This window comes from Phodopus roborovskii, unplaced genomic scaffold, assembly GCF_943737965.1.
Source record: "Phodopus roborovskii unplaced genomic scaffold, PHOROB, whole genome shotgun sequence".
Classification (NCBI taxonomy): domain Eukaryota; kingdom Metazoa; phylum Chordata; class Mammalia; order Rodentia; family Cricetidae; genus Phodopus; species Phodopus roborovskii.
The window spans coordinates 95049-166583 of record NW_026126567.1 but is presented as its reverse complement, the minus strand read 5'-3'; the positions used below and the strand labels follow the sequence as shown (position 1 = coordinate 166583).

Below are 71535 nucleotides of genomic sequence, written 5' to 3'. Positions count from 1 at the left end.
GGCCTCTGGGCCCAGGGAATCTTCCTCCACACCCCTTTCTTCTAGTACAAGAGTAACCTTTACATATGGAGCCACAAATCTAGACATGGGCATTGCTCATCTGCTGTCTGGCACCTGACATAGCTTTGCCACACCTTAAATTATTCTCTGGGACCCTTCCCACCACCAGCAATTCTCTAAAAGAACCTACTCCCATCATTCATCTATCAATCATACACTTGTGACCCATTCATGTATCCATGTACTCATTCACTCACCCATTTTCCCATCACCTTTTTATCATATGTCCGTTCACCATACATCAATACATCATCTAGCTATCCCCATCCATCCACCCATGTGTGCATCCATTCTATATATAGCCACTTATCCTTTCATCCTATCACCTGTCCATCCATCCACTCATTCATTCAACTACCCATCCTTTACCCACCTATCAAACTACCCATTTATCCACCCTTTTATCCACTTATCCTCCTATGCATCTACATGTTTATCTGTTCACTTACACACTCACCCATCCATCCATTCGCTTATCTACCCATCTTCTACATACCCATCTGTCCATCCATCTATCCATCCATTCATCCATCCATCCCATAAGTACGATCAGCCATGCATTCAAGTGACAGAGCTCAGATTTTCAGGATGCCGTTCAGTAAAGACAGCAAACTGAATTGTGTGACATCAAGTATGAACAAGGCCTATGAAGACAAATAGGTTAGGGCAGCAGGTGGAATGATAGAGGCTATGCTAGACTGAGTAGTCCAGGAAGATCCAAGTGGGCCACATTTTGTTAACAACGGGGAGAGACTTGTGTTGAGTTCAGTTATAGGGTAAGGGAGTTACTCATAACTCCAGGATGGGTGATTGCATTAAGTGCTTGTCAGTTTCTCACCTGCACCCTAACCCCAGGGTGAGTTCTTGACGATCCCTGGGATACTCCCAGAGCCTTTGAGTGAGTCCCTACCTCACCCATGAACCCCTCCTCTATGACTCAGTGTAGACTTGCTCCCAGTGGAGTCCCTCAAGGACTGTGGAAATGAGGTCTCAGCTTGCCCAGAAAAGGGATACTTGATATACAGCATCTCTGCCCTCCAGACCTTGTCCATAGCCTGTGATCTCCATTGATGTGCTCTGCTGTCAGGAGAGTAGAAGCTACCCTGACAAAAGAAAGCTGAGATCGTCAAGCGTGGGAGTCCATGTCAGCAAGGCTGAGGGTGGCAGCTCAGGGGCCTGTGATACACAGGTCACTTGAAGGATGGAAGAGGACTTGGGGAGAGAGTCTCCAGTACTCCCCTAGAGGGAAAGAGATGCCTCACCACACTAGTGCTCTATTGACCTGTCTGTCATCAGTGCTACCCTTGGGGCAGGTGGCTGTCCTCATGTGGCATGACTGGTGTGGAAGGCTGGCCTCCACTCCTTCATCCTCAGGTGGTTGAGGTTGGATCAGAAGGCTCAGCCAAGTACCTTTAAGGAGTCCACTTCAAGGCTGGATCCAGGGCAAGAGTATGTTGCTTGTGAGGAGTTTGCACAGTGCTGTAGTATTCTCTGGGTGTGGGGACAGCCCCAGGGCAGGGAGGAGAGTCCTAAACTGCCCTGCCAGGGAGCTTCACTACTATAATCCTAAAAGCTTAAGAGACCAAGAGGCGTATTGTCTGTACCCAGAGTTACATAAGAGCGAGGAATGGGTAGGTCCTTGGGGTGCAGAGATGCCAGTGCTCAGAGTAGAGAATGCATTATGCAAGGTCAGATGACCAGCTAGGCAGATGCAAAGGACACAGAGAGCACTGTCTTCATTCCAGAACTCTCCACTGGCTGTCACAAAGGGTTTAATCCCAGAGCTGGCCTTCTGTTTCTGGCTCTACTATGAGTTGTTTCTTAGCCTGAGCCCTGCGTAGTCCTAGTTGCTTTTTCCCCACCCAGCCTCCGCTGTGCTGGAGAGTTAGCACCTCAATGGTGCCAACAGTGACACTCCTTGTGTGCATCAACCTCCTCCATCTATACCATCTCCAGACCTTGGGGCCTATGCTGGCAGTCTCTACCACTCAGCCAACCCCATGTCTGTCAAGTTGAAAGGCTGTGGCTACATTCCCAGCTCCACCATCTTTCCCTCACCTCTTTCGAGAACCAAAGCCCTGGCCCTAGACATTGCTGGCTGGAGTCCTTTCCCGCTGACCTAGTGCTGTTAGGGTCAAGCCCAGTATCCCTTACTCTGCCCATAAATATTGCCTGGGCTGGCCACTCCACTTCCCACTGACCCTTCCCAGGAGCTCCACTTCCTTTGCTCCTGCAAAGGGGCACTGTGGGTCAGCAGCTCTGGTACTTCTCCAGGGCAGTTTAGATTATCTTCTTCCTGCAGGCCTGTTCATCCCTCTGCTTTGGCCACCCCTGGCATGGATTTGCAGCTCTGATGAAGGTTGCCATCTCTTGCCACGAGAGGATGAAGTTGTTGTCATTAAGGGTTGCAAATGTAGCAGGAGTCCTGTTTTCCAGAGGACCCATGGGCACTCTGAGGAATGGAAAGATCTCAGGTTGCCTACACCATCTACCTCCCCAGGAGCCACAAGGGTTGGCTGGGGACACTCTAGAAAGTTCTATGCACAACCACTTCCTTCCCTGAGACAAAGAAGGGATTTTAGCTTGGTAGTGACCTGTTCCCCTGCTCTGCCCTGGGAGGTGGCACAGCCACACAGTGGGGGAATGGCTGCCATGAAGGGTAAGGCCCATCTGGCTAGACTACAGAAAAGCTGGTCAGACAGGAAAGGGCTCCTTGTTCCTGGATGGCTATCTTTCACAACCTAGACCTCCAAACTCCATAGAGTTTGGCCAGGCAAGGAAGGCATACAAAGAGGTTCAGGGGATGAGGTATGTCCAGGTTGGGGGGGGGAGTCTTGCTCAGCACCCTGAGCTCACTCAGTATGCTTATCCTCCCAACTTTGTCTTCCACACTGGCAGGGGTGTGATAAGATGGGATCTATCCCCAGCTTGTTGTTCCAAAGGCTTCAAAACATTGCCCAGTGCATACTTCTGATGTGGCCAGTCTTTGAGGGCATGTGAGGCAGGGCACTTGAGCCTAGGCACTAGGGGACTGTGGTTCTGTGAAGATAAAAGGTGTCTTCTGGGATATGTGAAGACACAGAAAGAGGTAGAGGGGCTCTGGGGCTAAGGGGGTAGCAAGCAGGGAATCAGTGGGTGTGTCCTGGCTGGTTGCCTAGGGATTCAGCAGGTGAGGGAAGGATGGCTGAGCTCTGTTTCTGCACTATGGGTGCAGATATTCTAAGCTCTAGATGCCTTGACCTCCTTACCATGATGAACTAGACCTTGAGCTATGAGCCAAAATAAACTCTTTCTTCAGCTGCTTTTGTCAGGGCATTTTATTACAGTGATAGCACAAAACAGCAGGGATGGGAAACAAACTCTCTAGAGTTGAAGGTCTCCGACTTTACCCTTCAAGAAGAGCCCCAGAGGAGGTGTGGCAATGGGTGGTCTCAGAGTCCTGGTGATTGTCCACAATGATGAGGGTTTCCCATGCCACCAACCAGGGAGCCCTGGGGGCATTGTGAAGGGTATGAGTATCTTGCCAGTACAGTAGCAGCATCAGGGACATCACAGCTCAGAAGGGTTATCAGGGGACCCCTGTGAGCACCCTCACTTGGGGTGTGGTAGAAGTCTGCTCTCTCTATCTTGGCCAAGGAGACCCAGTGTAAACACAGGAGGCAGAGCGCAGGACAGAGGCACCACTCTTGTTCTTGAGCTTCTGCATTAAGAACTTCACCTGGCCCTCTCTCAAATGCCATGCCTGCCTCTGAGGACGAGACTGACCAAGGACTAGAATTCCCCAAGACCAAACACCTTGGAGCAACTAGACTTACACATTTATTTTTCTCTTAGGACAGCATCAGGGAAGGGTTGGCAAAACAGTGTTTCCAGGGAGACAAAGTGATTTCCCCATGCCCTGAGAAGATGGGCACCTATTGCAATGCCTGACACCAAGTCATAGGTGACCAGCTTCCTCTGCCCACCCCACACAGAGGGCAGTCAGGGGACCTTTTAAAAGTTTAAAAGTTTGGACAGGAACTAATAGGGCCCCTGGACTGGAAAACTTGGCTAACAGATGAAGACCCCGAAAAGGCCCTTTTGGGCAGACTCTGATAGGTCTGTGTAAGTAGATGCATGGGTGTATGTATGTATGCATGCATGGATGTATGGATGGATGAAAAGATGAATGGGTAGATTCATGGGTATATGTATGTATGCATGCATGCATTCATGGATGGGTGAGTAAGTGGGTGGATGGACAGAGTGATTATTGGTAGCCATAGAGTACAAGGACCTGGAAGGATCCAGTGCCCAAACCTTGCAATCATGTCACCATGCCAGGGTCACTTCATGCATAGAAAAGGCTCAGGGGTTCAGATGGCCATGTACAGGGTCCTGCCAGAGGATAATACAAATGCAAGCCTAATGTCTGTTGGATGCTCCTGAAATGAGGGTGGAGGACTTTGAGGGAGACAGCGGCTCTTCTCACTGAGGGTTGCTAGGACTCCCAGGACTCAGCAAAGGGCTGAAGTCTCATAGAAGTGGGGGTTCTTGGTAAGGTGTGTTCTTGTGCCCTTTTGGAGGATTCCCTGAGACAGGAGGAGAGCTGGAACTTTTGGGGGCAGGTGCTGCTGCTTCCTTCCTGAGAGAGACAGGAAGACTGAGTGTGTCTTGGGGAGAATGGGAAAAGAGATTAACAGCCTGGTTGGGTGGGTGTAGTATGCTAATGAGGCTGCAAATAGACCCCTGGCAATAGAGAAAGGCCACCCAGGCCCTCACCAGGCAGCTCGAAGCAGCGCCCACAGTAGACTGATAGAGGCACTGGCCCATAGGGCCCCAAGGCTGCTGGTCAGTCCTGAGGCAGCGCTGCGGTTGCACTGGCTGCCCTCACAGCAGAAGACAGAGAGGGCACGACCATCGGAAGACACAGTGCTGTTGGGGCAGGCTGGCGAGCAGGACTTCATGACCAGGATGCCACCAGGGCTGGCTGTGGAAACAGGAAGAATGTCCATGGGTATTGAGGCCATAGTCCCCACAGCAGTTATTACCCATCTAGCTCTCAGGAGACCCGCAGCCTGAGGTCACATGTTTTGAGGTAATTCCTGGGACTCTGCATGTTTGAGGTGGCAGCTTGGGGTGTCCTTCCTTGGTGACTGTGGGGACATGTTTTCTTTATGGTGGACTGGACTTTGTGACATTTGACTTGAAGACTCTTCCCTCCTTCCCTTCCTCTCTGCCTCCTTCCATCCTTTCCTCCCTCCCTTTTCCCCTCCCTTCTTTTCTGCCTCAGTTTCTGGGTCCCTCGGCTCCCTCTATTTTCCCTTTCCCGAGAGTTATCTTGTTCTACAATCCTCTCCTCTCTTTCCCCATTCCTTCCCATTTCTTCCAGATTTCAGGTACCAGAATATCTTGTGCCCCATTGAGTTCTCAGACCTCTTGAGACTGGGATTGACCAGACAAAGTTGAGTGACCATAGCTCCCTGGCCAGCACAGCAGCCCTTAGTTTTCATAATCCATGAGAAAATCAGAGGCAGGACTCACAAGGGTCCCTGGGAGAGAAGTTGACCTGGGCTAAGGGCATCTCAGGAAGTACCACTGGGCAAAACTTGCTCTCTGTCTGCATGCTCAAAAGGGGATGAGTTGCTGTGTGTTTGCATAAACACAGTGGGGACAGCAGGACTCATGAAAACACACAGCCCTTGGAAAAGTAAGTAGCTTCCCTTAACCTGCACTGTTCAGAGATTCTGGTAGCTGTGACTCCAGATCCATGAGCAGGGTCCCCTGGCCTGCAGTTAGCACAGACACTGTGTGAGTGATGTGGGGTAAGTATCTCAGGATACTTGATCTTTCTATGCCTCAGTTTCTCCACCTAGAAAACATAAACCAAAGATGGGAATAGCCTTTGCCTCAGCCCTTCTTTAGGATAATGAGGAATTTATGAAGAGTTGAGAGCTGTGCTGATGTGAGGAGAGTATGGGCACATGGTAACCATTAGTTGGTAGTAGTTAGTGGCTGAGCTCAGTACCACACTGGATAGTGGTACTTGGCTACACAGGGAACAGAGAGGTTCAGAGTGGTTTGCAGCTGCTCCTGGACAAGAGAACCCAAGTACACTGGCAGGTAGTTCTAGTGGCTGCTATTTGCCCAGGCCCAGGAAGTACCATACGTACACAGCCTCCTCCTGGGGCAAAAGGGACACTAGACTTCTTCATATCTTGCAGTAAATGCCCAATTCTAAACTAGGGACCTTTGCAGCTCCAGATGAGACAAAAGTAAATTAGCTACAGTGGCTGTGTATGAAAATTTATAGGAGATAATGGACACCATGGCACCATTACCTGCCCAGGGTTTAGAGAGAGAAGGTTCTGGCACTGGTAATCAACCTGTTCTCTCTCCCTGGAAACCCAGCAAGATGCTTCCCCAACCCCATCTGACTGGCACACAGGGATTGCAGCAGACCACTAATGTCATTGCACCCCTTTCCCTTCTCACCTTGGGTCTAGGAAGGTCCTTGGCCTGCCCATGTCACTTTACTAGATGGGGGCAGGAACAGATGCCTCTTTCTACCCAGAATGGATTCTCCTACCCAAAGCTCTTGTCTCCATCCCCAACACATGTTGCTTCTCCAGGGAGCTTCCTGCTGCCTTCTGAAGGCTATGTTTCAACTCTGCTTGACTGTGACCTTTGAGGTCCTGGAGTACAGGAATGACTCCATATATCTCAGTGTTCCTACAGTCAGCAGGCAGCCAGGGAGATGGATGGACACACAACAGGCCAGATAGACACATGACCAGTAAGGAGCAAATGCCAGCAAGGGCAGGGACAGGGCAGGAGTCCAGGAGTGCCTGAGAAAAGCTCTTGTGCAGGGATGGAGCTTTGGGGCGCTCTGATTCCTGGGTACTTGTGGACCCTCACTGTTTTCCATCTTGGCCTCTGCTTATGTCTTTGCTGGATTTTGGTTCCTGATGTGTCATTCACCATTTTTGGGCAAATAACTCATCCGCACTGTTCTTGCCTTGTGCCCTGGGCACTTGTGGGCCTGCATCCCACTAGTTGTTTGCCTTTTGCAGCACTACTTGCCTCTGAGAAGGTTGCTCCTCTGCTGAGTGAGCAGGGTCCTGGAGGCAGTGGAGGAGTATATAATGTTACTTCCTAGAGCCCTGTGAGCCAAGCAGCACAAGAACCAGCCAGGGTGTGGACAGGAGTATGGCGTAGTCTGGGCTGGGTGTGTGAGTGACCTCTACCAGGGCACTGCCTCTTCATAAAATAGCTCCAAGTCTGAGCTATAAGTGCCTGTGTCACTACTGGGATTTGTGGGAAACTGTTCTGATGGACAGACCAGGGCCACTGTGAAGCCACCTGGTTTCCTTCCCCTGCTCCCAGAATAGGATCTTGGAAGAAGCTGTCCAGTGATCATAACAACTTCCATTCACCGGGGCCCGTGGCCTCATGACCCAGTTCCAATGGCAAAAGCAAAGAGAGTACCCCGAACCCTTCTAGACTTAGAGGTGACACTGTCCACTTGGATCCTAAGAGTCTGAAAGGTTTGTCAACTTCTCTGATACACCCATGTTTTCTTCTGGGACCACTTCAGATAAGTGACTCCCTGTTCCCAGCTACACTCCAGCATCAAGCCTGAACCCCATCACAGCCACCATCACAGCCCAATACACAAGCTCTAGGCCCCATCACAGCCCCACTGCTCGGGAGAGAACCAGGTGCACAGTGGGACGTAAAGGAGAGGTCCTGGCCTGGGAAATGAGAGTACTGGTCAGCATCAGAATTGAGTTCTAGAATAATTGCAGGGTACCCAGGAGCAGAGGCTATGGCCAGCTGATTGGAGGCAGGGATCTGGGTGAGCAGGAAGGGTCAGGAGGGGCCTGGAAGAGCAGGGTGTGATATTGGTGTTTTAAACATGCTAGCCTATACCCGACCCTCCTCCCTCCTAATCTTTAGCCTAGTTTAAAGTGTGGACTAGAAAGTGATAGTGTCCCTAGAGTCTGGAGTGGGGATAACAAGGGCTTCTGATGTAGAGGATGGAAAGAGGTCAAAGGGGGCCAGAAAGTGCTTGTGCAGTGCTGGTGGGGCGGGATGGGCCTGTGTGGCCCAGGGTACTCACTGGCCCGAGTGATCACACAGAACTTGTCCGTCAAGGCGCACTCCACGAGAGACTCGCAGTTCTCGTGCCCACAGCACACATGGCAGTGCAGGGCCCGGGCTGGGGGGAAGCACAGGCCATCAGTCTGGGCTGGGGCTGAGACTAAGTGCCCAGCTGCCTGCCTAGTGGCCCACATGAGATCATGCTCTCTGATCCTCCTTCCCCTGCAGGAGTTCCCTCTGGGAGGGTCTGAGAAACTAGGAACTTCTTGGTAGTGATTCTGAGAGTTCCTTCCTCTGTCCCCTCTGTCCCTTCTGGTCCTGTGTATGTTGGTATCAAAGTGTCAGCTTGAGTGATAGACAGGTGTGGAGTGTGATGGTATGCTACCCTAAGGCTAAACTCAAATGTCTTCTGTCTAAAGCTTCCTATCTGCTCTGTATTAATCTCTTTGTTAAGGAGACTGGGAACATTAGTGAACTGTCAGCTAAACCAGGAGATCAGATGCATAGGTAGATGCATGTACGTATATACGTATGAAGTTGAAGCACAGATGCCTAGATGGGCAAATGGATAGATGAATGGGTGTGTGGTTATATGGCTAGACAGATAGATGAGTGAATGGATACATGTGTGAGGAATGGGCAGATAGGTGGGCGGGCAGATGGATGAACAGTTGGGTAGTGAAAGACTGCATGGATGGATTGCTTCATGGGCAAATGGATGTTTAGAAGACTACATAGGTGGATTGATGGATAGATGCATGCATGGAGGAGTAAAAGTGGATGATGGAAAGGATGGAGCAGTAAGAAGCAATATAAAGAGGGCTGATTTAGAACTTCTAATCCTCACTATCCCTACTGAAATCCATGTTGTACTCACCTATAACATGGGAATAACAGTGTTCTCAGCTTTCTTGGATAGTAAAATGAGAGAATTCATAATGCACATGGCTCCTAGCCCTTCTTTCCTAAAAGACAACTGAAGGGAGCTTCAAGGGCTAGGGAAAGCTGGCTTCCTTGCTAGGGCAGGCTGGCTCTAATGACTTTGTGTCTCTAAGCATCAGTAGGTACTTAGATACTGTTCATCTGGAGGGAAGGAACAGCCTGGCCCTGCCCATTCTGCCTAAGGCCTGCTGCCTGCTGGTAGCTCCCACCTCCCAGGCTGAAGGCTGAAGTGATAGGGAGTGGGCAGGCTCCAGAGATGGGTGGTTCCAGATGCTGTGACATTGGCGACACAAACTGACAGGCCCTTGAGAGAACACAGAATACCTAGGCATGGCTGATTCAGTGAGCAGTGAAATTCCTGTAAGGGCAGCTGGAGCAGAACACAACGATTACTCCATATTGACTCCTGAGAGGCAACATGGTTTGTGAGTGGGTACAATAGGACCCTACATCTGAGTCCACACAGGTGGATTTCTATGTGTGGTTGGGAACAGTTGCATTAGGCAAAGGTGTGGGGCTGCAGAGACAAGGCCAGCTTAAAGTCTTGCAAGGACCTTTCAGCTGCAACAAGACAGGCTAGGGCTTCTGGTGCAGATGTCTTTGTGTCAAGCCTTGAGAGGGGTGTCCTGTAAGGAGTGTCTAGTAGGATTTTAATTTAAGAGTATTGAATAGCAGATATGTTTGGTAGAAGTGTCTTACAGGGGACAGGGGAATGTCCTGTAGGGATTTCTCTGTAAGGGTATCAGGTAACCAGTGTCATTGGCACTGTACATCTGTTGGATGGAATTAAATGACCACACCTCCCACATAAGAATCATCAGTATTGAAGTTGTGGTGGCCCTGTGTTCAGAGTTGGGAAGTGTCTGTGAAACTCCTTTCTGGGATAAGAGATATACATTTCTCAGGTTAGGGTTTCTGGAACCCTCAGGAAAAATGGCTTCCTCATTGGCAGTGTCTCCTGGCTATCCTCTCCCAACCCATGCAGTCTCTCTGCATACTTGTCCCCAGTCCTGTTTGTCTGGGGATATACTCCTAGGTTATTCTCAGTTTCCTCATTGTGGTCCCCAGAGACCCTCTGTTCTAGGAGCTGGTGAGAGTTCCTGGGCTGTTCTCCTTCAGAGCCCCAACAAGTTTCCAGCAGGAACCACCCTTTAAGAATGCTATAAGCTCAACCTCTCAGGAAAGCTAAGACTTGAGGACAAAAGTGTCCCAGCCAGTCAGTGTCCCCACCTTCTGACTCAGTCCTCCTGCCTTGTAGCTGCTTCCTGCCTCCAGGGTTGTCATTCCTGATTGGTGTCCTTGATCTGAGTCCTTTCTGGCATCTTCCTTGTGTTCTAAGCAATTCCCCCAAATCTGACCCTGACCTCCTCCCTGTTTAACAGCCCTTGCCCACCATCCCTCCATCTTCCTACTGAGCACCTGGTGGTTAGACTGCTGCCCAAGGTTGTTTTCCTTCTCCCTCCGCCCCCTCCCCAAGCTCAGGGGAAACTGATGACGGTTAATTATCTTGGAGATGATAATTATTCCACTGATAATCACAGACTGAAGCACATCCCTCCCACTCCCAGCCTCATTTCTGTCCCTAAACCAGGTCATCAGGGTCACGGCAGAGTGTGCTGGAGGTGTTGACCCATGCAGTCTGTCTTGCCCATGTCTTTCCTTCCTTTTTTAGCACTGAAAATCCTGGATTCCTGAGCACCTCATCCTGGGAAGAGGGAGAATAGTTGGCCATTCTCACTAAATCCCAGGTTCCAATACTTACAAGTGGTACCCAGGGGTACTTCCCCTTCAAGGACCTATAGTTTCTTACCCTAATTTTTATACCCCCCATGCACACAAAGAGCCAGAAAGGTACCACATAATATCTAAAGGAAAAAGGTTTCTGAATCTGGCTGGTCAGGGAGCCACCATAGGAGCCTCTTCCAGCCTCCCTGCAGCCTCCTCACCAGGCCAGCGTTCCAAATGTTACCTTCTCTCTCAGCTCAGAAGTCCCACCTGCCCCATGCTCCTGAACCCTCCCCAGAGGCTGCCTGACTCCCTTCAAACCAGGTGCATCCAGTGCCTTACCCAGAGAAGCACACACAACAGCCAGCAGCAACACCACCAGGAGGGTCCTCATCTTGGATGTCCACCAGCAACTGGCAGCCACTAGGGAAAGAGCACTTTTATAAGGCCAGCGAGTGCCTGAGAAAACCTGGTAATTTGGCTGGAGGATGAGCTTGGGGTGGCAAGACTGGCCTGACTCATGTCCCCCAGGCTCCCTCAGCACCACCTCCAAGATGCCCTTTAACCTGCCCTTTGGTCCTGAGCCAAAGCCTCTTCTTTCAGCAATTACCAGGAGACTCCAGTTGCATCAGGGAAAATAAAGGGGGTCTGCAGTGACAGTGAGAAACATGTGGCTCTCCCTGAGGGGTCTCGGAGTATCACAGTCCCTCCCCCTGCTTTGTTCCTCACATCAGGCAGTCAGAGAGACGCCAAACCCAGTTTCATGGCAGAAACGGGGGTGGGGGCATATTATAGGCTGAATCTGGCCCCTTCAATCTCAATGTGTGCACAGTTCTTGAGATCAGGTCACAAGGTTAATTCTAGCCTGGAGGTCCGCCTATGTAGAGGTTAATCTGGGTCAGGGAACTTCATCAGGGCAAAGACTGGGTGCACTGACAGCTTGGTGCATATCCCATCCCTGCATCTGGCTCCCACTTTGGGAGCCGTGCAATGAATGCCCAGGGTTTCTAGGAGAGACAGGAAATGACTTGTACTTATATTATGGGGTCTTACTGGAGTCTGAAGCTGAGAGATGGGATCTCACATTTTCTACCATCTCTCCTGTCCCATCCCATGGTTGGCCCTGCCCAGGCTTCCCCATGCCTAGACTTCCTGGTCCCCCCTGCTGTATGTGCCTGTGGAATCTGGCTCCCTCAACCCTTAGAGTATGCCATGCCTCTACCTTCAGACCTTCATCCAGGCTTAGCCTTGTGCCCAGAACACACCCTCTCAGAAAAATCACCTTTATCAAAACATTCTTCTTAGCCCTTGCCCCTGGCCTGTGCCTAGGAGGTGCCCACACAGCCCCAGATCACTTTCTAGATGTCTCTTAGAGACCTAGAAGCTCAAGGGCCTATTTTCTGTCTTCCTTGGGTCTGGATAAAGATCCTGGGGGCCTCACTGGGCTGTGAGTGATAAAAGATAGTGGTGGATCAAAGGAAGGTGAGCTTGCATACCCAGGAAAGGGAGGCTGGAGTCTGCTCCTGGGAGTAGGGAAGTGACTCTCTGACCTCAGCACCGGAGTTGTAGAACCAGACTTTGGCCTTACACCCTGTGCTCCAGGCAGCTCTGCAGTCTTATCTGAATGGTTTTTCATATTCTTTAGAAACTTCATGGTTTGGGGCATGTTTGTTTCCACTTTTCTCAGCCTCTAAATGGCAAAGTGGAACTGACCTTTGTCAGGAGCCTACAGAGTGCTCTGTAAGGGCTATGGGAATCTGGTCTCTGACCAGCTCCCTGTCACAAGGACCTTGATATGCTGCACACCAAAGGTGCTGTTGGCTGTGACCCCTGGTGTTCCCCAGGTACTGTTCTGTTTACCCACTCCACCAGCTCATGTTTGCTCTGAGCTTGGAACTTCCTACATGTGGAAAGGATTTGAGTGAGCTTTCAGGGCCCAATGGGACACAGCAGCCTCAGCCCTCTCTGTTCCGGGACTCAACTTCCTGGGATGCCATCAAGCTAGCTGCCAAGTCTGGGTGTCTCCTTGCTCTGCTGGCCAGGCAATTAGGAGTAGTGTGATGTAACAAACCTGATGCTAGCCAGCAGTGCATGGGCCCCAGTCATAGCCCTAGAGAAAAAAGAGGTAGGCCCAAGGCTGTACCCATGGGCTTTAACACTTCCAGTGGGTGGACCCCAGATGGGCACTTCTGTACAGGAGACATATCACCTCCAGGAATATATAAGCTTCCACTGACACACACCTCCAGTGATTTGATAAGACAACACTGTTCTCTCTCTTCCTAACCTGGATGGGCCTGCTTCTTAGCCTCTCTCCATCCCAGTACCCATGAAGTTATGGGACTCTGTGTGAAAGAGGAGAAAAAAAGAGCTTGAGCAGCAGAGGCATCAGAAGTGGGCAAAACTGATACCTCTGTTCTAGGCAATGAGCCAGCTTCTCGGTACCAGGGGCTTGGGATGGTGCCTGTGTGCACATGTGTGGTGGGACCCACATTAACAGAAGTAATCATGGTCACACAGCAGCTGGGCCAGGGGCCAGTGGTACTTTTTTGGAGAAGCTGCAAGTCATATGCACTCTAGAGTGTAAATGGAATCTTGAAAGTAGAAAACCTAGGCAGTGTGACTCAGAAACAGACCAGAATCTCATGGCTTCCAAAAGCTCTGTGCTGACAATGTCAGCTGGATTAAACAGGGAAGTCAGGGAAGCTAATTTGGAGATCTGCAAGAACAGTGTGTTCCCTAAGAGGGAACTGATGGATTCTGGCCCCAACCAAACTCAAAAAGGCTTTTAAGAGGGAAAGATTTTGTAGACTGTGTGGGACGAACTGCTACACTGCCCATCAATGGAGCTGGGCTCCTCGTGCAGAGGCTGTAGCTCTCTGCGATGAACTCTTGTTAAGCTAATGAGCCACCTGAATCGCACTCCCATGCAGTTGGATGGGTGCTAGTTATAGCCTAGACTCTCTTAGCTGGCCCATAATTAACATTTATCTTTCTAGTCTGGCATTAGCCTCCATTCCCAGAAGCCAACAAGGAACAGGACTGCCACTCATGGGAAGTGCAGGGCAGATGAAAGAACCTGGCATGGGCCAACCATCCCTGCCAGTCTGGAGGAGTTCAAGTCCATTTCAGAAGAATTCTGGCTCCCTATCAAGAGCCCAAGGCCTCCTTGGGAATCAAGACCCTGGCTTCCTCCCACCCTTCTACCTTGCCTTTTCCTACCTGTGCTGAGGACTTGGCAGAATGGGCTGCTCACAGATTCTGAAGTCACTCTATAAGAACCAGGCTGGAGACCCTGCACAGCAACACAGAGCTTCATTCCACATGCTAGCTTCCTAAGTTTAAAGCCCTTGTGTAAGCTACCACCATGTTTGAGTATGACCCATGCCTGTCCACTGATTCACAATGAATAATCCCTTAGTTGCTTATAGTGTCCCCACTATTTGCCAGTACTGGCAACTCACAAGATCCTAAGAAGCCAAGCAACATCTCTAGTCACCTCTTTCCAGGGGGAGCTTAAGGGGTCATGATGATGAAGTGTTAGGGGCCCTCAATAGGATTCTGCAGCAAAAATGAGACATTTAGGGAAAACCAAAGAAAACTGCACAAAAACACTGGGCCAGTACTGAGTCATTAACCTTAATGAACAGACAACAGGAATCTAAAACATGGGGGTAGGGAAAGCTGAGGGTTGGGAATTTTGGAAACATGTAGTAGTTAAACTGTGTTTGCAAATTCTTTGTGAATCTACACCCATTGCAAAAGGGAAAGTTGATATTAAAATATTGCAATGTCTATGGAAGGCCAGGGACTCAAGGTGTGTTGTGTCCTCAAATGAGCTATGGGGCAACCGTCACACTTCTCATATTCAAACAAGCTAGAGTGGGAGTGGCTGCTGCTCTGGCAGCCAGAAGATGCCTTGGAAGTGGTTTTGTTTTGCAGGCAAAGATAGTATCTCTCCAGCAACCTGAAGAAGGCAAAGAAATTGTTTGTTTTAGCAGATAAGATGCTGGGATAATGAAGCAAAGGCCACAATTCAGGCCATCATTCATTAATCCATAATGATTACTCTGGCTCCCAGGTATGCTTGAACCTGGGACCTGGTCACACTGGCCCTGACCTTGGTCACATCCTAAGCCCCTATCCTGGTCACAGCTAAGTTCTAATCTTGGTCACAGATCATACACTGCACCTTGATTCTGTTCACATACAACTGAGCTCTGATCTTTAAGTTCTTATCCCGGTCACATACTGGCCCTGATCCTTGTCACACAGAGCCCTGGCCTAGGTCACAGAGATTGATAGGTGTCATCTGAGATCTCAGAAAAGCTTGGGAGAAACAAAGTGTATAAAGTACCTCACAAAGGACTAAAATGGCAGCTGTGATTTAGATTGTGAGGTTGGTTGAAAATTAGGAAGTCAAGGTGATCCGGGAGCTTATTCCTGGCCAACTTTGTTTCATTCCCTTCTTTCAATCCCATGTATTACATCTTGCTGCTCATCTGTCTTCCTGTAAGGGTGGACACCAGCTTCCCTCAGCCCATCTTGGGGGATCCTGTCTTGGTTCCAGGTTCACTCAATGCTACAGTTGCTATACTGGCTCCTGCCTGCCCAGGCATATCCTGGCTGCCTACTCCCTGAGCATTGCTGGCTCCTAGTGGGGAGACAGGGGCAGGAGGCAAAAACACAGATAATTGTTTCAGGTGCCTGGGGCGGCTGGCTGTACCAGTCCTGCTCCTGACTGGGAAGTATCTGGTATTTCTGCAGGAGACAGCTGTGTAAACAAGGACATTCTGCTTGCCCTCCCAGTTCCCAGTACTTCAGGGGGTAACCTGACAGTTGCTTGATGCACAGGCTGTTCCTTTCAGGCAGAAAATTTTGTGAATGAGATTCTGTCTTAGGGGACATTTGCCTGAGTTCCTTTCTCAGGTCATGGTACCCATCATTCCCCCATTGCCAGATAAAAATGCTGGCACCTTTTGGGCAGGGCACTGGGTTTTCCTGCTTACCTGCTTACCACGGGGCTGAAGGGCAGGTGGTGCTACCAGAGTACAGGCTCCCTCTATCACCCTCTGCTGGTCAATCAGAAGCATGGCATGTAGAGCTGATGCCCGAGCCCTGCCCAAAGGTTGGGTGCAAAGCTTGGCCACAAGCATCCTAACTTGGCAACTACAGCTCCTTCAAACTTTGGGAGTAAGTGAACAAATGTCCTAGCTACTGTCCTTTTGAACTTATCTCATTATCCCCCAAGTGCTGTGTTAATTGATGTTCCATCACTGTGACAAAAATCTCTAGGACAAACCACTCAAGAGAGCAAAGGTTCATTTTGGCTTATCTTTTCAGGTTAGTGGTTGCTGGTCACATGGCTGCATGGGGTTTAGGTCTGTGGCAAGATACAATCATGCCGAAAAGGCATGGTGGGTGAAAACCACCCACCTGTGGAGACAAGGAAAGTAGGGGGACATACGGAAGAATGGTCTCGGGACCCCTCACAAGCATACCCTGTGAACTGCTCCCTTGATGACCTCCTGGCAGTTCATTCAACTGTGAACATATCAGCAGATTAATCACTGATGAAGCTGGCATCCTCATGATCCAATCCACCTACCACTGGCTAGGGACTAAGCCTTTAGCACATGCACCTTTGGGGGAGTGCTCTGCATTCAAACAATTGAGCAGGTGAGTGCCATACAGCCATCTGTGGACAACTGGTCAGAGCCCCAGAGGTCTGTCCAATATCTCAGAAGGTCCTCCAGGAACTTCTTTCTCCTGTATCCACCAGACCTGCATGGTGGCCCCACAGACCTCACTCTCATACCCTCCCATCTTTCACAAATATTTTCTCAAAATGCTCTTGCAGCTGAATCCTGGCACTCAATATCAAACTAACATGAAGTACACCTGGTTTGCCTAAGAGCTTGCCCCTGGACCAGTGGGACTGTGCCTACTTGCTCTTAATGAGCTTTCTTATAAGGTAGTGCCCATCAGAATCCCTAAATTTCCTAAACACTTATCTTTACATCTCCGTCCTCCTGCAGAGACCCTTCTAGAAAGAGAATCTAACATTTGTAGACAGCATATTCTTATTTTATTCTAGGTCTTCATACCTATGTTAGTCTGGTATAGTCACAACAACAATTAATTTGGTAAAAAACAAAAACAAAAACAAAACAAAACAAAACAAATCCAGTTCCTGTTAATGTTGCTGAAGACACATCAGTTCCAAACTGAAGACTATTATGTGTCTACTTCTACAGGCCTATTTTCTACTGAATATCAGACCCATTTAAATAAACTCCAACAGTATTTTGCCATATGGGCTGGTATACTTTCTGTTGCTGTGGTAAAACACCATTACCAAAAGCAACTTGGGGAGGTAAAGGTTAACTTCAGTTTAGAGTTGTCCATCCTGTAGGAAACCCAGGGTTTCAGGAAAGAGCCAAGAGGAAGGAACTAAAGCAAAAATGATTAGGATGTCTGCATCATACCCTGTTGTTGACTGGGGCTTGCCACTTTGCTGATACAATCCAGGACACTATAGATGGCATCATCCACAATGGGAAGGGCTCCCCCACACCAGTCATTAATGTAAAAAATGTCACTATATACTCGCTGATTGGCCAAACTGATGGAGGCTTTTCCCCATTGATGTTCCACTTCCAAGATGATTCACAGACCAAAACTCCAGCCAACTAAAACAAACAAACAAAAAACTTTAACAGAATATCAAATTAATTCTCTTACATGTTCACCATCCCCTACCCCATCCTGTTTCTTCAGGATACTCGTTTTGTCTGCCCTAACAACAGTAGTACACCTCAATTTCACTTCAGGAATGTAGGGATGGCCTGGGTGATGTTACCTGGTAGATTAATGATGGGGTGTGAACTCAAAAGCCTGAGATGGACAGATGATATTAGAGGTCAATTCCAGTCCTGATCCCTGTCCCCATAAGACTGACTCCTATGACAGAGGTGACTCAGGTGTAAAACCATCTCCTTCCTCTACTTCCAGCAGCACCATGAGTTCTGAAAAGAATTCTAGGGCAAGTACAAGGACATATCAATAACTGTAGAGAAAAGGCGTGGTGGCAGGAACAGCTGAGAGCTCACACCAGGATCTGCAAGCAGGAGACAGAGAGAGCTAACTGTGAAAGGTGCTAGGGTTTTGCAGTCTCAAAGCCTGCCCCCCACCACTGACATACCTCCACATGGCCACACATTCTAATTCTTCCCAAAGGGTTTTAACAACTGGCTACCAAGTATATATACATTTGACCCCATGGGGGTCATTCCCATTCCCACCACCACACATCCCAAAAAGCCAGATTCAAGCACCCAGTTACTCAGGGTGATGCCTGATGATGAGATGCAAAAGCTAGGTCTGGATCAGGACAGACAACAGGAAGAAGAAACTTTACTTAAGTGAGCAGTAATCTGTTGTGGAGGAGACAGGATAGACTCTAAAGAAGATGTAAAAATCCTCAGTCATGTATATCAAGTTACACATGATGACAACAACCACTGGACTTGGGAATGGGCAGGGCAAGGAACAGTGTTTCTAGAATGTAGGCAATCAGGGAGCTCTGAAATTCCTATTTTAAGTGTCCCCTGCTATGGTGTCTAGATTGAATGGCACAAAGGCTATACTCACTATGGCTCTAGATTGGGGATGAAAGAACTTTGTCTAGAAAGGAACAGACAACAAAGGTCTTAGTACTCATGCCTGTGTCTGGGAGAAAGTAGCCATAGATAACATATTGATGATTTGTGCCAACAGTGGTTTGTTTCCAGAGGCAGGGGTGGGACTGGACTTGGACCCTGGGCTTTACTATGCCAATATCAATAACAGACAACCTGATAATACCATTAACAACATGAAATCACCATGAAACCAAGAGAGAAATGTCAAAAAACACACATTTTCCATGGTTCTCCACATGGGTTCATGGAATTAATAGAAGTGTGTGATGTTGAGCATTGACAAGTTCCTCATAATTGTAGCTATGTGGAATTATTTCTCCATCACAATGCAGTTAACCTGTGAATTATTGTGAGGGAAGGAACTGTTGGCTCCTGTAAAGGAAGGAACCTTTCTAAGCAGGCAGGTAGGACAGGGAAGTCACTCTGGAATGAGGAAATTTTGGAAGTTGGATGATTCTTGAAGAGAAGATTTATCAAAACTGAGTAGACATCCCTGACAGAGCCAAGTTCAACTATGGATTGAAACAGACTTTATATCAGAGAGGGGCTGCTTGGTTCATGATCATAAGGTCCTGATGTTGAGCAGCAAACAAGTCTCAGGGCTGTGGATGCTAAAGTAGTCCAGGTTACTTCCACAGCAGAAGAACTAAATAATGGCTGCAGATAACCAGGGGAACAAGCAGCAGCAAGGCCTCAAGACTTCAGCCCAAGGCATCCAGTAGGGGTGTTGCCAGTAGGGCTCAGTTCACACAAGCATAGTTGGCTGAAATCAGTGGTGATGGAGGTCTTGTTCTCTCTATGGAGCCTTGCTAGGAATGGGCCATCTAATCTGTGCTGGAGAACATGCCATCAAGGTCCCCTGTGCTTTGGACATAGGAGCCAAAGCTTGGACAGCCAGGCAGACGGTTGAGCTCTCTTGTATACCTGTACCTTTTCTATCAAGCATTCTTGACAATGTCTTGTTGTGGAATAGTACTTTTGTACACTGTGAACAAGTGTCCCTCCTTTTGGTTCAATAAAGAGCTGAACAGCCAATACCTAGGCAGGATTTTCAGGGCAGAGGGGCTGCTGAGAAGAAGCGTGGAGTCATGAGCCACGTAGCTAGTTTTGGGTGACTGTGGTGCTAGGTTTACAATAAAGATGAAGGTGGTAATTCTCCTGCTGGCATCTTTTCTAAGTATGAACTCTTGGGAGCTCTTAGTCTACACACACTGCATAAAGAACTGCCCTTTTGGATAAGATCTCCTGAGCATATTGGGAATAAGGGCCGGGAGGAGGTGAGTGGAGAGGGAGTCAGGAGAAAGAGAAGGGAGGAGAGAACATGTGGGACCTGGAAGATTGAGTCTTGTCAGGGGACAAACAGACAAGAGCAAGAAAAGAGATACATTAATAGAGGGAGCCATTATATGTTTGAAGAGAAAACTGACTATAGAGAAATGTCCAGAGATCTACAAGGATGACCCCAATTAACAATCTGAGCAACAGTGGAGAGGCTGTCTTAAATGCCCTTCCCTGATAATGAGATTGTTAACTAACTAATATGCTCTCCTAGAACCCTCATCTAGTAGCTGTTGGAAACAGAAGCAGACGCCCACAGCTAAACACTGAGCCAAACTCCTGGAATCCAGTTGTAGAGAGGGAGGAGTGATATTTAAAGGGGTCAAGACCAGGGTACAGAAACCCACAGAGACAGCTGACCTGAACAAGGGGGAGCTCATGGACCACCAAACTGATAGCTGGGAAACCAGCATTGGGCCGACCCAGATCCCCTGAACATGGGTCTCAGTTAGAAGCCCTGACAGTCTCTGCTAATTTTCAAATTTTTATTATACTTGTATTTTCTGTATATACGTGCATCCATGTGGCCCTATTTGGATGTGGGTTCTCTCCATGTCTAAAATGCTCAGGAAGTGTGTATAGGCAATCACACTAAACCAGATACAGAGTGTGACAGAGAGAGTTAGAGAATCAATGAGATAGATGGAGAGATATACCTGTAAGAATTTCCTCTGAATATAGTGGTGGCACATGTTTTAATCATTTGAAGATAGAGGCAGAGATCTCTGTGAGTTGGATGTCACCCTGGACTACAAAGTGAGTATATGTGGGGCAACTAGACTAGAATAATTCTGGGAAGAGGAAAGGGAGAGAGTCAGTAGCCATCCAGATACGGAGGGAGTTATATGAGAATGCCTTACTGAGAAAAAGTACCAAGTCAAGTGCAAACATAGATAATAATTACTTGTTAATTTTTAAAAAGATTTTATTTATTTATTATTTATATAGTGTTCTGTCTGTATGTTTCTCTGCAGGTCAGAAGAAGGCACCAGATCTTATTATAGATGGTTGTTGGGAATTGAATTCAGGTCCTCTGTAAGAGCAACCAAGTCTCTTAACCTCTGAGCCATCTCTTCTGCCCAATTATGGATTAATTTAAGTTATAGGAGCTAATTAGTAATTAGTATGAGCAATATACCAGACAGTTTATGAATAATATGAGCCTTTGTATATTTATTTGTGACTGAATGGCTGTGGGACCAGGTGGGACCAAAACTTCCCTGTACAGGAAATACAGGTGTTTTGTATAGTGTGAATATGGAAGCACCCATCATCACCATAGTCCATTTTCAAATGCTTTTTTTTCTTTCAAAATAATCTTCAGGATCATTGACAGCCCCTGCCTAGAGTCTTTTAAGCTGTCCTTAAGCACTAACCACCTGGTGCTACTACACTTCCTGTTTCTATAGATTCTTATGTTCTGGGCATTACAGAAGATTGGATTGTTGGAAGCTGGTCTTGGATAACACACACACATATATATTACATTAATTTTATCGATGTATATAGTTTTTGTGTTTTACATATGCATATATACACGTAATTTCATTGAAGTGTCATATTACCAGTGTGTCTGTAGTCTGCCTGCCACAGCTGAGAGAGGAGAAGGGCTCCTCTGCGTGTGCTTTTGTTACCTCAGCAACAGTTGGACTCTAGTGTCTGTGTTCCCAGCCTTTTGTTTATATACAAAAGAGAAGGAGGGATGACTTACAGGAAAAGGCAAAGCTGTCTCCACACATAAAGAAGGTGCTTTTCACAGGTCTCTAATATGAATGGCATGACTCAGAATCATGACATTGTTTCCAGAGTAGTATTAGTATTGTATACACACACACAGACACACACACACACACACACACACACACACACACACACACACACACACACACCACAATTGCAGCTCTAACCTAAAAGTGAATAAGAAATGGTTTATTCTGGAGCCATTCTGAGAGACCATGGCCATTTATTTACATTACCACACAGTCCATGTTTCCTTGTGGAAACATTTTCATGAGGTTTTTATAGTTTTACCTAACAAAGAGAGTCACAAACAAGGCATGTAAAAATATACTGGTGGATACAGTGGACAGGCAGCTAAGGGCAGATGGGGTAAGCATTTCTATAGGACCAAGATGATATCTGATGATATTTTGGACTTGTGGGTTGGTGGAGCTAGTGGTCTGCTAAGTTTATATTATATAAGGACAGCAAAGAAGGAAAAAGACAAAGAGTGTGGTGAGTTCAGCTTATGAGGTCTGCTTGTGACAAGGGCACATCCCATCCCTGCTGGCCAGTGCTGTACGTAGACTAGAAACATGGTGTCTGAAAGGTATTATATGCTGCAGCTCCAAATACCCCAGGTGAGTCTGACTTGTAATATGTGCTCATCCATTGAGCAGAGAAGATGCATACAGAAACCATTATGAAATTGCCAACCGATTTCTGACCCTTGTGTTACCAGAACATTTCTCTAAGTTTTATTTTATTATTTTTTGGTTTGGGTTTGTTGTTGTTTTGTTTTGTTTTATGTTTTGTTTTGGGCATTCTTAAGGCCCTTAGCCCTCTCAGCATCATCAAGATCTGTACATGGTCTGGAATGGAAAGTGGTCACTGAGCATCTACTGTGCCCCTGACTCAGCCATACCCTATGATGCAGCATACCCATGGCCAGTTCTGTCTCTCCTCAACATGAGAATGTCTCACCAGTATTCTCCTGGGCATTCATTAGTGACATGAGATGCCCAGGCTGATGCTGGGTTCCTTTTGCACAACACTCAAGCAATATGAAGAAATTTTTAACCTGAGGAGGTGGTTCAGGAAGAGAGTAATAGGGATTTTTGGGACCAGAGAGGAAGGCAAAGCCAGCATGTGGGCTCACTGAACACTGTTGGATGTAGGGACTGTGCTTGTGGGAGCAGGGGTGGGGGGCGGGGGTGGGAGGAGATTACTGAGAAGGGACAGTAATCCTCCAGAGCTGTTTCCAGTCCTTGAATTACAGCCTACAAAGAAGGTAGCTATGGCTACAGGCATGGTGGCCCAAGGGACAAAAGAGAAAGCATGTCATCAGGACAGTAGGAAGCTGCTGGCCTCCTGGGGTTTTACAACTACTTGACAGGCCTAAAGTGAGGAGGGGGCTGGAGCCCAGCATCAAAACAAAGCAGTAGGTTATATGCACATCCTCTGGCTCCTGTGTCTCCACCTTGAAGGATTTCAGCACCTGGAACACAAGGGAAGCTCTCCATCTGGCCTCCTCAGCAGGGCAGAGCACTGGCCTATATCAGCTAAACTGCTCAGTGCTGCCACCATGCTGCAAAGAGGACTTCTGTAGGGCTCTGAGAACCTAGTCCTGCTCTAGAGACCATACCCACCCACCAAGCTCTCATTAAGGCCCTATCTAGACTCAGTTTGCCCACTCTGCTTTGTAGGTCCCACCCTACTGCACCTTAATCTTAAGGCCCTTCCTTCTCTGGGCTCTCAGACACCTGAGGCTGGGATAAACTCTGCAGTTCTATCTTAGTTGCTCACCTCTACATCCAGCCACACCACATCCCATTGCCCCCTCCCCAGCTGCTCACATGGTGCAGCAGGAGCAGCATCTGCACCTGTGCCAGGCACTTCCCCAGGCACTGGCACACCCCAAAGCCAAAGATCAGATGCTGGAAAATGCTTTTCCTCACCATCCAGTGCTGGGGCATGTAGCGCTCTGGCCTCGGAAATACTGCAGGGTTTTGGCCCATGGAGAAGACACTCGTGGAGGATTGTCTGTGGGCACATGCCAAGGGCAAGGTCAGCTGCCTCTTTGAGGTGAAGAAGAAAAGGGCATATAAGGATCACTCACCACAGCAGGGATGTGGTAGTTCTGAAGCACTAAGTCCGAGCTTAGAATTCTCTCCAAAAAGAAAGCAACAGGATAGAGCCTGGAGATAGGGAAGGAACAGAAGTGACTCCAGCTATGAAGGGCTTCCCCTGTCCACATTTGCACCTTTTTCCCTCATGTCTCTCAGGGGCGTGGATCCTAGGTATGCTGACCTCAGCCAACCTCCATAGGAACAAAGGCATCCAGCCATAGGGAGAAGAGCAGACATGGCAGCCCTCAACCCAAGAAAAGAGAGGGACAGGACAGCAGGGAAAGGGCAGCCAATAATCACCTCAAGGTCTCTTTAAGGACAGCCCGCAACAGGGGCAGGTCTGACACAGCCCTCTGAGGATTTGTAGCAATGCTGGCCTCAGCTGCTAGGCTCTCCTGCTGAACTGCATGCTGAAATCTGGGTTCTGAGCCAGCTCAAACAGGGTCATTATCAAAGGCACTGATGTCTGCAGGAACCAGGGAACAATCTTAGAAACCAAGCTTGACCTTCCCAATTGGATTCCTACTGTAAAGATTCCCTTCTCAGGAGTTGTGCATGACCATAGCAAAGTGGAAGCCTTGGAGCCCTTACCTCCTCCTCAAAGGTTCTTGCCCTACATCCTGAGGGGAAATCCCAGACACCCCACTTCTGGCAAACACCTCAGCACCTTCAGAGTTGGGTGCTCACAATCTGATCTGATGCCCATTAAGGTGGACTCTTTGTCACTAAAGGAAACTGTACATCTCTCATCTACCTTCCCAAATGCCTGATTTGCATCAGCTCTCCACATGCCCCTGGCCATTGCCCTTATTTTCCAAACCTATAATGGGTCATGGCTCTTCACACTGACTTGACTCCTCCTGACTGATGTGAGCCCTGAGCCTCTAGATCCAAAATGTCTCTTTCCTTGATGTGACCCACAAAAGAAATATCTTAGGGGTCTCCCTGAAGTCACTGGCCAGCTTCCTTGGTCCACATTGGCTATATAAAGCTGATTTTATGCTGGCATATTTACCCTTCCTAATAGACACCAGATCCCTGTTGGCCTGATCTGGGCCTGTGTCCCCTGTTCGGGTAGCTTGCTACATCCCCAAGTCTTGGTGATTCCCTTTCAGACTCCCTTTGATGGGCTCTCTGGTCTCTGTCTGCTCCATTACTGTAGCTCTGGCTTCTCACTCCCACAAGCCATGTGCTGGTCCTCATTCCCTGCCAAAATCTACTTCACAATATGAACATTAGAGCCTCTCTTTTTTCTCTTTCTTCACTAGAACTTATGGACTCTGTTGCTAATCTTTGACAGACTGGAAATTTGTACCTGGATGAACATTTCCAACGAGACTGCATTGTGATCTCCCTTCTGCATCAGTAGGCAACTTGGATGTTTGTCTCTTACTTAGCCTTGTTTTTCTTGCATCTACCTCAAGTTCCCACTGACAAGGATGCCTGCTCCATGATCCAAGAGAGGACTCTGGTCTGCTCACTGTCCTCCTAGGCCCACAGCATGTTCATGTCTTGGAGAAAGTGACAGGTAGCCTGCTGCTTGTGTGGTTTTCTTTCCTTTTTTTCTGTTTGTTTTGTTTTGTTTTTTGGAGACAGGGTTTCCTTGTATTGTTTTGGAGACTGTGTTGGAACTAGCTCTGTAGACCAGGCTGACCTGTAACTCACAGAGACCTGCCTGCCTCTGCCTCCCGAGTGCTGAGATTAAATGCATGAACCACCAATGCCCAGCGCTTGAGTGGTTTTCTAACCTGACTTGTGTCTGGACTTGGATGTGTAGGCCTTCCTTGTTTACAAACTATCTACTATTCCCTTTCCATTTCTCAGACATTTCACTGGCTTCACAGAGAATGGCTATGATGACACAGGTGAGGAGGGGATTATGCTTTGGGGGGACACCAGGAGATGTTAGGGTAGCAGTTATGCTCCTAGAGGTCCTGACTGTGTGCACACTTCCAGAGAATTGGCCTGGATGGCATCCATTGGCAGAGCACCCTCTGCTACCAGCTCTGATATGACACTCCAGGTCTGTGAGCAATCCCATTTCACCTCTTGATACACATTCTTGAAACATTTTGTGACCATAGAAGAGAAAGCATGGAATCATTTTGCTGTGTCAGACCTTTCCTACATCATCCTAGCTTATCGTGGCCCTATCACCTCAGTCTTCCTGCCTGTGAGCCACCATTGCTGGCTCATACAACCCTAAACTCACTGTGAAATCACAGGAGAAGGGCCTTAGCAATCACATCCCTTTGAAGGAAATGAAGGTGAATGGGACTCATGTGAGCATTGTCTTCTGTCCCACGGTACTGACCAGGGCAGTGGCCCTTACCTTGTTCAGAGATGAAATCCCAGGACTCAAAGTTCTCTTCCCATGCCCAGATGCTTGTCCAGCAAGTCAGTCCACTGGGAAAATACATGAGCTGTGGGGTGGCCTTCATCATGGATTGCAAGGCATGGACGCACTTCAGGCAACCAGAATTCAGGTCATGGTCAATGAGGTCCAGCTGCTCCCCCCAAAAAGAACAAAGTGGCTGGCTGCAGAGAAAATATTATCACTGAGCATAGGCAATTCCTGATCCCAATGCTGTCCCCCTTTCCTTCTTCTTGGCCCATGCCCTTCCTATACCACTCATGCTGGAACCTTCCTAGGCCACATACCTTCTATGGTATAGTTTAACACACTGGAATGAAAGTCCATTGAGAAGTTGCCATGGGCATTCACTAGCACCTTCTACTTCAGAAGTCCCTTGCTACCATGTCCACCATGGGGACAAACTTCTGAACGGCCTTTGGTGACAGCACATGTGGGTTGAGCCTCAGTTGGTTGAAGCGCCATTCAGGTCCATTTCTGCACGGCACAGAACAGAGCTACAGACACCTCCCAGGATAGGTCTGGCCCAGGCCCGTTCCCATCTTTATGCATCTAAGATGTGCCAGGCTCAGAAGCAGGCTTTGCTGGTCCTGTTCCCACTTCTTTCTACAAACATAGCTTCCATGTGTCGGACAGAGCTCACTAAGTCTACAGTGCACTTGATACATCAACAGCAATGGAGAAAGGAGACTGTGTTGTCAAGCTCTGTCCATCTGGCCTGCACCAGCCTGCCCACAGAGGAGATGCCCTAGCTGAGCTCACCAACCAGGTCAGTCCCATACAATGTGTGGTCTCTGAGACACCAGCATCTGCCTGTCTCAGCTAAGGGATCTCATCCTCCCTAGGGCAGGAGTTACAGCAGAGGACCACTTACAACAGGCACAAACCACAGTCCAGGACATAGGGCTCCCATGAGATTCTCCAGTGAATGACAACAGGAGTTTGCACACAGACACACAGAATCTTGGTGTAATTTTTAGTCTCATTTTTATTTAAAATGAACTGTGATGAACAAATATCTTTATTTCTAGTGCACATTAGCATCTATCTATCTATCTATCTATCTATCTATTTATCTACCTATCTTTCATGACCCTTCTATGTGTGTCTGTAGTCCATTTTCCTATTGGTTTCTTTATGGTGAGATTACTTTGTGAATACATGGTGAATGACAGAAACTCACATCTACTCCTCATTTGCTGCCAATTCTTTAAGCAAGGACATATGTTTATTTGAAAGCAAAGCCTCCTTTGGCAACTCTATTAAATGCAAGAGAATGAGGGTAAAAACAACAGAGATTTATTTATATCTCACTGCTGTAGAGGCAAGAAGCCCCACGATCAAGGTGCCAAGAGTCTCAGTGTCTGCTCAGGGCTCATTTTTAGATGGCACTGCCTGTAGCTACATGGTAGAAGGGAGGAAGGATTGAACTCGTATCCCACTGCTCTTTTAAATGTGCAGCTAGCCCATCCTCGAGTGGACCCCTCATGGCCTAACCAAGAACTCTGATGGGAGATGTCATTCTGTATATGTTTCTTATACTGGTTAATGAATAAAGCAATGTTGGCCAATAGGAAAGGAAGATAGGAGGGACTAGGAGACAAGGAGGAAATAGGAAGTAGTAATCAGGAGTCAGGATGGAGGGACCGGGGAGACCAGATGCCTGCCCCACTCCCCGGTAGGTGAAACCACGTGGAAATACATAGAAATGGGTTAATAATTAAGATAGAGCTAGCCAATAAGAAACTAGGACCTGGTCAACAGCATAATATCAAATACAGAGTTTCTGTGTGTTATTTGGGGCTGGCGGCGCGGCGGCAGGACAAGACCAGGCAGAGGGCGGAAAAACCTTACTCACTCCTTACAGAACTCCACCTCTCAATACCACCATAATTGCAGAGTGTGTGTGTGTGTCTGTATTGAGGTATAATAAGGATCAGGAGAAACAGATAGGCCGAATAGATGTTTATTGAGAGAGAAATAACTTACAACATAGACAGATGAACACCAGCAGGTTCCTGGTCCCAAGGATGCCTCCAGATGTTCTCCTGTCCCTGTGTTGCAAACAAGAGAGCTTTTGGAACCCCTTCCTCAAACTTAGTTCCCCCAGGTAACATCCACCTATGTCCCCACCCCCAATGGGTGTGGTCTGTGCCACAGGTGTGGACAAAGTGAATATCTCACTGTGTGTGTATGTGTGTGTATGTGTGTGTGTGTGAATGCGTGAAGTTTTTTTTTTTACACATTTTATTAATTCTATTCATATGTTTTTACATAGCAATCCCAGTTCCAGCTCCCTCAGTCTTCTTAATCTCATCCTGTGTTCTGGCCCAACCAGTTTTCCCCATAACAGACAAGGAAATAACAAAAGAAGTCCTCATGTCCATATTTTATAGTAAAAATATGAAAAATTGAGGCAGAATATTCCCTTTAAATTACACCAGTTCTATGGAAATGGTTACCAATGAGAATTAACTAGATGAAGCCTAGGATACAGAATTTGAAAGAAAAAGTATAAGCTTCTTCAAAGAATTGAAGAGTTTAATAGAGATTGAAAGAAAGAGATAATGAAATTAAAGAGAATAAACACCTGAGTGAATCCACCCCAAAAAATACAAAGGTAAGACTGATATGAATGAAAAAGGATATCCAAGAATTGAGAACAAAATTTAATAAAGAAAAACATTGAAGGGAGCTCAACCTGAAATTAATATGTAATCAAAACTACTAATAAACCAACTAGAAAACTCAAGAGGCAGTTTTACAATTGAATGTCGATCAACCAGAGTATGGAAATGCAGGTCTTGAAGTTGAAGTAGAGGAGCTAGATGAAATAGGCAAAGAATATGAAAAAAGAAAGAAAAGGGGAAGGAACAGACAAGAAATATGAGACACCATGAAAAAAAACCAAACCTTCAAGTTATAAAAATAGGTGAATGAGAAGAATCCCAAGTCAAAGGCATAGTCAGATCTTCAATATGATCATAGGAAAAAAAAACAGATTAAAAACACACATATTGATAACAAGAAACACAAAGAAATCCACTAGACAAGACCAGAAAAGAAAGCCATATTATAGTTCAAACACTAAGTGTACAGAACATAGGAGTATTGACAGCTGAAAGCACAAGTCACATATAAAGGAAAACCGTTCAAATAACAGCTGATTTCTCATGGAATTTTGAGAGTCAGAATAGCCTGAAGTAATGCATTCCAAGTTCTAATAGACCATGACTGGCAACCTATACTAATGAACTCTGCAAACTACCTGCCATAATTGAAGTAGAGAGAAAAACTTTCCATGATATAAACAGTCTAAAATGTTTTATGCAAGATCAATCCTAAGGGAAATATGGGAGGCGATATTGCAAGCTGAAGACAAAAGTGAGTATAAACAAGAGATTGTAGAAAGACAACAAAGTTATAATTACTGAAGCTCAAAAGAGCACTGACAACACAACTCCACTAAAAGCCAACAACAAAATGACTGCAATCACTACTCACATTCAATACTAATTTTAAAAATCAATGACCTAAGTTTCCAAGCAAATGATGCAGGGTTGTACTTAGACTTCCCCTATCACACAAGGCAGTTACCAAATAACTACACTAAGACTTATGAAAGCTTGGCCAATGGGTTAGGCTTGTTCGTAGCTAGCTCTTATAAGTTACATTAACCAGTTTATACTAATTGATATGCTGCCCTGAGGCTCATTTCCCTAGTCTACATACTTTCCATCCTGTTCATTCTACTTTACACATCCATAAATAATGACTAATGCAGTAGAAAATAGGAATGGGGCCCTCATCTGTGTTATGACATGGATGGTACCACTCAAAAAAAAAAAAAAAATCTAGACAGACCCACGATGCTCAGTGAGAAAGATGACACTGCTTGCTCTTGTCCACGTGGGTGTGTTACTAAGCATGGGATGCAATTTGGTCTACATGCTCTTATAGTGCTAACTTACAAATGTGATTGACCTTCACATGGGTAGACTTCCTGAATGTGGGTAGCCTCAGCCCATTCTGTTAAGGGCATTGTGAACAAAGACAGAGGTGTTCTTGATCTGGGATTTTGCTCCTCATACTGCAACCTAGATGCTCATTGCTTCTAGATTGTGCACCAAAGATTTTGGACTCACAACTGCTGTATCAGAACAGGCCTAACTAAACCCAAGCCCGATGCGCTGGCCCACAAATTCAGAGCCCACTCTCCTTTTCTCCCTTCCTTCCTTCCTTCCTTCCTTCCTTCCTTCCTTCCTTCCTTCCTTCTTTCTTCCTTTCTCTCTCTCTTCCTCTCCCTCTCTCTTTCTTTCTTCCTCCACCTCTTCCTCCTTCTCCTTTTTTGACATAGGCTTTCTCTTTGTAGCTCATGCTGTCCATGCACTCATGTGTACACCAGGCTGGCCTTCCACTCAACAGAGATCCACCAGACACTATCTTCAAGTGCTGGGATTAAAAGCTTGTGCCCCATCACATTCAAAGATAATACATTCAGGTAAATCTCTCCTCCCATCTCACTGTTCCCTGCCTTTCTGTGTCACACTCTGTAGATGGGTTGGTGTGTATGCATATGCACACTTCCTCAGCATTTTAGATAAAAAGATAACCCACATCCAAATAGGGGACATACATACACACAGGTACAGAAGATAAAAATGAACCTCAGTGTGAGAGAGATAGGCCAATTGCAGAGGAAGTTATCCCATATCATAGGTAAAAAAAGATGAGACTGTCAGGCCCAGTGGTTAATATGCCACTAATTTTCAGGCACATTTCCCATGACCTGATGACTGAAAGAATCTAGTAAGTACTGTCACTGGAGCTTATCCGGGGCCTGTTTTAGCATACATACTTATTGGCATAAGAACACTTCTGTCTTTTGTGAAAATACACCCATATACTAAGACTGCCTGATGCTTTGTACCTACCTCATGAGATGAATATTTAGACTACAATGTTTAAAGGATGCCAAGCAGCTTAAACCCACAAAGGAAATCTTAAGGAAACAGAAGAGGAAGGAGCTGGTTTGTGTAGAGAGACCAGGCAGAATGCTCCTGCACAGAAAGAAAACATAGCCAAGGGCATTTTTCAGCAACCATTGCCTTTATTTATTTTTTACAACAGGCTATGAATGGGCACAACAGATGCCCCAAACACTGTCTCTGCTTCAAAAGAAAACATTAAAGAACAAACTAGCTTACAACTGTGGGAAGATGATTACACCCTGGGGAGGATTTCTCAGGTCAGTATGCTGCTAGAGAGGATTAAGGCAAGGGTCAAGAGAAGGTTGCACTCCCCTGGAGACACAGCTCTGGCAACTACTTCTTCTTCAACCACAAGGGGAGGTAACAAGTCCCTCTCTACATTAGTAGGTCCTCCATCATTGCAAAGAACGCCGGAGCAGCAGTTGGAATAGTAGAAGCTATTGGTGCTGGGAAGTCTTCTTGACAACTCAGTTGGTGGAGGCTGAACATGCACGAAAGTGCACTCTCTCATACAGTGTTTGTAGACTAAGAGTGCTCTAGAGCTCATACCTAGAAAGGATGCCAGCAGGAGAGTTACTACATTCATCTTCATTGTAAACCCAGCACCATAGTCAACCACAACTAGGCACATGGCTCATGACTTGTAAACTCATATCCTACATCTCATACTTCCTCCTCATCTAGCTGGTGGCTCCACCCTTCCTAGCAGCATCCCCTCTGCCCTGAAAATCCTGTCTAGGTATTGGCTATTCAGCTCTGAACCAGATATAGTAACACTTGTTTACAATGTATGAAAGTACTATTCAACAAGAGGACATTGTCAAGAATGCTTGATAGAAAAGGACCAGGTATACTGCTCCAGTACCAAATTCCACACTGACCTGTCTATGCATTGCTACCTCATATGTCTGTCACTGTCCCTCCCCAGCTGACAATTTAGTCTCAGGACACACAGCAATGCTAATGAAATATCTTCTTCAGTGCTGGTTCTAATATTATCCTAAAGTTCATCACCAAGGTCTAGAAGGAAACAGTGACCAGAAGCTTTGCTCTTTGAGACTCCAGAGATGATCAAGGGCACAGAGGAGTGCTCACATTCATGACTTCAGGATGAAGTCCTCCCCCAACCCTCTGCCTGGCTGTCCAAGTTTTGGCTTCTATGTCCAAAGCACAGGGGACCTTGATGGCATGTTCTCCAGCACAGATTAGATGGCCCATTCCTAGCAAGGCTCCATAGAGAACAAGACCTCTGTCACCACTGGTTTCAGCCAACTATGCTTGTGTGTGAACTGAGCCCTACTGGCAACACCCCTACTGGATGAGGCCTTGCTGCTGCTTGTTCCCCTGGTTATCTGCAGCCATTATTTAGTTCCTCTGCTGTGGAAGTAACCTGGACTACTTTAGCATCCACAGCCCTGAGACTTGTTTGCTGCTTAACATCAGGACCTTGTGATCATGAACCAAGCAGCCCCTCTCTGATATAAAGTCTGTTTCAATCCATAGTTGAACTTTGGCTCTGTCAGTTACCTCTACTCAGTTTTGATAAGACTTCTCTTCATGAATCATCCAATTCCCAGTATTTCCTCATTCCAGAGTGGTCTCCCTGTCTACCTGAAGCTTAGAAAGGTTCCTTCCTGTCAAGAGGCTGGCAGTTCCTTCCTTCACAATAAATTAAGGTTAACTACACTGTGATGGAGAAATAACTCCACTCATTTCCATTTTTTGAGAACTTTGCCAATGCTCACCATTACATACGTCTATGAATTCCATGAACCAGAGTTGGAAGACATGGAAAATGTGTGCCTTGGGCCATTTCTGTCTTGGTTTCCTGGTGATTTCCTTTTGTAAAAGTTGTTTTTGTTGGCAAAGTAAAACACAGAGAAAAAGGCCTTGTGGACCACAGTGTTCTCCTTCCCTGGATATTCAGGGAGTGTAGACTGTGAGCTTACTATCAACCATAGGCCCTTGGCCTCATGAGAAGATGCACAGTGCTGTATCAGTAGGCTGAACCCAGTGCCTGTGAACAGTCTTTCAGTCCAAGGAGCTGCCAAAAGATTGGTGCATCTGGCTGCAGAGAGAACAGACTGACCCTGTCCCCCAATTTGTGCAAGTAAGTCTGTTTACGCTGCCAGAAAACAGATACTTACGTACGGCAATTGTCCCACAGCGTCTTTGATCATCATTACATGGATGTTCCCTGGGGCAATTGAAGGTGTTCTTCTGAGAACACTGATGACATTTCATAATAATATCTGCAAAAGGAAAAAAATCCTGTTGGGTGTCTCCCCAAGAAGCCTTTCCACCATGAAACTCTCCTCACCCATTCTTTCAGCTGGTTCCCAATGCAATCTTCTACACAAGCTACCACAAGGCCTGCAGAGCTCAGATCCTGGCATAGTCTAAGACAGAGCCAGACCAGGTCCCAGGATTGCCATGGACCCATCGAGAAACTTTCCTTTTTCTAAAAGGCTGATCAAATGAAAAACAGCTGAGCTTCTCCAGGGCTTCTCTGGAGTCAGCACCTGCTGTTCCTGCCAAGAAGTGGTATGGGCAGATGCTCCCCCAGGTCTCCTGGTCAACAGCTCTCTGTGGGAGCCTTCAGTCTACTCAACCACATTGAATCTTAGGAGTACTTCTCTAAGCATGTCTACATGCTAAAACCATGTCTAAACATGATGAAAGAAGGTTGTTATATGGCAAAATAAAATAGTAAATAACTCCTCTCCTTGTTTTGGCTATTAGAAATCAAAGTGTCTCTGTGACCTCATTATGCATGTCTAATAAACAGAGCTGCCTATTTCAAAACAAATAAGGGGTCAATGAGATGGCTCAGTGCTTGCCACCTGGTTATGCTGAGGCCAATTCCAATCAAGTCTTCTTACAACCCTAGTCAGCTCTAGATGGAGTCTCCTTATACCACTGGGAGTTTTGAGACCATACTTACTTTGCCTAGGTTGGATGGCAATGCTCAATGACGTGGTACCCTTGTCCCAAACACTGGTACTATTGTTCCACACACTGGTATGGTTGACAGTGGCATCTACCCATGGGAGAACTAGGAGAATTAGCCAGAAGAAGAAGAGCATAATCTCCAACACACAGGTGAACCTGAAAGTGAAGAGAAACATGGCCATCAGTGAGGGCAAGACTCCTTGAACCAGGTCCATATCCTCAGCATCAATGCACAGAGGAGTCATCCATGGCCTTGGCCACAACCTCAGCAGTCTAACATAGTGGTCCCACCATGGGAGCTTCAGATCCTTGCCTACTCTATCCTGCTCTGCTACCTACATGAATCTTGGCTCCCAATTCTGAAACTGTCCTGATGGTTCTGTTATCTTCTCCCTTATAGACATTCTTCCTCCCATGGATATAGTTCAAATCCTCCCAACCCAATCTGTTTTCTACCCTAACATTGGATTTAAGATTACCCTACCCATTGTTAGAAACTTTCCATATCTTCCTGATTCCCCATTCTAGAATCATCCTGCTGAATCCCCTGGGTTTAACTTATGGAACTGTCTGCCTGAGCTGGATCTTATCATCTCATATCGAGAACTGAGATGCTTTTTCTCCCCCCTCTGTCTCTGTCTCTGTCTCTCTGTACTATGAGTGACCTTCCCTTTGTGCTTTGTCCATCTCTCTTCTGCACCTTCTGGCCTCTCTTTTCTTTGCATCTCTCCTTGATGCTCTGAAGCTCTCTTGGAAATCTTCTCTCAAGGCTCTGATCCTCTCTTGAAACTCCTCCCTCAGGGATCTGACTCTCTTGGTACCCTACCTTCAGGCACTCCCTTTCTTGGCACAACTCCTGCTCCCTCCTGGCACTGAGGATCTCTTGACTCCCTTCTCTCAAGGCTTTGACCCCTCTTAGGGCTTTAACAGTCTTAAGAATCCTTTGTTGAAGGATGAACTCTCTTTATACAATTTTCTCAGAGTTCTGGCCCTCTCTTCTAACCCCTCAGAACTCTGTTTCTTGGTAGCCTCTATCAAGGCTCTGACTATCTCTGACCCTCACTATTTCTCCCTCAGGGATCTAACCATGTCTTGGTGCACTTCCTTAAAAGCTACAAGTCTCTCTCAACCTCTCTTAATGCCCTACCTCTTTTTAATGAACTTCCTTAGGCCTCCAAAACTCTTTCGGGGCCCTGCTTTTAGGGCTCCAACTTTGGGTGTCCTTGCCAGTACTTAAGACCTTATCTGGAGCCCATCCCTCAGGAACCCACCTTTGTCTTGGCACTCTGTCTTCAAGGTTGTCCAGATAATCTTCCTTGGCACCTCCCCCCCCTCCCCCCGCCAACCACCCGCCTGGGCTCTAACCCTTTCCTGGTCCCCTGCCTTCCGGGAGCTTGTCTTCTTTCCATCAGGGTTCAGATCCTCCTTTGCCAACCTTATTTCTTGGTTCCAACAATCTCTTTGTACCTTTCCTTCAAGTATTTCTCTTGAGCCCTCTTGGTGCTCTTACCTCGGGTCTCTAGCTTTATCTTGGGCCTTGTATTTGTGTCTCAAGTTTGCTGTTGGCACAATTCTTTCAGATTTCCAACTCTTTTGGAGCCCTTCCCAACGTTCCTAAGCCGGTCCCCTAACCCCTCAAATCTCCAACGGTCTTTCGGTTCACTTCCGTCGAGATCTGACCCCCGTTTTGGTGCCTTCCCTTAGGGTTCCGACACTCTCGTCATGTTCTACCCACAAGGTCCCAATCTTCTGAGGGAAGGATGGCCAGAGAGCCTCTAGAACTAAGGTGACTGTCAAGAGAGGTGAATCCCTGAAATATGGGCACAAAGGTATAGTCCAAGCCTCAAGAGAAGAGTATCTGAAGAACTTCATAGCCCCAAGGGATGGGCCAAGAAAAGAAGTGCCTCAATGTGGGGGCCCCGGAAGTGGATCAGAACACTGAAGGAAGTACAAGAAAGGGCCAGAGCCCAGCCCAGCAGAAGCATGTCAACAGAAGGTCCAATCCCGAGGGGAAATTCACCAAGTGATTCTGAACTCTGATAGAAGGGCACCAACACACGACTTGAGAATGCTGAGAAGAACAGCAAGAGAGAGATGGAGTGCTGTGGGAAGAAGTGGACCAAGACAGATGGAGTACTGAGGTGCCAGAACCATAAAGGAAAAGCACCAAAATAGTCTGAATTCTGTGGAAACTACAAGCACCAAGACAAGGTCAGAGTTTCGTAGAGGTGCACCAAAAGACCATTGGAGAGCTGAAGAATTAGAATAGGGATTCAGAGCCCTGAGGGAAGAACACCGAAAAGATGTAACTGAAAAATTTCTCAACAACTGACTTGCCTCTCCCACATGATGTACTTTCACTGAGGTTGAAGGATCTTTCCCATGGCCAAGCCCTGGCAGATTCTGCTAACTTTCGAATTTTATTACATTCATACTTTTTGTATTTGGTTGCATGCATGCGGCGTGGGTTCTCTTCATGTCCACAATGATCAGGAAGTGTGTATAGGCATTCACACTAACACAGCTACAAAATGTGGCAGAGTGAGTAAGAGAATAAGTGAGATATACGGAGATATACACCTTTGAGAATTGCCTCTGAACATTGTGGCGGCACGTTTTAATCCCAGCACTTGAAGATAGAGGCAGAGGATCTCTGTGAGTTGGATGAAAACCTGGTCTACAAAGTGAATTCTGGCACAGCTACACAAGGAACTCATGTCTTGAAACCCAGAAACCAACCAAACAAACAAACAAGTGGTTCTGATAGGTCTGGTTCATTCTAAATTTGGGGGCCAGGGCATCAGCCTTGGGTTTTGTTAGGTCTGTTCTGATACAGAAGCTGTGAGTCCAAATTTTTTGACTCACAGTCTAGAAGCACAGAATGTCTAGGTTACAGTGTGCAGAGGAAAATCCTCTTTCAAGGTCCCTTAGTATTTGCTCACAATGCCCCCAACAGAATCGTCTGAGGCTACCCACATTTAAGAAGTCTACCCATGTAAAGGGCAATCACATTTGCAAATTCACAGTACAGGAACATGTAGACCTTGTGCTTCCCATGCTTACTGACCACTTTAAGGTAAAATCACATAATTCCCTAGTCACCCATTTAATATGTAAAATACAAATGTGTGTATGTTTGTTTTAACCATAGTCATCATCATCACCATAGTCAATTTTTAAAATGCTTTTTCCTCAAAAGAAACTTCAGAGCCATTCACAATCCCTATCTTGTGCTATACATGCTGTAGTAACCCAATATCCAGTCTGTGCTACTGCATTTCCTGTCTATAGATTCTTATGTTCTGGACATTATCTAAATTGGACTTTCAGGAATCTTGATCTTTGATAATGTAACATATCTATATTATTTAGTTTTTGTGTTTTGCATATACATATAATTTTGTTGAAGTTGCATAATACTACTTCAAGTTGCCAATATCTGCTGTTGTGTTCATTCCCTTATATATGGTGATGGGAGATGCCATTCTGTAAATATGTTTCTCTTATTGGCTAATGAATAAAGCCCTGTTGCCCAATAGGAAAGCAAGATAGGCAGGATTAGGAGACAAGGAGGATTCTGGAAGATGTAGTAGAGGAGAATCTAGATGTAGGGATTTGAGAGGAAGAGGTCCAGACCCTCTCTCTGGTAAGATATGATCATGTGAAAACACTTAGATTAATAGAAATGGGTTAATATTTAAGACAGAGCAAGCCAATGAGAAACACTAGTAACAGGCCAACAGCTTTATAACTAATGCAGCTTCTCTGTGTATTGTTTGTGGCTGACATGGCTGTGGGACCAGGCTGACGGGAAAACTGCTCATAACAAAATGGCGACTGCAACGTGGGTACTAAGAACTTCAACTTAAACTTAACAAAAGCTTAAGAAAGGATTTTAATAACAAAATAACAGAGACAGATCTTGGTAGCAGCTTTTTTCTCGGTTGGAGTCTGTTTTGCTAGAGACAAGCAGAGATTTGCATGGCTCCTTTAAGGGAAGTCTCCTGACTAGGCATAAGCAGCAAACCCTGCTAACAACTAAATGGTATGTACGAGAGCTGGCAATGGCAGTGACGGTAAATGTACTCCCCCCCCCTGCCATCTTGGAAAGACAGTGGCTAAAACAGCTATGGCTTTTAATTTTAGCAATGTTGTTTAGCAGATAAAAGACTTGTGGCAAGAAAAAGATAAAGATTTACAGTAAAGACAAAAACCTTTAAAGGTTTTTCTTAAATATACTTAGGCTTGGGAGAGAAAAAGAAACAGGGTAAAGTGGTTTAAAAATATAGAAGGAAAGAGAGCAGCTGGGTGTGGTGGCACACGCCTTTTATAAAAGCACTTGGGAGGCAGAGGCAAGCAGATCTCTGTGATTTCAAAGCAAACCTGGTATACAGAGTGAATTCCAGGATAGGAAAAAGTTACTCAGAGAAGCCGTGTCTCAAAAAATGAAGAAATAGAGTAATAAAAAATCCAGGTGAAGATGGAAAGCACACAGAGAGTCTGGATACTGTATGCTATTGTGTTGTCTTTGTAATTTTTTGACTGCTGAGGAAATAGCAACAACTGTTAAAAGAAATTCTGCTGGATTATTCTAATTCAAAATTTAAGTCTAAGGACAGGTTACTGGGGAAAAGAATTTCTGTTTTTGTTTCCACAGAAAACGAATAGCTGTGGATTCCTTTTAGACTAGCATGGTTTGATCAAGCAAGACAGTGTCCCAGGCGATCCAACATTCAAAACAGCTGGGACAAGACAGCCTTGCAGACCACTACAGCCAGGATTTCTGAATCTTCTCAGGATCCCCAAGACAGCACCCCCTACCAGCAGGAAGCAATTTGGAAAGACTGATGCACAAATTCTCTAATATTGTTTATAAATATTTGTTTTCATTTAAATAGGGATGCTTATAAATTGTTAATGACCACAACCAATCTCTTTTTTAAAGGTAAAAAGGGGATTAGGCATAGAAATGAATAATTTGTTATGGAATATATTGTCATTTATTGATATAAATTTAAGGTCAATTTTGTGATAAGTATATTTCCCCTCTTGTTTAAATATTGTGCTTATGTAGCTCATTTAAAAATATGTATAATTTAGTACAGATTATAGATAGTTACTGATAATCGTCAAAACTTATAGTTATGTTAGTTATGCTTTCTAGATATTCAGAGATATACTTGAAATGGATAAGTATTCTTCAAACCTTTCAAAGACCTACAAAATATGGCATTTAAAATGGTTTAGGGTTTTTCTTAACAGTGGGGCAAACTGCTCCTGGCAACACCAACTGCATCAGAAAGGAAGGTGGACATGGAAGAAACTTCACTATGGGGTTTGCTTCCAATTTGGCAAGACTAGCCATTTGGGCAAGATATTGCTCTTGTTGGACTGTTTGACTTTATGTTGTATAAACTGGACATGCAGGGCCCACAGAAAAGTGACTGCTGAAACAAGATGGGCAGTGCTACCGGGTTTCTGCTTAATGGAAGAGTTTTCCAGACATTCTGCAGGACACAGAGAAAAATGAATGACAAACTGCCAATACAGGTGGACAGTTTAAAGTTTCCTGCATTGCAGAGGAGTCTGCCAGACACACTATGGCCTATGGGCTGAAGATGGAACATTACAGAAGAACTTCAGGTGACTGACCAGGTAGCAAGATGTCTCTGTCGTTTCTAGATTTCCTATTTTATATATTATCCTTCTGTGATCTTTGATGGACTTAAAGACAGATATTTATGGTTAAATTTTTTCTTAGCTAGGATTAAAGAAATGTTACATATAAGATGTTAAACTCACAAAGATAGGATAGATGGTGAAATAATTTCTTTAAATCTTGGTAAATGCTAATGAACTAAATATTATTAACAAAAGTTCTTATCTGATATCTGTTATATATTTTACTTTATTAAAGTTAAAACCATTCTTTTATTTTAGACAGAAAAGAGGAGATGTTGGAAGATATTATTCTGTAAATGTTTCTCTAAACCAACCTATAAATTTTAAGGATATCATGACTTCAAAATGAAATTCAAAAGGTGTATTGCTTTGGAGAAGAGGTTATGCTTTTATTTGCACAGGAAATGAGAGCTTATGGATTCATTCCATGTCAATATAGATCAGGTTGTTCAGGGAATACCTACTGAATATCCTGGCTATAGACATAAAAAAATAAATCTGAAAAAAAAACTACAAAACATGTAATGCATATTTTAACCGCTCAAACATAAAACCAAAAGTAATCCGTGATTAACTTGTATACAATACACAGTCTAAAGTTGTATTAATATAGGTATGTATATTACCTTTAAAAGTTTATGTGTTTTCAGAGCAAGGGGACCATACCCAATAAAAATGGGTGGCCCAGATGACCCAATATACCAAAACACCTCTCTTGCAGGTTCATCAGAGTTCTGCATGCAGAACAGCTTCAAGGCTGCTGGTAAAATAGTCCATCCAATTATCCTGATTTACTCAAGGTTCCCCAAAGGTGCCTGTGGTAATATATTATTTATGATTTAATAAAGCTTGCCTGAGGGTACAGAAAGCAAAGCTAGCCACAAGACATAGAGGTCAGGCAGTAGTAATGCACACCTTTAATCCTAGCAGCCATATTAGCTAGCCATAGAGCTAGACAGTGGTGACACACACTTTTAATTCCAGAACTCAGAAGACAGGCAGATGGATCTCTGTGAGTTCAAGATCACACTGAGAGCTACATGAAATTGATCCAGGCCTAAAGAAAAACATTTCGCACAAAGGTGACCTCAGCATTTGCAATCACATGCCTTTAATCCGGCACTATGGAGGTAAAAATGGAAAAAGCAAAGGATCTCATATGTAGATTTATTCCCCAGGAACATTGAGGAGAGGCAGCAGTCAGAGGTTTGGTGGAGAGTTCATGGAGACAGGATCACCTTTTCAGTCTGAGATAGAAGTAAGAGCTAGTTGCTGGCTGTTTCACTTATCTGACCATCAGCTTGAATCCCAATATCTATCTTGGGTCATTTGTTATTCAAGTTACAGATGCCAGTGCCTCCAGAAAACAGGAAGCAGTCTAGAGAACCCATATTCCCAAAAGATGGGTTATGGATGTTTGTTATCTGATGGGAGATGCCATTATGTATATATGCTTCTCATACTGGTTAATAATAAAGCACTGTTGGCCAATAGGAAAGGAAGATAGGAGGGACTAGGAGTCAAGGAGGAAGAGGAAGTAGTAAGGAGGAGTCAACATGGAGAGACCGGGGAGACCAGATGCCTGCCTCACTCCCTGGTAAGGAAACCACGTGGAAATACATAGAAATGGGTTAATACTTAAGACAGAGCTAGCCTATAAGAAACAAATAATGGGCCAACAGCATTATATCAAATACGGAGTCTCTGTGCATTATTTGGGGCTGGCGTGGCAGCAGGACAAGACCGAGCGGCAGGCGGAAAAACCCTAACTCCTTACAAATGGCACCCAACGTGGACTCCTTACAGATGGCTCCCACATGGCTAGTAAAAACTTCCACTTAAAATTTAACAAAAGCTTAAAAAAGGGTTTTAGAAACAAAAGAACAGAGATAAGCAAGGTTTCTTGGTAGCAGCATTTTTCTCGGATGAACTCTGCTTTGCGAGAGACAAGCAGATATTTGTGCGGCTCCTTTAAGGGAAGATTCCTGACTCAGCATAAGCGGCAAAAAAACCCCACGGCTTTTAAAAAACTCTGCTAACAATTTATTGGTGTGTATGAGAGATGGCAATGGCAGTGACCACATCTCCAAGCTGGCAGCATCCTTGCTGGATGGCAGCAAGCAGACCAAGGTGGTGACCACAGCTCTCAGTGCTGGAGGTAATATAGCTGCCACCATGTTTGATAAACCGCCGCAGAAACAACTATGAATTTCATTTTAGCAATGTTGTTATTTACCAGATAAAAGACTCGTGGCCAGAAAAAGATAAAGATTTACAGTAAAGACAGATTCATATTAAGAAAAACCTCTAAAGGTTTACAGTGTATTTTAAAATATATGTAGAACTGGAAAAAAAATGAAATGGTTTTAAAAAGAGAAAAAGGAACTGGGTGTGGTGGCACACACCTTTAATCCCAGCACTCGGGAGACAGAGGCAAGCAGATCTCTGTGATTTCAAAGTAAACCTGGTATGCAGAGTGAATTCCAGGACAGATAAGAGTTACACAGAGAAACCCTGTCTCAAAAAATAAAAAATAAAAAGTATAAGAAATGGAGTAATAATAAAGCCACGTAAAGATGAAAAGCTCAGAGAGAATCTGGTTACTGTATGGTATTATATTGTCTTTATATTGTTTGACTGCTGAGGAAACAACTGTTAAAACAAATGTTGCTGGATTAATTCAATTTATATATTTTAAAAATGCTTTGACTCAAAAATTTAAGTCTAAGGACAAGTTACTGGGGAAAAGGATTTCTATTTTTGTTTCCACAGAAAATAAAAAGCTGTGGATTCCTTCCAGACTAATGTGGTTTGATCAAGCCAGGCCCCCTGAAACAGAGTCGCTGGTGATCCAACATTCAAAACAGCTTACATTGTTATGTATTCTTATGTAGTAAGCTATGTAAAATTAAGTTTATATTTTGTTATATTGTGTTAAATCTTTCCACTTACAATGTTTTATGCACATTATTTTTTACCATATTCTATGTATGTATACTTTTCTTGTATTCAAGACATTTTGTATATTGATACAATTTGGGATTATTTATCTTGCTGCCCTTTATAGTTCTACCTCTTGTCTTGACACTTATACTCTACCTCTATTTTAGGGATTTACATGTATGTATATGTAAATAGTTATATTGTTTAAGTATTTGTTCTTGCTTTACTCAGGGAAGTTTTAATCAGTCTTTTAGCTAAATTCCTGAGTATTACAGATTATCTTCACTCATGTTTCCTCTACCCATGAGATTAGTCAGATATAGATGCTTAATCTTCAATCACTTCATAGACATGCAGAACATGGCATTTAAATGTTTTAATATTAGTACTCCATTGACATGAGACACTGTTGCTCCTGACAGCACCGTGCACTTTCCCGAAAATATGTTGGACACTGTTGTTGCTCCTGCTGGAGTTCATTCTCGCCTCAGCTAATGGCCTGTTGGGCAAAGAATTGCCCCCACCTTGACCACTGATTTGGACATGCAGTCCTATGTGCTTGCAGGAGACAAATATAGAAGACTGCTTGACCTTGCCAAGTCAGGTTAAGACAGCCATTCTACCTCCCTGCTGTTGTTGTGGTCTGTCAAGTTCTCTTGGCCATAGCCAAATCTGGGTGTACCAACGTTGCTGTGAGACCTAGGGTGACTGTTCAGGTGGCTTGCTGTTTCTGTCCTTGCTGCACCTTTTGGAAGTTGTCCATCTGCACTTCCTGTCTACTCTAGTATTGTTATTTTCCTTCTCAGGTCTTGATGAGGTTGAAGATTAAACGATCACAACTATTATTCTCTCTTCCTAGTTAGATATATTAGGTACTAGATTTACGTTTTCCAGCTTAGGACATCTATTGTAAACTCCGTTATGCCTTCACCCTAGGACTAGATATGTAGGTCATTTTGTTCTCGATTTTCCTTTTCTTAGAGCACACTTGTTATTCACTGTTTTGTTTATAGTTTTGTATTAAGCCTAAATCTTTTCTTTAGACTAAAAGGGGAATTGTAGTGAGATAGTCCTTCTGTGGCACTGACCACGCCCATTGGGGGGTGGAGCGATGGGCGGAAGTGACCTGTGGAAAGAAGTGGGGGGGGGAGGGGAAGAGCCAGGAAAAGCTCTCTTGCTGGTGTGACTTGGACAGGAGAGGATCAGGTTGAATTTCCTGGTGTTCATCTGTCTAGGTTGTAAGTTATTTCTCCCTGAATAAACATCTATTTGGCCTATTTGTTTATCCTGATCCTTATTTAACTGTGATAGTTATCCTTAAAGGGTGGTTGGTCACAAGTTGTTGTTGGTCACGGTCAAGAAAAAAGCTAAACAAAAGAGTTCAATTCAAAGATCTTTTTCTAAAGGAAAATGGGGAATATGATATAGGAATGATTAAAAAAAAAAAAAGGGTACATGAGCGCCTTACTCTTCTGATAGAGTGAGGTCTCAGCCAGTTCAGTTCTTAGCAATAAAAAAATCTTTTGGTTTTGCTGTCAGCAGTCACTTCCTTGGAGATTGAGGAAACCCAGTAGGCATAACAGAAACAAACAAGCAGTCCTGTCTGTTTGCTACAAATCAGAGATTATACTCTGGTTCTCCCATGTTATGAGTAGTGTTTCTGCTGGCCTGGAGCCATTGCCACGCCAGCCCCAAATAACACACAGAGACTCTGTATTTGATATAATGCTGTTGGTCAATTCCTAGTTTCTTATTGGCTAGCTCTGTCTTAATTATTAACCCATTTCTATTAATCTAAGTACTTCCATGTGGTCCTTTCTTACCGGAGAGAGGAGCTGGCATTCTGCTCTCTCCGTCCTCCATTTTGGATCTCCTGTCTACTACTTCCTTTTTCCTCCTAGTCTCCTAGTCCCACCTATCTTGCTTTCCTATTGACCAACAGTGCTTTATTCATTAACCAATAAGAGAAACATATTTACAGAATGACATCTCCCATCACTCCCATTCTTACTTTTACCCAGTCCTGTTTGACATACCTTCATGTCTCTGCACATATGATTTAAATTTAACTTTGTATATGTGAATGTTAGCTAACTCTTTATGCAACTTACATTCAACTGTGTGAAGTCTCAATTATTTCTAAATTGTTATTTATCTTTAAATGATTATAAAAATTTATAATTTATAAATTTATAAAAATATTAAAATAAAAATAAATAAAAATAAAAAATATTTAAAAAATATATAAATTTATAAAGATCTATTTCAAATTAGCAAAATATCTACACCTCCCAGTCCTTCCCATAAGCTGTTTACAAAGGTTAAGCTTCTATTACAAAAGGAAAATTTTCTCTATTTCTTTGTCCTTTACAGGCATAAATTTAACCTACTAAGTTAAAACCAGATGCAGTCAGGCTGGAGGGCTCTGAATAAAACATCTCTCCATAGCCTCTCAGCTTGGATCCATTTTTCCAGACAGCTCCTTAACTAATGTCATTCTAGCCATACTAAGTACAGGGTAGTTAATTACAGTGATAATGCCTTACCTAGCCACCAATGTGCTTAAGGCAAATAACTAAAGACAAATTTTGTCTGGTGAGATATAATAAATAGAAAGACCTCAAAATGCTCAGAGATCTAGAGTATATGGCATGTAAAATATCTTATTAAAAAGCTTTTTATAACAGAGAGTCAGGCCAGGTGCTGGTACCACCCAATTTCCTCCAAGAACATTTGTAGACACTGAAGAAATTCCACCCATGGAAGTGGTAATGCTAACCACTGAGCAAACCTACCTTTCACCTCAACTGCCGCAAAGGACTCCAGACCGTGAACAAGAGGAAAGTGGAATAGACTTTCTCCATGTTGCTAAGGCCAGCGGCAGGCAAGTCTTCCTAGAGTTCCTAATCCACAGGCCCTGAGCTAATAGCAGAAGGCAGCCATCCATAAAGCCTCTGCCCTCAACAACTATGAGGGACTTTGGGAGTGTCTGTCCATGTGGCCAGCTAGTAAGTTTGTGTCATTCTGTTATCATTAATTCAGCTAAAATTTTATTCTGCTCAAGAACTCTAATGCAGTGTGATGACTGTTGGTTTCAGTATAACTTCTTACCATTCCTTTGTTTAAAAAGGTGTTTTAAGGTATAAAGCTTATAGACTATAAAAGCTTAAGATGTAAGGATCTAAAAATGTTTTAAGGTATAACAAAGTAGCTTAAATTGTACAAATGCAAGTTATCAGATATCATTAACTCATTATGCTACTGTTCATAGTCTTAAAATTAATCAATAAATGTGCTAAAACTTAAGTTTTTACAAACTCAAAGGATTCTTGTAAGATCCACGGAACTTAATTGAACCCATCCAAACAGGTCACATTCACTCCAAATAAATGTTATTCAACCATTCCCTGGTCTCGAGACTCCCTTGCCTCATCTTAGGAGTGCTCAGGAACCCCTTCCTCATTTTAGGATCCTTCTCCCCTCAAGTGCTAGGACCTAAGATTTTTTTTTTCTTTTTTACATAAACTTAACCTCGTCTTCTGCTCTGCCAATTTCTTGCCAGGTCTAAGAGGTGCCAGCGAGTCCCATACATCCTGGACTGCAATGAAACAACCAGCTACCCCAAGATGTGGTAGCACCCCAGCTTTCTCAGATCCTGCAAAGATAGTTGATGCCTTCTAGGTCAGCAGGGAGTAACCTTGAGAACTTGACACCCTTATTGCATAACCTGCCATGCCTAACTCCTCACCTTTTTCATAATAAGGTGGGAATGTAAGAATTCAGACATTATGCTGGCTTGCCCCTATCACCTAGCAGAATGCACTCAGGACGTACCCTAGTCACCCCAGGTTCAAAAGACCACTTTAAAAGAAAGACCTCTGCCCATTTATGCTCTCTCTCCTACTCTTTTTCCACACTCTCTTTTCCAATCTTATTATATCTCTCTTTCCTTCTGTTCCCCTAGGAGAGACAGGATTCTCCTGTCCCCTCTCTGTCTCTGTGTCTCTTTACCTCTTTTCTCTTTCCTTCCCCCTCCCTCCCCTTTCTAATGAAACATCTCACTTAAGGTCTGGCTGGCTGGCATGTTTGTCCTTTCACTTCAGTCACCCTTGCCTGCCATGGAATCTGCCAAGATCCCCCAAACAAGGTCCCCCTCACCTAGTGAGATGATTATTTAACCTACAGTGTTTAAAGGGTGTCAAGCAGCTGAAACCATGATCCCACAAAGTGTGCTTAAGCATATAGAAGAGGAAGGAGTTGGTCTGAGTAGAGAGCCCAGACCAAAACTCTCTCTGAGTAGAGAGCTCCAGAACAACAAGAAATAACGGCCAGGGGCATTTTCAAGAAAGCATTAATTTATTTCTTTCCTACAATAAGCTATGATTAGGTCCAAGAGATGGTCTGAACACTGTCTCTGCATCACAAGGAAACATCAAAGAACAAAATTTCTTACAACTGTGGGAAAATGACTACACCCCAGGGAGGGTTTCTCAGGTCAGTATGCTGCTGGAGAGGATTAAGGCAAGGGTCAGGAGAAGGTTGCACTCCTCCGGAGACACAGCTCTGGCAACCACATCTTCTTCAACCACAAGGGGAGGTAACAAGTCCCTCTCTACATTAGTAGGTCCTCCATCATTACAAAGAACGCCAGAGCAGCAGTTGGAATAGTAGAAGCTATTGGTGTTTGGAAGCCTTCTTGACAACTCAGTTGGTGGAGGCTGAATAAGCACAAACGGGCAGTCCTTCATGCAATGTTTGAAGACTAAGAGTGCTCTAGAGTTCATACCTAGAAAGGATGCCAGCAGGAGAGTTACTACATTCATCTCCATTGTAAACCCAGCACCATAGTCAACCACAACTAGGCACATGGCTCATGACTTGTAAACTCATATCCTACATCTCATACTTCCTCCTCATCTAGCTGGTGGCTCCACCCTTCCTAGCAGCATCCCCTCTGCCCTGAAAATCCTGTCTAGGTATTGGCTATTCAGCTCTGAACCAGATATAGTAACACTTGTTTACAATGTATGAAAGTACTATTCAACAAGAGGACATTGTCAAGAATGCTTGATAGAAAAGGACCAGGTATACTGCTCCAGTACCAAATTCCACACTGACCTGTCTATGCATTGCTACCTCATATGTCTGTCACTGTCCCTCCCCAGCTGACAATTTAGTCTCAGGACACACAGCAATGCTAATGAAATATCTTCTTCAGTGCTGGTTCTAATATTATCCTAAAGTTCATCACCAAGGTCTAGAAGGAAACAGTGACCAGAAGCTTTGCTCTTTGAGACTCCAGAGATGATCAAGGGCACAGAGGAGTGCTCACATTCATGACTTCAGGATGAAGTCCTCCCCCAACCCTCTGCCTGGCTGTCCAAGTTTTGGCTTCTATGTCCAAAGCACAGGGGACCTTGATGGCATGTTCTCCAGCACAGATTAGATGGCCCATTCCTAGCAAGGCTCCATAGAGAACAAGACCTCTGTCACCACTGGTTTCAGCCAACTATGCTTGTGTGAACTGAGCCCTACTGGCAACACCCCTACTGGATGCCTTGGGCTAAAGTCTTGAGGCCTTGCTGCTGCTTGTTCCCCTGGTTATCTGCAGCCATTATTTAGTTCCTCTGCTGTGGAAGTAACCTGGACTACTTTAGCATCCACAGCCCTGAGACTTGTTTGCTGCTCAACATCAGGACCTTATGATCATGAACCAAGCAGCCCCCCACCCACATGAACTCAGGAGGACTAAGACCATTGTTGCCTGTTTCTTTCCAGGCAAAGTTCTTCCATCCCTGATGTACAGCCATAGTGAGTGTAGCCTTTGTGCTATTCAATCTAGACACCATAATAGGGGACATTTAAAATGAGAATGTCAGAGCTCCTGATTGCCTACAATTTAGAAATACTGTCTCTTGCCCTGCCCATTCCATATGTAACTTGATATACATGACTGAGGACTTTTACATCTTCTTTAGAGTCTATCCTGTCTCCTCCACAACAGATTACTGCTTACTTAAGTAAAGTTTCTTCTGCCTGTTTTTGTCCTGATCTAGACCTAGCTTTTGCATCTCATCATCAGGCATCACCCTGAGTAACTGGGCACCTCAGTGCTTGAATCTGACTAGTTGGGAGTGTGTGGTTGTGTAAATGAGAATTACCCCCATGGGCTCAAATGTATAAATAATTGATATCTTGTTGTTAAAACCCTTTGGGAAGAATTAGAAGGTGTGGGCACATGGAGGTGTGTCAGTGGTAGGGGGCAGGCTTTGAGATTGCAAAATCTTAGCACCTTTCACAGTTAGCTCTTCTCTGTCTCCTACTTGTAGATTCAGGTGTGAGCTCTTAGCTGTTTCTGCAATCACACCTTTCCTCCACCATTTTGGACTTCAACCTCTGAAAACATAAGCCTAATCAAATGCCTATTTTTTTTTAAAGTATCTTCATCAGGCTGTTTATCAGAGCAATAGAAAAGTAAATAATGAAGGATGTGTATGCACAAGATCAGAAACCAACACACCTGCAAGGATTCAGCAAAGCTGAATCAGTGTGTGTGCCCATATGAATAGAGAGATGCCCAGGAACAAAGGCCTGGGGGCCACAGTATTCTCCTTTCCTGGACATTCAGGGAGTGTAGTCTGTGAGCTCACTATCAACCACAGGCCCTTGGCCTCATGAGCAGATGCACAGTGCTGTATCAGTAGGCTGAACCCAGTGCCTGTGAACAGTCTTTCAGTCTAAGGAGCTTCCAGAAGATTGGTGCATCTGGCTGCGGGGAGAACAGACTGACCCTGTCCCCTAAACTTGTGCAGATAGGCTTGTTTACAGGGTGCCAGAAAACAGATACTTACGTATAGCAATTGTCCCACAGCGTCTAGAATCCTGAGGACAGTCTTTTGAGCCACCACAATTAAAAGTGTTTATTGTTGTACAAAAATGACATTTCATAATACGAGCTGCAGAAAGAAAATTCCTCTTGAGTGTCTCCCCAAGAAGTCTTTCCACCATTAAACTCCCACCATCCTCCTCTCAGAGCTGCTTCCCAATGCAGTCCTCTACACAAGCCACCCCAAGGCCTATAGACCTCACATCCTAGCATAGTCTAAGGCAGAGCCAGACCAGGTCCCAGAACAGCAGTGGAGCCACCAAGAAACTTTCCTTTTTCTAAAAGGCCAATCACATGGAAATCAGCTAAGTTCCTCAAAGATGCCTATCCCTCTGTGGGACAGTGGCCACCCAGGACACCACAATCCTCCAGGGCTTCTCTGGACTCAGCACCTGCTGTCCCTGCCAAGAAGTGGTATGGGCAGATGCTCCCTCAGGTCTCCTGGTCAGCAGCTCTCTATAGTCTTCAGTCTATTCAACCATGTTGAATCTCAGGAATACCTCTATAAGCATGTCAAATGCTAAAACCATATCTAAACATGGTGAAAGAAAGTTATTATGAGGCAAAATAATAAGTAAATAATCCCCCTCCTTGTTTTTGCTATTAGAAATGGAAAAGTGTCATTGTGACAGCATGATACATGTCTAGTGAACAGAGCTGCCTGGTGTAGACACCAGCCTCCTTTTGTTTTAGATTTTCTGAGACAAGGTTTTTTTGTGTAGCCATGGCTGTCCTGGAACTCACTCTGTGCACAAGGCTAGCTTTGAACTCAAAGGTCAATCTGTCTCTGCCTCCTGAGTGCTGGCTGGGATTAAAGGTGTGCACCACCAATGTCTTCAGAAAGAGAGTTCACCCAGTGCATGAGAATGAATGTACAGGTTCTTGAGTTCTTCCTTAGTAGTTTGGCTGGAGCTGTTTGTTAAAAGCTAGGAACAGTGGCAACAGCTAAATGTCCTGGGTCACATATAATCTCAGGGCATGGGTGACTGAAGCAGGGCTATCTCTGAGAGTTTAAACTAAAGAAACAAATCTTGTCTCAAACAACAAAAGGGTCAATGAGATGGCTCAGTGCTTGCCACCTGATTCTGGTGAGCCCAATCCCAAACAAGTCTTTTTATAACCCTGGTCAGCTCTAGGTGGAGTCTCCTTCCATCCAACAAACTGGGAGTCTTGAGATCATACTTGCCTTGCTTAGGTTGGATGGCAATGCCCAATTCACTGGTACTGTTGCCTTCCACACTGGCCCTGTTGACACTGGTGTCTGTCCATGAAAGGCCCAGGAGAATTAACCAGAAGAAGGGAAGCATAATCTCTAACACACAGGTGAACCTGAAAGTGAAGAGAATCATGGCCAATTGTAAGTGCAAGGCTCTTGATCCAGGTCTGTGTCCTCAGTATCAATGCACAGAGGAGTTATCTATGGCTATGGCCTCAACCTCAGCAGCCTAACCTATTGGTCCTACCATAGGAGCTTCAGATCCTAGCTTACTCCATCCTGCTCTGCTACCTACATGAATCTTGCTTCCCACTTCTGAAACTGTCCTGATGGTTCTGCCATCTTCTCCCTTATATTCTTTCACCTATGGATATACTCCACATCCTCCTCTCCCAACCTGTCCTCTCCACCCTAACATTGGATTTAAGGTTACCCTACTCTTGTTGGAAACTTTGCTCATTTTCTTCTTGTGCATTTTAGAATAATCCTGGTGAGTCACCTGGGCTCTCCTTGTGGAACAGCCCAATTGTGCTGGATCTTATAATCTCATATCTGGAACTTTGTTGCTTCATTGAAATCTGATTTGCCCTTCTGGAATGTTCTAGCTTGGTTACTCAAGCTCTGCAAGCCCCCTGGACTTGTCTGTACTCAGGGGAATGTTCTAGAAGTCCCTTCTGGAATAAGTTTAACAACATCCTCTTTCTGGAGACCATCCTAAAGACTGTCCACACACAAAGAACTTTGTTCCTCCATTCCTTTCTTCAAACTTCAAGCTCAGGAGTGCCCTTCTCTCCCCACTCACAACACAAGATTGAAAACCCTCACCTGACATTCCTCCTGCAGGGCTCTATTGTTATCACTCCTCAGACCCTGGCACTTGCTGCTCCTCCCTTAGGATCTGTCTGGGTGTCTCAGTTTCCCAATTACCTTCTATTGAACCTGTGCTCTTAGGCTCTGATCATCTTTGATCCTCTCTGACCATCAGTTTGTGCCCTTCCCTCAGACCTCTGAACATACTGGTGTCCTTCTTTCAAGCCTCAACTCTTAACACCGTTCTCTTAGTGGCCAACCCTCTATTGATGCCCTTCCCTCAAGGCTCTAACTGAGTCTGTCTCTGTCTGTCTCTCTGGGTCTCTATGTGTGTCTATCTCAGCACCTTTCACTAGGATCTGATCCATTCTTTGTGCCCCTCTTTCAGGAACCCAGCTCTGTTTTGCTCCCTTCACCTTGGAGCCCTGTCTTTGGGGCTCTGAGAAGCTCTTGTGCCTTCCTACAAGCCTCCTCCTCTTGATAACTTTCCCTCCGGCTTCAGACCATCTATTGACCAGTTTCTCTCTAAGTACCTAGCCTATTAGCATCACCAGGGCTCTGAGCCTTTCTTAGCCCCATTAATCCATCCACATCTCTTTTGGTGATCATCCTCCAAGGTTCTGAATGTCACAGGGCACCTAAGATGCCTCCCACCCTCTCCTGATATCCTTCTCTGAAAACACTCACACTAACTTTAGGTCCTTCCCTTAGTGCTCCAAGTATCTTAGAACCCACATGCAGTGATCTAAACCTTTCTTGGAACTCTCCTCTCAGGCTCTGAATCTCTATTCACAATTCTCATTCTCTCTTGGATTCTGACCCTCCCTTCTAATGAACCTTCTCAGCATACATTTCTCTCAAGAGTCTCCTGGGGCTCCATCCTTCTCTTGGCATCCTCCCCTCAGTGCTCAGAAACTCTGGGACCACTTCAGTGAGGGCCCTGAGTCTCTCTTGACACCCTTCTCTCAGAGTTCTGATCCCCTCTGGAGTCCCCTCTCTCCAAACTTCTACCTTCCTCCATTAGGGGCTGCAGACCCCTTTCTGTCCACTGACTTCACAGCTCCAAACTTAGGTCTCTTTTGTACTTCTCACTCATGACTCACTCACTCTGACCTTTTCTTGGTGCTTACCCTTGGTACCATTTCCTCAGGGCTCCAACCTCCCTCACCAGCTCTTCCTCAGGGCCACAACCATTTCCTGGTATATGACAGGGTTCCTACTGTCTCTTTCAACCTCACATGGTGCTCTTTTAAAGAAGTTCTGACACTCTTAGAACCCTCCCTCAGGACTCCAAACTTCTCTTGGGCCCTTTCTTCAGTACTCAAAATTTCTGGGGACTGAACTTCAAGGCTCCAACTTTCCCTTGACACCTTTCCCTCAGTGCAGCAAACATCTCTGAGTACCTCTCTCAAGGCTCTAAACTTCTCTTAGTATCCTTTCTTTATTGCTGCAACCTTCTTTGTTAGTTTCCTGAGGTTCAGACACTTCCTACCCTCATCGGTCCATTTTTGGTGGGTTCTAAACATCTCTTTTTGCATTTCCTTTAAGTCTCTCTCCCCTCTCTCTCTTCTCCCCTCCCTCCCTTCCTCCCTTCCCCCTCTCTCTCTCCTCTTGGTGTACTGGTGCACTTCCCTTTGTGTTTTGACATCTCAGCCACACCTTCTGGTCTCTCCTTTCTTTGCACCTCTCCTTGATGCTCTGAAGCTCTCTTGGAAATCTTCTCTCAAGGCTCTGATCCTCTCTTGAAACTCCTCCCTCAGGGATCTGACTCTCTTGGTACCCTACCTTCAGGCACTCCCTTTCTTGGCACAACTCCTGCTCCCTCCTGGCACTAAGGGTCTCCCCTCTCTCAAGGCTTTGACCCACTGTCAGGGCTTTAACAGTCTTTGGAATCCTTTGTTGAAGGATGAACTCTCTTTATACAATTTTCTCAGAGTTCTGGCCCTCTCTTCTAACCCCTCAGAACTCTGTTTCTTGGTAGCCTCTATCAAGGCTCTGACTTTCTCTGACCCTCACTATTTCTCCCTCAGGGATCTAACCATTTCTTAGTGCACTTCCTTAAAAGCTACACGTCTCAACTTCTCTTAATGCCCTTCCTTAGGCCTGCAAACCTCTTTTGGCCCCCTTCTTTTAGGTATGCGACTCTCTTGGGTGTCACTGTGAGTACCTAAGACTTCTTCTGGAGCCCCCATCAAGGACCTAACCTCTTTTCACACCTCCACTCTAAATGTCTTCTTGCACCCCTCTTTTGGGGAACCTGTCTCGTTTCCCTCAGGGTTCAGATCCTCCTTTGTCAACCTTGCCTCTGTGTTCCACCACCTCTTTATACCCTTCTTCAATTCTCTTTCTCTCTCTCCTTTCTCGATGCTCCTACCTCAGTGCTCTAGCTTTGTCTTGGGGCCTGCCTGTGTTCTGCTGGCACCTCTCCTTCAGATTTCCAACTCTCTTGGAGCCCTTCCCAACGGTTCTGAGTGCCTCCCCTAACTCTCTAATCTCCAACGGTCTTTCGGTTCACTTCCGTCGAGATCTGACCCTGTCTTGGTGTCTTCCCTCACGGTTCCGACACTCTCTTCGTGTTCTACCCACAAGGTTCCAATCTTCTGAGGGGAAGGATGGCCAGAGAGCTTCTGAGAACTAAGGGTGACTGTCAAGAGAGGTGAATCCCTGAAATATGGGCACAAAGGTATAATCCACCAACCTGTAACCCAGGCATTCCACCCTCAGCGGTTGCCAGTCACTCCAGGGCACCCAGTCCTGGCCACTGAGCAGGACTGGAAATTTTCTTAGAAGTCGTAATTCACATGGCGTCCATCCCCTAAATCCCCATGATAGCCGGAAGTTTCCTGTCTTTCAAGCACAATGCAGGATTCATACAGCTCAGTGGAGTCAGATTCTCTCTGCATATGGCCACTCTCTGCATTATGGGTTGTGAAGGTGAGTTTTAGAGTTTTCCAGGCTTAGCCGCTGTGCTTCCCTTTAGCTAAAGGAAGTCTCCCCCCGCCACCCCCACGGAGCCATTTGGGCACCAGCACAGCTAGAGGGCTGCCATCGCAACTGTTTCTGGATTTCACTGTGCGTTTTAGCACTGCCCTAGCTGTGGTTGATGAGCAGTGCCAAGTCCCACCCTGACATGGACAAGGACAGCTTTGCGAGGGGACACCCCGGGTGCTCAGCAGCCTGTATAGTGGTTTCTCCAATAGTCCACCAGAGACTCAGTGCAGTAGTGCAGACACTTCTGGGGGCTTTTGAATTCTTGCAGCATGATGGGCCTTTGGTTCATTTCTTGGCGGATGTGTCCACCCTTTTCTTTCCAACAGCAGCATTTGCTTTGGCTTTTAAATAAACAATATAATTTTAATCGTTTTGTTTTTGAGTTTGCTGTCTGCTTCACAACTTGCCCACTTGGTGAGGGCCAACACAAGGGTAGCCAGTGACAGCAGGGCTTCTCCCTGGAGCCCACTGGCTGAGGCAGGCTCTGCCTCATTGTCACCGATTTACTAAGCAAACGCTGTTGTTCTAAACTATGTAAGACTGAAAAACTGTCTCTGGGAAGCCAATTCTGTACAAGATTTTACAGCAGAGATGAACCAAGATGGTTTAAGACTTCACGGCAGGCTGGCTGCGGCTGGTTCATTGTCCCCGAGCTGCATCAAGTGAAATGCTGATGTAAATCGCTATAGCTAATACGTAAGTCATCCTCCTGGAAGTGGTGTAGACCAAATTTCTGGTCTATACGGAACAAAGAGGTGTTGGATGCCTCACAAGGAACAGCTGCAGAGCCCCAGCATCATGAGTCCCGACCTTGGCAGTCCTGGCCTCTGCCTTGCTAAGCCATGTCAGGGGAATTTTCACCGGGTGAGGACTGTATAACAGGTGTGGAACAGCTTCTGGAACTGGTAGCCAGCTTTGAAGTCTGGTGGAGGGTAAGGGACTCTTACAGGGAAGAGGGCAAACCCTGTCTTCTTTCTGTGCTGGAAGCCCGAAACCAGAGGTTCTGGTGGGAGAGGAGGACGTGGCAGAAGCATCCCTTTGCAGGCTTGTGTTGGCCTTGCTGAAAACACACAGCGAAATACAGCTTCCTAGCTGTGTTGGGGCTCTGATGGCCACTGGCAAACTACAAAAAACAAAACACCCCCGAACAAACAATCAAACAACAACAAAAAACCAAAAAACAAATACCAAAAAACAAAGCAAAACAACCAACCAACCAACCAACCAATCAAACAAACCAAACAAAAAACTTGCCTTCAATAAAAGGGAAGTGCATTGACTAGACTTAGAAAACTCACTCTTCAGTCACACAGTACACCATCTGCAGAGAGAGAAACCGGCTCTACAGGGCTCTATGAAGCTCCCAGAAATCAGCTCATATCTCTTGTGTTACTGGTCAATGTTTGCTTAATTGTATGCTTAGTGTTGATGTGTGAAGAGGCCAACCTGTAATCCCAGCACTCTGTCTGCATTGGTAGGGGATGGGGACTGCAAATTCCAGGCCAATTAGTCATAGCAGTCACTATCAGGCCAGACACAGCCAGACTCCAGACTCCAGAGGGTCTACCCAGCTAGACTCTTGGAATTTTCTTATAAATCTCAATTCATGTGGAACCTCAAAAAAGCCACAATAGCATTTTGTTTATTGACATCCAGATACTTGGATAAACTGATGACATTGTGATTGCATGGAATCAGTGACACCTGACTTTTCATCAAGATACAAATGAAAACATACTTTTGACAAAGGACAGACATTACCTTCAACAAATATTCCTTGCAAAACTTGATGGCCACAAGTAGGATGCAATTGAGTCTCTCTCTCTCTTTCTCTCTCTCTCTCTCTCTCACACACACACACACACACACACACACACACACACACACACACCTATCTTGTAGGAATAGCAGTTCAAATGGTTCCAAGACCATTCTACTCCACCTAAAGCTCTAGAACTTGAAGAGAAAGAAGCAGCTGAAACACTGCAGGCTACCCTCATGGCAGGCACTTTCTGAATAGGAAACAGTGCCACCATCTGGCAAATGATGTCATTAAACTGAAAATCTTAGGCCCAGCAGAAGAAATGGTGTTTGTTCGGTACCCACAGAATAGAAGATTTTTTATTTTTTTCTAGCTCTTCACCTGGCAAAGGATTCCTATCTAGAAGACACTAAGAACACAGTGTTTTAAAACAGAAAACATCAAATCTCCCAAACAACCAAAGGCCTGACAACAGTAAACCTTCTTTATTTTAAAACTTATTCTAAAGTTAGGAGGGATCAAAACTAACAATCTGGGACTGACATAGACAGACAGATAGACATACAACAATGGAACAGATGGCCACAAACAAACTCTTTCATATATGGGCAAATAATTTTAGACAAGTGTGACAAAAACTATTCATTAGTAAAAGAACAATCTTTTTAACAAATAGTGCTAAGAAAAGTGGGTACCCACATACAGAATAATGGAGGTAAATGCTCACCTAAAACATATACTAAATAATCAACTAAAAGTGGACCAAAGACTTGCACCTAAGGCCAAGCAGTGTTTTTTTTTTTTTTTTTTTTTTTTTTTTGACAGGGTTTCTCTGTATTGCTTTGGAGCCTGTCCTGGAACTTGCTCTGTAGATCAGGCCTGCCTCAAGCTCACAGAGATCCGCCTGTCTATGCCTCCCTAGTGCTGGGATTAAAGGCATACACCACCAACGCCCGGCTCAAGACCCAACACTCTTAAACTTAGAGAAACAAGGATTAAAAAACCTGACAACATTGGCTTTAGCAATGATTCCTTGGATAAGAGGAATAACAACATCAAAAACAGCCATGGTGGCTCACACATGTACCCCATAACATAGAAGGCTGATGAAGGAGGTCATGTTTGAAGCTAGCCAGAAAGATATGTAGTGAGACCTTGCCACCAAACACACATGCAAGACAAATTGGAGCTAACACCCAATAGCCTGAGAAAATCTCATATGTTGGTTATTAAAGATTAATAAAAGATTTGTACCAGAAATACTACTTGATAGAGAAAAGGCTAAACATACCCCAAAAGTACTGTACATGACAGACACAATGTAAACAATTTTCACTGGTAAAAAATGTACAAGGCATTTCTTTCTTTTCTTTTCTTTTTTTTTTTCCAAACAGGGTTTCTCTGTATTGTTTTTGGAACATGTCCTGGAACAGCTAGTAGCTCTGTAGACAATGCTGGCCTCAAACTCACAGAGATCCACCTACCTCTGCCTCCTGAGTGCTGGGACTAAAGGTGTATGCCACCAACGCCCAGCTGTAAAAGGACTCTCTTAAGGCTTGAAGTGTAAGAGGACAATAAGGACACATGAGATGTTTTATTTATCTTTTAGGGGAATAAATAAAACATGTTTGCTACAGATGTCTTTTGTTTGCTTTTCAAGACTGGGTTTCTCTGTGAATCCCAAACTGTCTTGGAGATCATTTTGTAGACCAGGTCTAAAAAATCAAAGAACTGCCTCTGCCTCCCAAGTGCTGGGACTAAAGGCTTGTGCCATCCCCTACACAGTTAGTATTCTTTATAACTTTTTATAACTTTATAATTTTGTAAGTAGCAAAGGAAATAGTAGCATACAGAAAAGGTAGTAATGCCCACTAATAATTATAATAATAATCTGCAGAATAACTGTTAATACTGCATTTGTTGGGCTAGCATGATAGCTCATGTTAAGAGCATTTCCTATTCTTCTAGAGGACCGTAGTACTATTTCTAGCCCCCAAACCTACCTATGAATACAATCAGTGTGAGAAAGCCTTTTCACAAGAATCAACCTATTTCATAACAGAACGCATTGTAGAGAGAAGTCTTATGAATTTTATCATTGTAATAAAGCCTATGCATATAATGCATTTCTTTTAATGCATCAAATAAGCCACAATTGAGAGAAACACTATGAGTATAATCAATGAGGTATAACCTATACATACAAGTCTCCCAGTGCATAAAATTACCCATATTTAAGGCAAACCATATGAATGTAATCAATGTGGTAAAGCCTATGCATTTAAGTCTTCCAGTGCAAAAAATAACTCACACTGGAGAGAAACCATAATAATGTAATCAATGTGAGAAAGCCTTTGCATATCGTAGTAATCTTCTAAGGCATGAAATGACCAACACTGCAGAGAAACACTATGATAGCATTCAGTGTGAAATAGCCATTTCCCAACACACTGATCCAAAAATTTATAAAATATCCCACACTGGAGATAATTGCTATGAAAATAATCAGTGCGGGAAAGTCTTTTCACAAGAATCAACCTAACACGTAAAAGAACCCATACTGGAGAGAAGTCTTATGAATTGTAATAAAGCCTATGCATACAATGTAAGTCTTCTAATGCATAAAATGACCAACAATAGAGAAAAACCCTATGAGTATATTCATTGTGATAAAGTCTATGCATTTAAGTTTCCCCGTGCATAAAATAATCCATACGGGAGAGAAAGCCTATGAATGTAATCAATGTAGTAAAGCCTATGCATATAAGTCTTCCAGTACAAAAGAATATCCCATGCTAAAGAGAAATCCTATCAATATAATCAATATGGTAAAACCTTATCACAGGACAGTAGTCTTCTAACCCATAATAGAACACATAGTAGAGAGAAGCCTTATAAATGTAATCAATATGGTAAAGCCTTTGCATATCATAGTAAACTTTTTCAGTAATAAAATAGCCCACCTTGTAGATAAACCCTATGAATGTAATCAATGTGAGAAAGCCTTTGCATATCATAGTAATCTTGTAAGGTATAAAATAACATGCACTGCAGAGTATCACTATGTATATAATCAATATGGGAAAGCCTTTTCACAAGAATCAACCAATTTTATAAAAGAAGACATACTAGAGGATGTCCTAAGAATTTAATCAATGTAGTAAAGCCTATGCACATAATTTAGTCTTATAATTCATAAAATAACCCATAATGGACAGAAACCCTGTGAATGAAATCTATATGGGATAACCTTTTTTAATACAGTCCTCAAGAGTCATTAAAGAACCCATTCTAGGCAGAACTCCTATTAATGTAGACTTAAAACATAGCAGTGATCTCCAAACACATACAAGAAAGAAACCCTATGAATGAAATCAGCGTGGTAACGTGTTTTCACAACACTCCTTTCCAAATCTATTTTAGAACTCACATCAGAGAGAAACCCTATGAATGTAAATAATGTGGTAAAACCTTTGCATATCATAATAATCCTTTTAAGTTATGTAATAACCCACCCTTTAGAGAAACCCAATGCATGTTATCAATGTGAGAAATCCTTTGCATAAAGTAGTAATCTTCTAAGATATAAAGTAACCCACACTGGAGAGAAAGCATATGAATGTAATTAGTGTGAGAAAGCCATTACCCAAGACACTGATCTCTGAATTCATAAAGTAGCCCACACTGGAGAGAAATCCTATGAATATAATCAGTGAGAGAAAGCCTTTTCACTATAAAAAAAAAAACCATTTTGCAAAAGAACCCATAGTAGAGAGAAGTCTTGTGAATTTTATGATTGTAACAGAGCCTATGTATATAATATATTACTTCTTATGCATAAAATAACCCACACTGGAGGGAAACCCTATGAAAATAATCATTGTGGTAACACCTATGCCTTCAAGACTCCCAGTGCATAAAATAACCCATACTGGAGAAAAAGCCTATGAATGTAATATATGTAGTAAAGCCTATGCATATAAGTCTTCAGTGAAAATCATAATCCATGCTGGAGAGAAACGCTGTGAAAGAAATCTATGTAGGAAAACCATTTTGCAAGAGTCTTCCAAATTCATAAAGTATCCCATACTAGGCAGAATCCTTATGAATGTAGTTATTGCAGTAAAGACTGTGTACATAGCAGTACTCTCCAAGCATATACTAGCAACAAACCCTATATATGTAATACGTGTGGTAAAGATTTTTCACAACAGTCATCTGAAAAATATACAGGAAGGCACTGTAAGTACAAACCCTAAAAAGGAAATCAATGAGGTAAAACTTTTTCACAGGACAGTAGTCTCCTAAATCATAATAGAATACATAGTAGAGGGAAGTCTTATGAATGTAATTAATGTGGTAAAGCCTTAGCATATCATAGTAATCTTTATAAATTATAAAATCACCTACCCTCTAGAGAAACACTATGAATGTAATCTGTGTGGTTAAGGGTTTTCAGAGCAGATACCTCCAAATTCATACAGAACCCACACAAGTGAGACAACCTGTCAATATAATCAATGTTGTATATTCTTTTCACTGGAGAGTAGTCTCCTAACCCATAAGAGAACACAGTCTAAGGAGAAGCCTTATGAATGTGATCAATGTGCTAAAGCCTTTGCATATCATAGTAATCATTTTCAGTTATAAATAATCCACCCTGTAGAGAAACCCTGTGAATGTAATCAATGTTAGAAAGCCTTTGCATGTCATAGTAATCTTTTAAGGTATAATATAACTCACACTGCAGAGAATCACTATGAACGTAATCAATGTGAGAAAGCCTTTGCATTACATGTAATCATCTAAGGTATAAAATAACCCACACTGCAGAGAATCACTATGAATCTAATCAATGTGGGAAAGCCTATTCACAAGAGTCAACCACGTTCATAAAAGAACACATATTAGAGAAAAGTCCTAAGAATTTAATCAATGTAGTAAACCTAAGCACATAATTTAGTCTTCTAATTCATAAAAATAACCCATAATGGACAGAAAACCTATGAATGAAATCTATGTGGGAAAACATTTTTTAATAGAGTCTTCCAAACTCATTAAAGAACCCTTTCTAGGCAGAACTCCTGTTAATGTAGTCACTGTGTTAAAGAATTTATACATAGCAGTACTCTCCAAATACATATGAGAAAGAAATCCTATGAATTTAATCAGCATGGTAACGTGCTTTCACAACACTCATTTTCAAATCTATTTTAGAACTCACATCAGAGAAAAACCCTATGAATGTAAATAATGTGGTAAAACCTTTACATACCATAATAATCTTTTTAAGTTATATAACTACCCAACCTGTAGAGACCTCCTGTGAATGTTATCAATGCGAGAAAGCCTTTGCATAAAGTATTAATCCTCTAAGGTATATAATAACCCACACTGGAAAGAAACTATGTGAATATAATCAGTGTGAGAAAGCCATTACCCAAGACACTGATCTCCAAATTCATAAATTAGCCCACACTGGAGAGAATCCTATGAATACAATCAGTGTGAGAAAGCCTTTTCACAAGAAAAAACCTATTTCACAAAAGAACCCATTGTAGACAGAAGTCTTGTGAATTTTATCATAGTAATAAGGCCAATGCATGTAATATATTACTTCTTATGCATAAAATAACCAACACTGGAGAGAAAACATATGAGTATAATCAGAGTGGTAACAGCTATACATACTAGTCTCCCAGTGCATAAAATAATCATACTGAAGACAAATCCTATGAATGTAATCAATGTGGTAAGGACTATGCATATAAGTCTTCAGTGAAACACATAACCCATGCCGGAGAGAAACCCTATGAAAGAAGTCTACGTGGGAATACTGTTTTACATGAGTCTTCCAAATCCATAATAGTACCCAGCTATGCAGAATCCTTATGAATGGAGTCATTGCAGTAAAGACTGTATACATAGCAGTGCTCTCCAAGCCCACACTAGCAAGATATGCTATAAATGTAATCAGTGTGGCAAAGTCTTTTCACAACAATAATCTCCAAAATCATACAGGACAAACCACTAAAAATGTAATCAATGTGGTAAAAACATTCCACAGGACAGTAGTCTCCTAAAACATAATAGAACACATAGTAGAGGGAAGCATTTTGAATGTAATTAATGAGTAAAGCCTTAGCATATCATAGCAATCTTTATAAGTTATAAAATAATCCACCCTGTAGAGAAACCCGATGAATATAATTAATTTGAGAAGGCCTTTGAACACTGTAGTAGTCTCCTACTACTCTCTCCACATTGGAGAGAAACCCTATGAATGTAATCAGTTTTAAAGCTACATACCAATATACAGTTCTCCAAGTTCATTTAAATAGCCAACAGTGGAGAGAAACCCTATGAATATAATCAGTGTGTGAAAGCTTTGTCAAAAGAATCAACCAGTTTCATAAAAGAACCCAAACTAAGGATAAGTTTAATGAATTTTGTCATTGGAATGAAGCCTATGCATTTAATGCAAGTCTTCTAATCCTTAAAATAACTCACAATGTAGATAAACCCTATGAGTATATTCAATGAGGTATAGCCTATGCATATAAGTCTACCAGTGCATAAAATAAGCCATACTGAAGAGAACCCTATGAATGTAATCAATGTGGTAATGCCTAGGCATATAAGTCTTCCAGTGCAAAAATAACCTATGATGGAGAGAAAACCTAGGAATGAAATCCAAGTGGTAAAATCTTTTTACAAGGGTTCTACCTATTCATAAAAGAACTTATAGTAGAGAGAAGCTGTAGGAATGTAGTCAATATGGTAAAGTCTTTATACAGAGCTGTGGTGAGCAAACACATAATAGAGAGAAATCCAATGAATGTAATCAGTGTGGTAAAGTGTTTTCAGAATAGTCTTTTCAAAATTCATTTTAGATCCCACACCAGATAAAAGCTATAAAATGACTCAATGTGGTAAAAAAAACCTTTTCACATGATAGTAGTCTCCTAAAACATAATAGAACCAATACTAGAGAGAAGTCTTATGAATGTAATCAATGCTGTTAAGCCTTTTCATATCATAGTAATCTTTTAAAGTTATAAAATAACCCTCCCTTCGAGAAACCCTATGAATGATAACAATATGAGAAAGCCTTTGCATATCGTAGTACTCTTGTATGGTATAAAATAAACCACACTGCAGAGAAACACTGTGAATGTATACAGTCTGAGAGAACCCTTTTGAATACACTGATCTTTCAATTTCTAAAAAAAAGCTCAAAGTGGTGAGAAAACTATGAATGAAATCTTCATGAGAAAACTGTTTTACAAGTCTTCTCTAAATTCATAAAAGAACCCATACTAGGCAGAACCCCTATGAATGTAGTGATTGCAGTAACGACTTCATACATAGCAGTGCTCTCCTAACACATAGTAGTAAGAAACCCTATGAGTGTATTCATGTGGTAAAGTGTTTTCACAACTCTCATCTCCAAATTCAAACAAGAACCCAACCCAGAGAACAACCCTAATAATGTGATCAATGTGGTAAAACCTTTTTATAGGACAGTACTCTCCTAAAACATAATAGAACACACAGTACAGAAAAGCCGTATCTATGTAATCAATGTGGTAGAGCCTTTGCATATCGTGATAATCTTTTTATGTTATAAAATAACCCACACTGGAAAGACACCCTATGTATGAAATCATTGTGAGAAAGCCATTACCAAACACACTGATCTCCAAATTCATAAAATAGCCCACACTGGAGAGAAATCCCATGAGTATAATCATTGTGGGAAAGCCTTTTCACAAGAATCAACCTATTTCGTAAAAGAACCCATACTAGAGCAAAGTCTTGTGAATTTGTTATTGTAAAATCTTATGCATATAATATAATTCTTCTAATGCAAAAAAAAAAAAACCTGCATGGAGAGAAACTGTATGAGTATAATCATTGTAGTATAGCCTATGCAGTCAAGTCTCCCAGTTCATAAAATAACCCATACTGAATGCAAATCCTATGGATGTAATCAGTGTGGTAAAGCTTATGCATACAACTCTTCAGTGCAAAAACTAACCCATGCTGGAGAGAAACCCTATGAGTGAAATCTACGTTGTAAAACTATTTTACAAGAGTCCTCAAAATTCATATAAGAACGATACTAGATTGAAGACCCATACATGCAATCAATGTGGTAAAACATTATACAGACCAGTGGTAACCAAACCCATGTTAGAGAGCAACCCTATGAATGTAATCAATGTGGTAAAGTGTTTTAACAACAATCATCTCCAAATTCATACAAGAACCCACTCGAGGGACAAACCCTAAATAGTTTAACAATGTGGTAAAACATTTTCACAGGACAGTAGTCTCTTAAAACATAATAGAACAAATACTGGAGTGAAGCCTTATGAATGTAATCTATGTGGTAAAGCCTTGGCATGTAATAATAACCTTTTTAAGTTATAAAATAACCCACCCTGTAGAGCAACCCTATGAATGTATTCAATGTGAGAAAGCCTTTGAATATCATAGTAATCTTTTTAAGTTATAAAATAACCTATCCTGTAGAGAAACCCTATGAATGTAGTCAATGTGGGAAAGCCTTTGCATATCGTTGTAATTTTCTAAGGTATAAAATAACCCACACCAGAGGGAAATTTTATGAATGCAATCAGGGTAAAAAAGCCATTACCCAACACACTGATCTCCAGTTTCATAACATAGCCCACACTGCAGTGAAACCCTATTAATATAATCAGTATTGAAAGCCTTTTCACAAAAATCAAGATAATTTCATAGAGGTAAACATACTAGAGCAAATTCGTTTGAAATTCATCTTTTTAAAAAAGCCTATCCATATAAGGTATTTCTTCTAGTACAAAAGATAACCCACACTGGAGAGAAACCATATGACCATAATCATTGTGGTATAGCCTATGCATACAAGTCTTCCAATTCATAAAATATGCATACTGAAGACAAACCCTATGAATGTAATCAATGTAGTAAACACTATGAATATAATTCTTCAGTACAAAAAATTATCCATGCTGGAGAAAAACCCTATGAATTAAATCTACCTGGGCAAATGTTTTACAAGACTTCTCCAACTTCATAAAGGAACCCATAATAGGCAGAACTCATATGAATATACTCATTGCAGTAAAGACTTTATGTATAGCAGTGCTCTCCAAACACATACTAGCAAGAAACCATATGATGGTTTTTCACAGCAGTTATCTCCAAATTCATATAAGAACCCACCCCAAAGACAAACCCTAAACACGTAATCATTGTGGCAAAATCTTTTCACAGGACAGTAGTCTCCAAAACATGACAGAATACTGAGAGAAGGCTTATGAATGTAATAAATGTTGCAAAGCCTTTGCATATCATAGTAATCCTCTAAGGTTTAAAATAACCCACATTGCAGGGCCGGGAAATTTTGAAGGATCTCTTATATGTCCCACAAAGCACAGTGACTCTCTTTATAATGAATGTCACTCTGAATTTGCTCAAACAGCATTTTAACCTGATTTTTGCTAGTTCCAATGTATGGAACTATCTCTAAAACTTGAAGAGCTCTGAAAACATAATGACTATAAGTATATAAGTTAAATGAATCATTTATCAGAAGCTGAAAAACTATTGCAACAGCTTGTAACTTAACTATCTGAGCTGAAGATGAATCTGTCTGTATTACAAATTCTTTTCCATCAATAACATAAGCTTCTTTTCCATTAGAAGAATCATCAGGAGAAAGTGAAAGCATCATTTATAGGATTACCCCTTACAATTTTAGGGAATACAAAAGGATGTATTAGGACAAATTGTAATGTCCTATAAAATGACTATCAATTTTTTCCAAAAACTGAGCAAAAGCTGATGGATCAAAAATTATAATTAATGAAAGCTTGAAAACTTAGGCCCTAAATCTATACAGAGAAAGGAAACTTCTAATGATAAAAGAAAATTAACTCCTTAAGAAAGGAGTGCCATTGCTGGTACCTGAGTCCACTCTCCAAAAAGGGGAGGTAACCTCTCACCATCTGAGTAAACATTCCTTTGCCTGTTAATTGCTGGTTGTAGAGGTTTTGAAATAACTTTAACTTACTATTTGGTATAGGGAACATGTATTATGCTTGGTTGTCTGGCAAAATATCTCTTAGATTCCATACAGCATTTTGTACCATACAAGCTACTGCTTTAATATAAGGATTTAACAATTTGACTGAGGAAACAGGTAAATGCAAACATAACAATAGTCCCCTATGCCATAATAAAGAAGTCAGACTATGTTGTGTGGAAAGCACATAAGTCTCCTGCCTCCCATGATTTTGCATACTTAATACAGCATATCTGTTGATGTTGGATTGTATTCTCCAATTGTAGAAGAACTTGTCTACCCTCTTTAGGTAGCTGTTTAGGTCAACTGGGATCACTATCTCCTTTAAGGATATTGCTTAAAGGTTTTATATTGCCAGTAGATTTTTTTTTTTTTTTTTAAAAGGACGTAACCACAGAATATTTTTCAATGATTTCTGAAAATCATTTAATGATCACAAGCCATTTTAAGTTTTAATATTTGAGGCCTAACTTTTTTAAAATGTCAATGCATTTTCATAAAAACCAAGAAAGACAAAATACGCTCCCAAATTACAATTCATACCATCAATGTAAATAGTTAATGAAATGTAATCCACAGAAAACTCAAAATATGACGAAGTGCTATCTGAAAATTCTTTTTCTAATTTGACCTGTAAAGTCTTCCTTAGCTGACATGGTCTCATTTGCATTTTCACTAATACCTATCTAGGCAGGGCCAAACAGGGCTGCAGTTTTCTGAGGCATTTTCTCGATAGTGTTTCTCAAATCTTACATTAACCTCCATTTCTTAAATTTATTTTTTAACCACAAAAATAAGAGAATTTCTGTTTCTTATCCTTTGTTAAACTCTATTGAACCATCCATCGAAGCTCCTATGGCTCTCAGGCCATGTTGACTTTGACCATTTCCTGTGGACGGCTGTGAATTTGATGTCTCTTTTTACCATATCTCGAACAATTCAAATAGTATTTTTTGTTAGGATTCACACATTCATAATCAAACTTTATACACGCATTTGTGTGGCCACACCATAATACAGAACATACATACATGTACATACATCTTTCGGCCCTCCTTTTTTTTCTAGGCCAAGATTAGGTTGTAGAAATAAAACATCCTTAATTGAAATCTCTTGTAATGCAATTGTTAACCCATAAATTATGAGCATCTAAAATCTGAACAAATCTCAATAAATTCATCTACGTAATTTTTTTAAAAAATAAGGTCTTAAAACAGTTTTTGACATTCTGACAGGCTGCATAAGTTTTTCCATACACTTGACTGGGCATTAGCCACAGCAGGAGCTCCTAAGACTTAGGGCCTCTAGGTCCTGTCCTGCCTTTGCTCTCTGGGCTTGGGCTTGCACCCTGCAGTTTACCTGTGACTGTTGCTGCTTGAAAAGAAAATAACCACCATTGGCACCCACAGGTCCTGCTGACCTAGTGCATATGCAGGGCCTAATCTTTGCTTCCCTATACCCTGGAGCAGCATGGGGGAAGGGCAGAAGGGCAGGGGATTTGTAAGGTTGGGAATTCTTGAGGAGCTGCTGCTCAGGAAGGATGACCTGCTACATTTGCCCAGAAGAGGAAGGAGCATTGTTATGGGAGTCATGATAAGCATCCTGCTCATATTTGGCCACTTCTTCCTCATAATCAGCCTCTTTCCTTGCAGAGAGGTTGCCTGGGTCTCTGTTTTCCTTTCCTTTCCTTTCCTTTCCTTTCCTTTCCTTTCCTTTCCTTTCCTTTCCTTTCCTTTCCTTCCCTTCCCTTCTTCTTCTTCTTCTTCTTCTTCTTCTTCTTCTTCTTCTTCTTCTTCTTCTTCTTCTTCTTCTTCTTCTTTCTTTCTTTTTTGATCAAGGATGTACTGAAGGGGCCCCTCTTTGAGAGAAGGCTTCATTTCAGTCATGGAAAAGGATCTTTCTCCCTCAGAGACCAATTTCTAGAGGTCTGGCCTTTGTGAGGTTGTCTTAAGGACATCATGCATTAGGCTCCAATAGCTGAAGGCAGTAACAGGGATCTTTTCTGGTGAAAAACCCTATAATAGTCCTGAAATCATTCTCCGACCCTGTGTCAGGTCCTTTCATCAATAGTTCCTTCTTCTGGAAACCAGGGGCATACGATAACCATAAATCAACGAAGTTTGGAAGGTTTTTTTTTTTTTTTTTTTTTTTTTTTACATGAATTCCTCTCAATTGCAGGGCTTCCTTAAGCCAGGAAGGAAGAAGGAAACAAACATTTCTGAGATATTGCTTCCCCCATCAGTTACTTTGCCTTGAGATCTGTGCCATTGCTCACCAATATGGTGATTGATGTTTCTTTGTGGGCGGGTCAACTAAAAAGAAAGTGAGGCCATCCCCCTGTGGGACACTCTGGAAGGATTCTTCTCTTTTCTGTGAGGGGCATATTCTTCTAGATGTCCTCTGCCATCTGACATTGGGCACCATTTCTACTCTGACCTGCAAGGGCAGTAAAGAGTAACTGGGAGACACCTAGGGGAATGGAGCCTTAAGGGATGAGAAGAACAACAGAAAGTCCATCTTCTGATCAAGCTGTCAAACTTTATTTTCTCAGGGAGGCTTATATAGGACCATGGGCAGGATGTGAATGGGGGTTTGCAAGTGGGCAGGGTGAAAGGGTCAGTAGAAGACATGCCCTGAACTCATCTTTAACTGGCTATAAAACTGCAGCAGGAGAAATATCCTGAGCTATTCTTTAACTGGCTGGAAAGCTGCAACAAGAAGACTATCCTAAGCTATTCTTTAACTGGTTGTAAAACCGCAAGCCTGTATCTAGGAATGCTCTGTTAAACATTCTGCTTGCTTACTTCTTAAGAGGCAATAATTTTCTATCTCAGAGGCCTGAGGTAGTGAGGATGGTGATGGTCCCCAACACACCACGCTGTTCCTCCTGGGCAGACAGGGCTTTTTCTGTCTCCCAGTTCTCTTCTGTCCTCTTTCTGTGTCTCTGTGTTCTTTACCTCTTTCTCTTTCCTTCCCCTTCCCTCCAGAAACTCACTTAAGCTCTGTCTGTCTGGCTGGCATGTTTGTCCCTCCCTCCCCAGGCATCCTTGCTTGCCATGGAATCTGCCAAGGTTCCCCTCATGCTTTATCTTAACAGTAAGGCCACAATACAGCTTAGTATGTTTTTCTTTTACTTCTTTCTGGCTTCCACTCTCTCTTCTTGACAACACCTTAAGATTTTACAAGTTCAAAGCAGGAATGACATGACATTGTGTGGTCTGGGATCCATTTCTATATCAAACAGTATTTAATTGGAGTTGAATACCTACAACGAACTTCCCTATGTTGTTACCACTCTCTTCAGCACATGATGCTTCCAACACTCTGTATTAGTTAATGCATATAAGAATATCATCTGATGTTTATGGGACAGGGTAGAGAAAAGTTCCCTTTTATCTAACACTTTGCTGTCTTTCAAGCAACTTTATCAGATAGGCATTATTATTACTGGATTTTTAGATGAAACAGTTCAATAACTTTCCCAAGCTCAGTCAATAAGAGAAAAGGTAGTGCCATTCACCTCTGTTTTAATCCCAAACTTTTTAATCTATTTGCCTCATAAAGGACAGACTATCTGTTCACAAAACATTCAAAAGTATAATCTTCTTTCTGATAATTTTAGACTGTACATACTTTTAAAATAAAAATACAGAAGGAACGTTCCTACTGTTTGAAAAATTGGATTCCATTGACAGAGTTATCAATATTCTTCCCTTTTTTTCCAAGTTTTAATATTTAAATCTACCAAGCCGATTTCCCACTCAGCCCACCAAGCCATTTGCTGTTAAGTAAGATGGTGTTTGTTCCTTATCTCAGGCTCCATGTGACACCATAATGTTTTGAGACCTGTAGAACTGAAGATTCACTCCTCTCTCATTTCTGTCTAAGAAATCCTATTGCACTGAGTAACGTCAGTTGAAAGATGTCCTACCAGCTTCTTTCCCTTTGATCTAAATAAGCATTGAAAGGAAACAAAGCAACACTCTGAATAAAATGAGTACATTGAAGTACTTCTCAGATGGAAACAGTTTATAGTGTTTGATGTGCAACTACAGCTTCAATTTTCCCCCCCATTAAGAAATCTTGAAACCTGATTTATTCTATATATTATTCTATCCATGATAAGCAAAAATGGAAGAAAACATTTTCTTTCCCAGAAAATATGAAGAGTAATAAATACGAGCAACCAGTTCTTGCTCCACTTTCTACCACTCTAAGTAAAGCAACAAATGGTTTATGCTCTAGGCAAACACCTTATTTAAACTCAGAAATGACAGTACTGTATTAGATTGGGTGGTTATTTGATACAAAGGTTGCTAGCATGATTTTATTTACTTATTTTTTTCTTCAAGTTTCGGTCAAAGTCAGATGACTACAAGGTGAGCGAGACAGGTCATTGTGCATCGTGACTTCTGTGACTAGGAGGCTGCAGGCCTGGCCTGAAGGGCTGCTAGCCGAGTACATGTTTGTCTGTGTTGGGCGGTGAGAATAAACACCAAGAGTTGTCCAATGTAGTTGTTTTCGATATACTCCAGAACTTATGGTTTACATGTTGTGTTACAAATTTGAAAATGTTAAGTCTATATAAACACTATGTTTGCTAAAAGTATCTCATGGTTAAGTAAGTAGGATTTGCCTTTACAAGAAAGATCCAAGTAGAAAATTTGATTTTGGAGTCTAGCATATTATGAGATAGGTGTTTCTTATGACAACAGATGACACTTTGCAATGTCAGCTGGAAGGTTTCATGAATCAGAGCTATTCTGTCTTAGGTATTATAAGTGGTTCTGGTTTAGCTGTCCTATCGACTGCCCCCATCCTTATCCTGAGTAATTAACAAGGTAGTAGCCATGTGATTCCATATTGAACTTCACCCAACTTGTTCCTTCAGGTAAGTTCAGAGTACCAAAGAAGAGAAAAATGGATTAGGCATTATTAACATGTCCATTAAAATCTTCTTCAGAACTGGTGTGTTTTTTTTTTTTTAAAGTATGTGTTTCATTTGTGTTTGTTGTTTTTTTGAGACAAGGTCCTTTAAAGTGCGTTTGTGTTAATAGGTAACATGATTGTCATGTTTTTATTATGGTGAAAGACTCAGTTTGAGCATGAAATTGTGCTATAAAACCTTTCAAAT

General features: G+C 43.4%; 3 protein-coding genes and 1 pseudogene across 3 annotated transcripts; all 4 read right to left on the bottom strand.

The window, feature by feature from the left end:
- Positions 1-4549: 4549 nt before the first annotated feature.
- On the bottom strand, positions 4550-11278 carry LOC127235261 (lymphocyte antigen 6E). Its single transcript, XM_051202490.1, has 3 exons — positions 11152-11278; positions 8162-8260; positions 4550-5029 (listed from the first exon to the last, which is right to left on the bottom strand). The coding sequence occupies exons 1-3, from the start codon at positions 11201-11203 to the stop codon at positions 4818-4820; spliced, it is 363 nt and encodes a 120-aa protein (XP_051058447.1). The 5' UTR covers positions 11204-11278; the 3' UTR covers positions 4550-4817.
- A 10474-nt stretch (positions 11279-21752) lies between these two features.
- LOC127235224 (cytochrome P450 11B1, mitochondrial-like) lies at positions 21753-31011 on the bottom strand (annotated as a pseudogene).
- Positions 31012-31316: 305 nt separating this feature from the next.
- Positions 31317-45504, bottom strand: LOC127235223 (glycosyl-phosphatidylinositol-anchored molecule-like protein). The gene is made up of 4 exons (XM_051202463.1): positions 45443-45504; positions 34008-34171; positions 33211-33315; positions 31317-31612 (listed from the first exon to the last, which is right to left on the bottom strand). Exons 1-4 carry the CDS (start codon positions 45502-45504, stop codon positions 31317-31319), a joined length of 627 nt encoding a protein of 208 aa, XP_051058420.1.
- A 1596-nt stretch (positions 45505-47100) lies between these two features.
- LOC127235222 (glycosyl-phosphatidylinositol-anchored molecule-like protein) lies at positions 47101-52746 on the bottom strand. The gene is made up of 3 exons (XM_051202462.1): positions 52721-52746; positions 50713-50855; positions 47101-47426 (listed from the first exon to the last, which is right to left on the bottom strand). Exons 1-3 carry the CDS (start codon positions 52744-52746, stop codon positions 47131-47133), a joined length of 465 nt encoding a protein of 154 aa, XP_051058419.1. The 3' UTR covers positions 47101-47130.
- Positions 52747-71535: the final 18789 nt, after the last annotated feature.

Coding starts and splice junctions, on each gene's coding strand:
- LOC127235261 (XM_051202490.1), bottom strand. CDS start 11,203: ATGAGGACCCTCCTGGTGGTGTTGCTGCTGGCTGTTGTGTGTGCTTCT. Junction 8,261..11,151: donor TGTTGTGTGTGCTTCTCTGG/GTAAGGCACTGG, acceptor GCTTCCCCCCAG/CCCGGGCCCTGCACTGCCAT. Junction 5,030..8,161: donor CTGTGTGATCACTCGGGCCA/GTGAGTACCCTG, acceptor CTGTTTCCACAG/CCAGCCCTGGTGGCATCCTG.
- LOC127235223 (XM_051202463.1), bottom strand. CDS start 45,504: ATGGAGAAAGTCTATTCCACTTTCCTCTTGTTCACGGTCTGGAGTCCT. Junction 33,316..34,007: donor TGCCATCCAACCTAGGCAAA/GTAAGTATGGTC, acceptor TTCCTTTTGCAG/ATATTATTATGAAATGTCAT. Junction 31,613..33,210: donor CTGTGGGACAATTGCCGTAC/GTAAGTATCTGT, acceptor CATCCTTTCTAG/GTATGAGCTCTAGAGCACTC.
- LOC127235222 (XM_051202462.1), bottom strand. CDS start 52,746: ATGGTTGTGGCCCTGAGGAAGAGCTG. Junction 50,856..52,720: donor GTGGCCCTGAGGAAGAGCTG/GTGAGGGAGGTT, acceptor CTTCACTTTCAG/GTTCACCTGTGTGTTAGAGA. Junction 47,427..50,712: donor TGCCATCCAACCTAAGCAAG/GCAAGTATGATC, acceptor CATCCTTTCTAG/GTATGAACTCTAGAGCACTC.